Source organism: Coregonus lavaretus (genome assembly GCF_964263955.1).
Source record: "Coregonus lavaretus genome assembly, contig: HAP1_SCAFFOLD_428, whole genome shotgun sequence".
In the NCBI taxonomy this organism is placed as follows: domain Eukaryota; kingdom Metazoa; phylum Chordata; class Actinopteri; order Salmoniformes; family Salmonidae; genus Coregonus; species Coregonus lavaretus.
The window spans coordinates 37,584-109,672 of NW_028156883.1; the positions used below are offsets into that span (position 1 = coordinate 37,584).

General features: G+C 43.7%; 3 protein-coding genes across 7 annotated transcripts in view; 2 read left to right on the forward strand and 1 right to left on the reverse strand.

Moving 5' to 3' along the window:
* Positions 1–18,809: 18,809 nt before the first annotated feature.
* On the forward strand, positions 18,810–50,376 carry dis3l (DIS3 like exosome 3'-5' exoribonuclease). 2 transcript variants are annotated; one of them, XR_014612001.1, is made up of 21 exons: positions 18,810–19,051; positions 19,545–19,698; positions 22,714–22,842; positions 23,196–23,331; positions 29,704–29,871; positions 34,195–34,273; positions 34,976–35,152; positions 35,630–35,799; positions 36,744–36,905; positions 37,474–37,736; positions 37,959–38,051; positions 38,630–38,784; positions 39,076–39,154; positions 40,055–40,184; positions 40,440–40,600; positions 41,024–41,178; positions 41,726–41,904; positions 42,351–42,496; positions 48,515–48,686; positions 48,965–49,651; positions 49,776–50,376. XR_014612001.1 is itself a non-coding variant. In XM_084194293.1 (20 exons), the coding sequence occupies exons 1-20, from the start codon at positions 18,922–18,924 to the stop codon at positions 49,337–49,339; spliced, it is 3,213 nt and encodes a 1,070-aa protein (XP_084050419.1). In that variant the 5' UTR covers positions 18,828–18,921; the 3' UTR covers positions 49,340–50,376. The 2 variants fall into 2 exon arrangements, 1 of the variants encoding a protein (XP_084050419.1); XM_084194293.1 differs by having other exon boundaries at positions 18,828–19,051; positions 48,965–50,376.
* A 1,806-nt stretch (positions 50,377–52,182) lies between these two features.
* Positions 52,183–59,119, reverse strand: LOC311119610 (uncharacterized protein). 4 transcript variants are annotated; one of them, XM_084194287.1, is made up of 8 exons: positions 58,881–59,119; positions 58,546–58,684; positions 58,188–58,281; positions 56,621–56,696; positions 56,340–56,462; positions 55,520–55,583; positions 53,258–53,605; positions 52,183–52,942 (listed from the first exon to the last, which is right to left on the reverse strand). In XM_084194287.1, exons 2-8 carry the CDS (start codon positions 58,661–58,663, stop codon positions 52,431–52,433), a joined length of 1,335 nt encoding a protein of 444 aa, XP_084050413.1. In that variant the 5' UTR covers positions 58,664–58,684; positions 58,881–59,119; the 3' UTR covers positions 52,183–52,430. The 4 variants fall into 4 exon arrangements, with proteins under 4 accessions (XP_084050413.1, XP_084050415.1, XP_084050414.1 ...); XM_084194289.1 differs by having other exon boundaries at positions 58,898–59,118; XM_084194288.1 differs by having other exon boundaries at positions 58,887–59,108.
* A 2,561-nt stretch (positions 59,120–61,680) lies between these two features.
* Positions 61,681–72,089, forward strand: part of LOC311119612 (gamma-crystallin A-like) — a 45,820-nt gene continuing 35,411 nt past the window's right edge. The window contains exon 1 of the mRNA XM_084194292.1: positions 61,681–62,063. The gene's annotated coding sequence lies outside the window, so the exon portion shown is untranslated. The remainder of the gene's footprint in view (positions 62,064–72,089) is intronic.

The window sequence follows — 72,089 nt, forward strand, 5'->3', positions numbered from 1 at the left end:
AATTCTAAATAAATCACAGACAGTGTCACCAGCAAAGCACCCCCACACCATAACACCTCCTCCTCCATGCTTCACGGTGGGAAATACATATGCAGAGATCATCAGTTCACCCACACCGCGTCTCACAAAGACACGGCGGTTGGAACCAAAAATCTCCAGTTTGGGACTCCAGATCAAAGGATAAATTGTCTAATGTCCATTGCTCGTGTTTCTTGGCCCAAGCAAGTCTCTTCTTCTTATGGGTGTCTTTTAGTAGTGGTTTCTTTGTAGCAATTCGACCATGAAGGCCTGATTCACGCAGTCTCCTCTGAACAGTTGAAGTTGAGATGTGTCTGTTACTTGAACTCTGTAAAGCATTTATTTGGGCTGCAATTTCTGAGGCTGGTAACTCTAATGAACGTATCCTCTGCAGCCGATGTAACTCTGGGTCTTCCATTCCTGTGGCGGTCCTCATGAGAGCAAGTTTCATCATAGCGCTTGATGGTTTTTGCGACTGCACTTGAAGAAATGTTCAAAGCTCTTGAAATGTTCCGTATTCACTGGCAGACAGGCAGACAGACAGACAGACAGACAGACAGGCAGACAGACAGACGGACAGACAGACAGGCAGACAGACAGGCAGACAGGCAGACAGACAGGCAAACAGACCCCCATTGATCACGGACTTGCTACGTATAGCGCTGAATAAGCACAAAGACTAATGCCTAGCCTAAAAGAAACACATCACCAATATTACACTCACAGAGAGCTTACTGTAATGCCTAGCCCAGCAAAACACCTTACCCAATATCAGCCTGATAATGCCTAGCCCAGCAAAACACCTTACCCAATATCAGCCTGATAATGCCTAGTCTAACAGAACACCTCACCAATATCAGCCTGATAATGCCTAGTCTAACAGAACACCTCACCAATATCAGCCTTACATAGAAACCCATCACGTTTAGACTTAAAAGCTCAACACTATGTCTAGTTATTTTTTTTTCTGAGGTAAACCAGTTCCATACATAGATAGATGTAGTTTCTAAACCTTCATATCAATGCTGTTGAAACATGATTGATAGTTATTCTGTTGAACAGCAGAATCATGTTCAAACAGTCAGGAAATGCTATTTGTGAGCATTGATTTCATTTGGTGGGGATTTCATGGCTCAGCACACACACACACACACACACACACACACACACACACACACACACACAGTGAGGCAAGGCGGATCTACATGACGTTTAAACTGTGTGGACAATTATGTTGGATACAGTCAGCATGGATTTAAAGTGCCGAGTAGAGGAGAAGGACACAAGGTACCATAATCACACCAGACGTTGGTTTCTCTAACATGGTAGCATAATCACACCAGATGTTGGTTTCTCTAACATGGTAGCATAATCACACCAGATGTTGGTTTCTCTAACATGGTAGCATAATCACACCAGATGTTGGTTTCTCTAGCATGGTAGCATAATCACACCAGATGTTGGTTTCTCTAGCATGGTAGCATAATCACACCAGATGTTGGTTTCTCTAACATGGTAGTATAATCACACCAGATGTTGGTTTCTCTAACATGGTAGTATAATCACACCAGATGTTGGTTTCTCTAACATGGTACCATAATCACACCAGATGTTGGTTTCTCTAACATGGTACCATAATCACACCAGATGTTGGTTTCTCTAGCATGGTAGCATAATCACACCAGATGTTGGTTTCTCTAACATGGTAGCATAATCACACCAGATGTTGGTTTCTCTAGCATGGTAGCATAATCACACCAGATGTTGGTTTCTCTAGCATGGTAGCATAATCACACCAGATGTTGGTTTCTCTAGCATGGTACCATAATCACACCAGATGTTGGTTTCTCTAGCATGGTACCATATTCACACCAGATGTTGGTTTCTCTAGCATGGTAGCATAATCACACCAGATGTTGGTTTCTCTAGCATGGTAGCATAATCACACCAGATGTTGGTTTCTCTAGCATGGTAGCATAATCACACCAGATGTTGGTTTCTCTAGCATGGTAGCATAATCACACCAGATGTTGGTTTCTCTAACATGGTAGCATAATCACACCAGATGTTGGTTTCTCTAGCATGGTAGCATATTCACACCAGATGTTGGTTTCTCTAGCATGGTAGCATATTCACACCAGATGTTGGTTTCTCTAGCATGGTAGCATATTCACACCAGATGTTGGTTTCTCTAACATGGTAGCATAATCACACCAGATGTTGGTTTCTCTAACATGGTAGCATAATCACACCAGATGTTGGTTTCTCTAGCATGGTAGCATAATCACACCAGATGTTGGTTTCTCTAGCATGGTAGCATAATCACACCAGATGTTGGTTTCTCTAGCATGGTAGCATATTCACACCAGATGTTGGTTTCTCTAGCATGGTAGCATATTCACACCAGATGTTGGTTTCTCTAGCATGGTAGCATAATCACACCAGATGTTGGTTTCTCTAGCATGGTAGCATAATCACACCAGATGTTGGTTTCTCTAGCATGGTACCATGGAGATAACCCTGTGACTATGTTTGCTGAGACAGTCTTTTCTATTGACTTGACTTGCATTATTTTCAGGAGTAAAAACACTCCAATATACAATGCTACTCTTTCACACCCATTCATGTTGTGAAGAGCTGATGTCAACATCATCTGTATCATACTGCTGTCTTTATGTGTAGCACACAGGGGAGTGTCGATTCTGTTTCACTCTGCTGCATGAAATCAGTGTTGCTTTCCTTCCAGGCAAAGGCTCATCTACACAGACCCGAGACTTCGGCATTCGGGTGGCGAGTACAGTTGTGTAACCTTGCCTGAGACCGGAAGACTTACGTAAGCTCCTCAAGATAATGCCTCGAGGCTTTATCTCAGCGGGCTAACATAGTCCTGTGGTGCGCAGATGATTCGGGTACAAAACCCAGTCGTTCACAGTGACAGGTAGTAAGACAAGGGAGGAGGAGACTGTGGGATTGTGGTGCTACTCCCTGGGGTACTGACAGACATCAGGCCTATAAGCCCTGTGTGTGTGTGTGTGTGTGTGTGTGTGTGTGTGTGTGTGTCCTATCGGCACCAGAGCCTATACGGCTCTGATCAGCACTATCTGTAAAAAGTCACATTGCCCAATCCCAGGGGGAGTCCACCTGTCAATCAGACAAACTGTCCAATCATTGATCTCTGAATTAATGAGGGGGAGGGCAATGAAGGCTGAAGTAAGGGTTTTACAAGTTTCCCTGTGTGTGTGTGTGTGTGTGTGTGTGTGTGTGTGTGTGTGTGTGTGTGTGTGTGTGTGTGTGTGAGGAGACTTGACTACCCCTCTACATTGTGTGGGATTTGCTTATTGGGGAAATGTGCCTACCCTGGATTAGCTGTATATTGGTCCAGAATTTTCCACTCCATATTCTTGTTCAATAAAACGGATCAGTCAGGTGGTCTTAGAAGACATGTGGAAGAAAATACATACTTTTTCAACAGCCTGTTAGGGATCAGAGTCGCCATTTAAAGACACAAGACTGGGTCATGTTCATTAGGCACCAAACAGAATAAAACAGACTGAAACAGGGATGGACTAACCAGACTTGTCCAACAAGAAACGCTAATTTTCATTTTCTGAAAATCATTTTAAAATGTTTTCCAAGCATGTCAGAGTCGCCATTTAAAGACACAAGACTGGGTCATGTTCATTAGGCACCAAACAGAATATAACAGACTGAAACAGGGAGGGACTAACCAGACTTGTCCAACAAGAAACGCTAATTTTCATTTTCTAAAAAACGTTTTAAAATGTTTTCCAAGCATGTCCTTATGAAGACGACCCTGGTCTTTGACCCGATGATGATGACAGTAAAAATACTTCCAAAACTTCCTGATGAGGACAGCTTTACATTTCCCCAAGCTCCCTCTCTGGCATATCAACTGTAAAAGTATAGGGGTCCCTGACTAAGCCAATTTCATAAATGACTTCTGTACTGAACTCAAAAGTAGCTCATCCTAAACCTAATACCAGAAAAACCTTTAATGCCAACAGAATGGAAACACATCATCTGTCCTTTCTGATTACTCACTAAAAACACATCAATGTATCAAACATACGCCACTGGCATAAGATGCTCAGCCATAATATCAAACATACGCCACTGGCATAAAATGCTCAGCCATAATATCAAACATACGCCACTGGCATAAGATGCTCAGCCATAATCATATTAATTTATTAAAAGCGATGCTAACTTTGTGCTTTTGCCCCTTTTGATGTTTCTACTAGGGCTGTGAAGATACCAGCATCGCAATATATTTTCCACGGCAAAAAATAAAAACACGAAGCAGACCAAACTCTTTGTTCCTTTAAAAACCTGCAGTAAGTAAAATATTGTGTGCTATAGCTTGGAAAATAAATAAATGTGACTCTGGATGACAACATAATGAAGTTCATTTCCAACGTTAGGACTGTTTTCCTAAAGTAGTTAAAGCCACGTTGGGTTTTGTTTCCTTGTCACGATACTAACGAGTATTGCGATACTGGTCGCGTCCCGGCCCTAGTTTCTATAGCTTTTAACTTTGGAGTTTGGACGTTCAAAATACAAGTCATAACATTGTACAGTATGCCTTGAGCACAAGGCATACTGGGTTAGGGTTAGGGGAGGTCTCCCAGTGTGGGTTAGGGGAGGTCTCCCAGTGTGGGTTAGGGTTAGGGGAGGTCTGTGGTCATCTCCCTCCCAGCATGGGTTAGAATCCCACTGCTACTCTGTATTACCATCTCTCTCTCTCTGTCTCTGTCTCTCTCTCTCTCTCTCTCTCTCTCTCTCTCTCTCTCTCTCTGTCTCTGTCTCTGTCTCTGTCTCTGTCTCTGTCTCTGTCTCTGTCTCTGTCTCTGTCTCTGTCTCTGTCTCTGTCTCTCTCTCTCTCTCTCTCTCTCTCTCTCTCTCTCTCTCATTAAAGTAAAATATAGAAAGTTTCAGTTTCACAACCAACATTCCCTATTCAATCACTAAAGCTATGACTCACACTGCGGAAGTTGGAACACATGATCGGCACAAATTTAGGAAGATCACTCTCACTTTTTGTAGCGGGAGAGAGAGAGAGTTTCCCAAAATGGCACCCTATTTCCTATATAGTGCACTTACTTTTGACCTGGGCCTATAGGACTCTGGTTAAAAGTAGTGCACTATGTAGGGAATAGGGTGCCATTTGGGACGCACTAAGAGTCTTGCTGTGCTTTGGTTCTGCCGGACTTAACTGTAATCCACAGTAAAATGCTTCCTGCTCTCTTCTCCTCTCTTCTCCTCTCTTTCCTCTTCTCCGGATGTCTTTCACTGAAGCAAGCTGTCAAAGCTGTTTAACTTTTCAGCCGACAACTTCATTTTCCTCCTCTAATCCAGAAAAGTATCATATAAGGAAGAGGAAGGGCAGGTTTCCATTTAGTCAGCAACTCTTTCTAGAATCTGAGAGGATCGTCGTAAAGGGCAGGTTTCCATTTAGTCAGCAACTCTTTCTAGAATCTGAGAGGATCGTCGTAAAGGGCAGGTTTCCATTCAGTCAGCAACTCTTTCTAGAATCTGAGAGGATCGTCGTAAAGGGCAGGTTTCCATTCAGTCAGCAACTCTTTCTAGAATCTGAGAGGATCGTCGTAAAGGGCAGGTTTCCATTCAGTCAGCAACTCTTTCTAGAATCTGAGAGGATCGTCGTAAAGGGCAGGTTTCCATTCAGTCAGCAACTCTTTCTAGAATCTGAGAGGATCGTCGTAAAGGGCAGGTTTCCATTCAGTCAGCAACTCTTTCTAGAATCTGAGAGGATCGTCGTAAAGGGCAGGTTTCCATTCAGTCAGCAACTCTTTCTAGAATCTGAGAGGATCGTCGTAAAGGGCAGGTGTCCATTCAGTCAGCAACTCTTTCTAGAATCTGAGAGGATCGTCGTAAAGGGCAGGTTTCCATTCAGTCAGCAACTCTTTCTAGAATCTGAGAGGATCGTCGTAAAGGGCAGGTTTCCATTCAGTCAGCAACTCTTTCTAGAATCTGAGAGAATCGTCGTAAAGGGCAGGTTTCCATTCAGTCAGCAACTCTTTCTAGAATCTGAGAGGATCGTCGTAAAGGGCAGGTTTCCATTCAGTCAGCAACTCTTTCTAGAATCTGAGAGGATCGTCGTAAAGAGGACAGGTTCAGAACATGTCATTGACAGCACTGAAATGTGCCTCCACAACTAACGTGTAAGAAACATGTTATTTACTGTTTCCAAATTCCCCATCGCACCACTGCCACCACAGTAGTTATGCTATCCATGTGTCTCATAATGTTCAATCACATAGCCAACTAATTATTGAGGAGAAACTGCTTTTACAAATCACGAAACAGACTTTCACCAATGGGACTTTCACTACGATAATTACAAGCCAATAATTGGTTGATTAGCCTACATTGCCACCGTACACATTCTGTGGTGAAGCTGTAAAGTGTGAATGCCTCACCCACCCCGTTCCATACTCCTCTCCCACTTCTCCCCTCTCCCTCCCTCCCTCCCTCCCTCCCTCCCTCCCTCCCTCCCTCCCTCCTCCCTCCCTCCCTCCCTCCCTCCCTCCCTCCCCTCCTCCCTCCCTCCCTCCCTCCCTCCCTCCCTCCCTCCCTCCCTCCCTCCCTCCCTCCCTCCCTCCCTCCCTCCCTCCTCCCTCCTCCCTCCTCCCTCCTCCCTCCCTCCTCCCCTCTCACTGATGGTTCAGGTCAGGATGAGATCCAACCCTCCCTCCTATTGAAAACTAGTGAGTGGCACTAACACTAGTATCAGACACAGCCTCAATGCTCTTAACAACCTGATGGTGATGCTTCCCCAAACAAACACAAAGCACACAGCAGCCCCACTCTAAAGGAGTATCTTCCCTTAGCCGGGTCACAGCACCCCTGAGCTATACAACCAAATCCCATCATGCATTGCTCCAACGTGGACGTCCCCACGCCATTGGTTGATCCCACCCGCTGCTATCCCACTGCTTGGTAACAGCTTGGTCCAGAGAGTAGAGGCCGAAGTCCCAAATGGCACCCTTTTCCCTTTATAGTGCACTACTTCATATTTCATTGGCACATAGGGCTGTAGGGAATAGGGTGCCATTTGAGATGCATCCCCAGGCCCTCCGTCCATAGCATAGCACTCTCAGTGTGTTGGACCCGAGTAGAGGAGAGGAGAGGAGAGGAGAGGAGAGGAGAGGAGAGGAGAGGAGAGGAGAGGAGAGGAGAGGAGAGGAGAGGAGAGGAGAGGAGAGGAGAGGAGAGGAGAGGAGAGGAGAGGAGAGGAGAGGAGAGGAGAGGAGAGGAGAGGAGAGGAGAGGAGAGGAGAGGAGAGGAGAGGAGGGCATTGAGGACAGTTCTGTAATGGTTACGTTGTCCAGCGAGACCTCCTGTCCTGACCGAGGTGCCCACCAGGCAGAAAGCCTACCACTTTCATGTTGCCTTTCTTCTTTTCTCAGTCTGTCTCTTTCTCCTTATCCTCCCCCTCTTCCTTCGCTCTTTGTTGGCTGATGAATAAAATGGATAAAGCCGAGGGCTCCTGGCCTTAATGGTTTCAGTCTTTTTTTTTTTCTTCCTCTTGACGTTATGAGGGGATTTGAATTTCATGACCGTTGTTTACCGTCCGAGTTCTAGAATGAGAAAGAATGCAGAATGTTGAACTTCCATAATTCATAACTTCTCCTCCTTGCCATCCAGCCTGCTATCTCCTTTAGGTATACTGCAATAAATACAGATTACGATTTGGACCTCTATATCTGATATGAAATATAACCTCTAAAAACCAAAACAAGAGTTTTCACCGATGAGTAAGGGAGAGGAACAACAACTCGTTGAATGAATATGTACGCCCGTATCTGCCAGACTCAAAACTAAGGACACACACAGCACATGTTTAAGTAGGCATATATCTGTCTAAGGACATACGTCATACAGAATTTAATTAATCAATGACTTCAGTATAAATAAATAAATAAAATCAGTGCAGAGAAGCGATAAATGAACCATAAAGCTGCTGTTCAAGCTGTCATCTTTGGGGACTAGTGTGTGATGATATCGAAGGCAGTTCCTGTGTGGCTCAGTTGATAGTAGGCTAACGGTGTGTTTTCACAAACAACGAATTCGGCAGGAGAAGTTTCCGCCCCCCAATTCATTTTCAACGAGGGAACGCAGAGAAATGCGGGGGATTGTGGGTAGGTGAGCGGCGAGAACCCTGCTAGCGGAGCGGTAGAAAAAGCAAATATAAAGCGAAGCGAAGCGTTGGAGCGAAGGGTTGGAGCGAAGCGTTGGAGCGGAGCGTTGGAGCGGAGCGTTGGAGGGAAGCGTTGGAGGGAAGCGTTGGAGCGAAGCGTTGGAGCGGAGCGTTGGAGGGAAGCGTTGGAGGGAAGCGTTGGAGCGGAGCGTTGGAGCGAAGCGTTGGAGGGAAGCGTTGGAGGGAAGCGTTGGAGCGAAGCGTTGGAGGGAAGCGTTGGAGGGAAGCGTTGGAGCGAAGCGTTGGAGCGAAGCGTTGGAGCGGAGCGTTGGAGCGAAGCGTTGGAGCGAAGTGTTGGAGCGAAGCGTTGGAGCGGAGCGTTGGAGGGAAGCGTTGGAGCGGAGCGTTGGAGCGAAGCGTTGGCGCGAAGCGTTGGAGGGAAGCGTTGGAGGGAAGCGTTGGAGCGGAGCGTTGGAGGGAAGCGTTGGAGCGGAGCGTTGGAGCGAAGCGTTGGCGCGAAGCGTTGGAGGGAAGCGTTGGAGGGAAGCGTTGGAGGGAAGCGTTGGAGGGAAGCGTTGGAGTGGAGCGTTGGAGGGAAGCGTTGGAGGGAAGCGTTGGAGCGAAGCGTTGGAGCGAAGCGTTGGAGCGGAGCGTTGGAGCGAAGCGTTGGAGGGAAGCGTTGGAGCGGAGAGTTGGAGGGAAGCATTGGAGCGGAGCGTTGGAGCGAAGCGTTGGAGCGAAGCGTTGGAGCGAAGCGTTGGAGCGGAGCGTTGGAGGGAAGCGTTGGAGCGGAGCGTTGGAGCGAAGCGTTGGCGCGAAGCGTTGGAGGGAAGCGTTGGAGGGAAGCGTTGGAGCGAAGCGTTGGAGCGAAGCGTTGGAGCGGAGCGTTGGAGCGAAGCGTTGGAGCGGAGCGTTGGAGGGAAGCGTTGGAGCGAAGCGTTGGAGGGAAGCGTTGGAGCGTTGGAGCGAAGCGTTGGAGCGGAACGTTGGAGGGAAGCGTTGGAGCGAAGCGTTGTCAAGAGGAGCGCCACCTCTGGTCAAATCCTGTCGTAAGAGCATGGTGCTAGCAGTGCCAAGGTCGTGGGTTCAATTCCTGCATGGATCACATACATATAATAAAACATGTATGTCTCTTTGGATGAAAGCCTCTGCTACACATAACATTATTATATTAACTGGTCTTGGAACATTTCTGTGATTTCTGTCCAATGAGGCTATCCAAGGCAGGCCAACTAACTACAGTCTACAGATCCCTGTACCTACACTGTGGGGCTCCTATACATGTTGTTCTGGGCTGCCATACCTAAAGACTATAAACTACTACAACTATACTATACTACTACGGTCTACAGATCCCTGCACATTGATTCTCTACTAGGTTGTCCTTGGGATAGTAACAGCCAGCCAGTCCAGTGATCACTCATTAATCAACACTGATTACATGTTATTGATCAGGTAGAACACGGAAGAGTGCCAGTTGAATGGGTTAAATTGAGCCATTGTCAAGCCCCGCCCCCAGATGTTTTTATGGCATTTGATTGATTGGCTGACAAACCAATTGCAGCTCTCAAGGTAGCTAAAGAGGGTGGGGCTTGACAATGGATCAATTGACCTGACAGAGACAACTTTATAGCTCACAAATTAGAAACAACAGTTACTGCTCAAATATCAATGCCCTGTAAGTATTTTAAAAACCATTAATATTTAATCATCTTATTAACATAAATAAAGGAACTTTAATATCCTTGTTGTATATCAATCCACTCTTATGGATGTCCTTAGCGCAACACAATATATTTTTTTTAAATCATAATACCACATCCTAATATGACCATAATATTTATTGTAAGAAGGAGTATGATGAAAAGCAGAGACATGGATTGCCTTTACGTATTTCAAAGAAAGAAAAGCATTAGCCTACCCCTGCCTGCATTAGCCTACCCCTGCCTGCATCATTTAAGCTAAAAGAAGCCTATCCAACATGGGGAATATCCCCACCAATTACAGATTTCACCTCAACAAGTTAACGCATGACCTGTATAACGCACTGGTGCCTACCTAATATAATGGTGTATCATAACACTGAAAAAACGGAAGGGTTTTAAATGGTTCTTGCTCAGCTATTAAGGTTCCTTGGAGAACTCTTGCCCGATAAATAACCTTTGAGTTAAGTGGGGGGGGTTCTTGACGTGGCATTTACGGTTCTTCTGAATTCTAAAAGGTTCTTGAAATGTATGGAAGCCTGCAGGGTCCCTTTCATATCACACAGCAAACTGGCCAGTGTTAACTAGTGTTGGTTTTTCAGTGTAACATTTCTAGTGTTGATTCAAGAGTTAAATTAACACCATAAAAAGTTAAATTAACACTCAGACATAAAAAAAACCCAGTGTTGGTGTTAATAACCAGAGTTGAACCAAAACCATGGCCATCATTATCATATTTCCCAGCATGCTCTATTTGTTTTTGCGCACACACACACACACACACACACACACACACACACACACACACACACACACACACGTAGAGTATTATTCATAGGATGGAGTGGCTAGTCCTGAATCAAGGACATCTAGTTGTCGTTGCTGCTGTACAACTCACAATGTGCATTGTGTGGTTGCGTGTCCCAAATAGCACCATATTCCCTTTATAGTGCACTACTTTTGACCAGAGCCCTATGGGCCTTGGTCAAAAGTAGTGCACTATATAGGGGGTAGGGCATGTTGTCGTACTGCTGTACAACTCATATTCATTAACCTTCAGCTTGACCATGGTCTTATCATTCAATTCAATTAATGATGCAACATTATTCATCACTTTGATAAAAAATGGCACGAATCCTATGAGTCATTTATAAAGCCATATTCAGGAACATGAAGAGACATTAATCGTTTAAAAGGAAATAGGTACAGTATATGATAATTACAACTGGATCTAAAACATTTATAAGATCAAAAATCTCGTTGGACGCAATCATACATGTTTTCCACAGCCAACCGGGACACACACACACACACACACACACACACACACACACACACACACACACACACACACACACGCACACACACACGCACGCACGCACGCACGCTTGCGCACACACACACACACACACGCTCGCACACACACACACACACATACACACACACACACACACACACACACACACACGCTCGCTCGCACACATACACACACACATGCTCGCACACACACACACACACACACGCTCGCACACACACACACACACACACACACACACGCTCGCACACACACACACACACACACGCTCACACACACACACACACACACACACACACGCTCGCACACACACACACACACACACACACACACACGCTCGCACACACACACACACACACACACACACACACACACACACACACACACACACACACACACACACACACACACATGCTCGCACACACACACATGCTCGCACACACACACACACACACACTGTTCAGCAGCATCCTCAAAGCATTAAAAAGCCTGCTTAATTAGGCTAAGAGCTTCAGTCGTCAAAAGCTGCGTTACTCTGATTTGCCAAAGTCCAGTTGTGATGAATACCTCCGTGACATATTGCACTAAAACTATTTCAAACCAAACACCGCCACCGGAAATGCACCAGCACCAACCCAGCAGGGACTCATAATGTTCAGAGTGAAAATATAACTTCACAAGCACAGCGCTGTTCCATTAAAATACTAGTCCACTCTCGTAATAGGCCACCTCTGGTTCTTAGAAGTTAACCTGATAGAAAAATGTGTCTCTTCTGTTCTCTTCTGTTCTCTTCTGTTCTGTTCTGTTCTGTTGTGTTGTGTACGTCACCGGCGTAGAGGAAACCCCACGAGCTCTGGGTGCCCATGCGCCCGTCATCTCATACCTATGTCTAAATTGTATACATTTTTTTATAAATAATTTTGAAGATAACTCTCCTTTTTAATTTCCACATTCTCCCGAGTGGCGCAGTGGTCTAAGGCAGTGCTAGCTGTGCCACTAGAGATCCTGGTTTGAATCCAGGCTCTGTCGTAGCCGGCCGCGACCGGGAGACCCATGGGGTGTCGCACAATTGGCCCAGGGTAGGGGAGGGGAGGGGAGGGGATGGCCGGCAGGGATGTAGCTCAGTTGGTAGAGCAACGCCAGGGTAGTGGGTTCGATTCCCACGAGGGACAAGTATGAAAAAATAATAATGTATGCACTCAGTAACTGTAAGTCGCTCTGGATAAGAGCGTCTGCTAAATGACTAAAATGTAGCAGGTGAGCCAGACAGACAATATACACTGAACACAAATATAAACGCAACAATTTCATATATTTTACTAAGTTACAGTTCATATAAGGAAATCAGTCAATTTAAATAAATAAATTAGGCCCTAATCTATGGATTTCACATGACTGGGAATTTAGATATACATACTGTATGTTGGTCACAGATACCTTTAAAAAAAGGTAAGTACGTTTATCAGAAAACCAGTCAGTATCTGGTGTGGCCACCATTTGCCTCATGCAGCGCGACACATCTCCTTCGCATAGAGTTGATCAGGCTGTTGACTGTGGCCTGTGGAATGTTGTCCCACTCCTCTTCAATGGCTGTGTGAAGTTGCTGGATATTGGTGGGAACTGGAAGACGCTGTCGTACACGTCGATCCAGAGCATCCCAAACATGTTCAATGGGTGACATGTCTGTTGAGTATGCAGGCCATGGAAGAACTGGGACATTTCAGCTTTCAGGAATTGTGTACAGATTCTTGTAACATGGGGCAGTGCACTATCATGCTAAAACATGAGGTGATGGCGGAGGATGAATGGCACGACAATGGGACTCAGTATCTCTCAGCAAACCGTTCGCCCACACGACGCCATACACACTCTGCCATCTGCCTGGTACAGTTGAAACCGGGATTCATCAGTGAAGAGCACACTTCTCCACGTGTGCCAGTGGCCATCGAAGGTGAGCATTTGACCACTAAAGTCGAGACCTCACTGCCCGGCCAGGCTAGCAGCCTCCCAGTCCCGACAGAGACCTCACTGCCCGGCCCGGCAATGACAGTGGCCTTGCTCCTCCTCTTCTTCCGCCCCCCGAGAATAGTGACAGTTCCTCTCCTTCTCCTCTCCCAGAAAACCAAGCTGTCGACTGCCAGAGACCCAGCGGCGCTCATGAGAGCGACCCCCCTTCTGTGAACACTGGTAAGCCTACGAGTGATGAGACGGATCGCCCTGAGCATGGAGTCTGAGTTCCACTGTGTAATATAAATAGGCTACCAGCTAAATACTGTATCTAGCTATAGACGGGCTAGTAGGCTAGACTGCATTGTCTGCATAATAAAACAATCCATAGTAAACTATTGTTTTGATGGTGGACTGATTCTATTATTTGCCAGCGAGCATTTGGCCTCCCTTGATAATAAAAAAATAAATAAAATAATAGTCAATCAGCGTTGAGCTAAACTGAGAGAGCTCAGCTGTGATTGGTCCTGGCGCACCAAAGAAAAGTGTCAAGGGAAGCCAGTTTGGATTTTGGCTTCAGACCAATCACGTCACATCAGAAGCCAAACTCATTGACAGAAAAAACTTCTGGTGGCTAGTCCGAAAATGTAGGAAACATGACCTTGATTGACCATGCTGTAGGTTTGGTACAATATGTTTTGTGGACTTCACAGGACAGATGTTGCTCTCCGGTTTTGTAATGAAACAAATGTGTTTTTTAGAATTTATTCTCCCACTGTGTCTTCTTATTGTCTGGACCTTAGGCCTATATATCACGGTGGCAAGGCATATGAACTAACAGGTTATAGAGCAAACAACACAATTATCACAACACATAGTTGTAATATGGCATTTTTTCCTGGCTTGGTTTACCCAGTGATTTTCCCCACACACCACTACTGATTATTCGGCATTAATAGACTGGCACAGACGTTCTATCCAAGCTGAGAGAGAGCGCGAGGACGACTAAGAACTACAGCAGGGACGGCTTGTTCAATAGGGCGATATGGGCGACGCACTGCCAAACGGGAAAAGGAAGGGATTTTTTTTCTAATCAATTATATCACGGCAACAGCAGTTATCAGTGTTCACGTCTGATCTGCCAGCCACTAAATGTCAAATCAGGCTAAAGTCGTGCTTCAAATGGCCCCGCCCGTTTTTTGGGCGATTTCAGTCAGGTTGAAAATCGCCCAGAAGTCTCTCATAGCCTGTCATGTAAAATCTATTTTTTTCAAATTTCAAAGCTTTCAATACATTCTCTATGGGTGTCTGTGGGCATGCACTTACGCGCTTTCGTCATACGTGACGTAACGTTGAACGTAACTAAGACAATGGCGGCTAACAGCGTCTATGTTGCGACCTGCAGTGTGGCGTTATTTTATGTTTTTAATTTGTAGACTTAGTTTACAAACATTCTGCAAACATTCTGCTTTGGACTGATCTTCGGTTTTGGACTGATCTTGTTGATCGTGTACATACCCGCTACGAACGGACTAAATAATGAAAACGCTGCTGGCAGCGGAATCCCAATACAGCTGGGAGACTTGGCTGGATGACAGAGTCCCGGACAGAGAGGTGGAGGCGGCCGGCTTCACCCTGGTCAGAGCGGACCGCGATCCTGGTAAGAGAGCGACTCTGTACCCCGACATTGAACTGCTTTCTGTGTCATTGAACCTTACTATTGTTGATAAAACAAGTTTACTGGAGAACGGAGACCAAGTAGAGACTTTTGGACAAGGTGGATAATTGTATAATATAAGGCAGTTTATTCAGAGGTAAAGATATCTGGAATCGCGTGCACGGACCCGTTCGTCAAACTCGTAGGGAGTTTATCAGAAGAGCCCCTAAACATTGTGTGCTGACATTTTATACAATAAAATGAAGTAGGTTGAATCTAGTAGTTCTGATCTTCTGATTGGTCCTGATGAGTTGGGAGAGGTCACCTCCAGGCTAGTGTCACTGTTGCATTGGCTCTGAGTCGGGTTCTCTGTCTTCAGATGTTCAGCCTAAGAGAAGAGGATTTGTGTGTGTGTGTGTTTGTTATCAGTGTGTGTGTGTGTGTGTGTGTGTGTGTGTGTGTGTGTGTGTGTGTTTGTTATCAGTGATGATGTGTGTGTGTGTGTGTGTGTGTGTGTTTATCAGTGATGATGTGTGTGTGAGTGTGTGTGTGTGTGTGTGTGTGTGTGGGTGTGTGTGTGTGTGTCCTCAGGGCAAGAACTAGTGAGTTGGAAGAACTGAGAGACCTATGGCGTGGGTGTTATCCTTAGCCACCTGCTGACAAGGCTGACAAGATAGGACTCTTGTTCATTGTATTGAATACAAAGGCCCAACACAAAATGGGTCATGCACAAGATTTTAGTCAGACCAAGCTATAACATTATATATTTACTACGACAGTACATTCAACCAAAAGCTAATATAACAAATAATAATAATAATAAATAATAAGCCATTTAGCAGACGCTTTTATCCAAAGCGACTTACAGTCATGCGTGCATACATTTTTTTTTTGTGTATGGGTGGTCCCGGGGATCGAACCCACTACCTTGGCGTTACAAGCGCCGTGCTCTACCAGCTGAGCTACAGAGGACCACAAAGGCATCAGAGATTATTTATAATCTGTCACAGAAACTGGAATCCATCTCCCCAGATCAGTCAATAAATGCTTCTGGTATTGACTTATATGCTGCCCCTGTCTTCATGTTGTTGCTGGACATATCTTTTTTAAAATGTGTGTAGGTCACCTAAATCATCAGAAAAATTGCCCCTCCTGAGAATTTTTTCAGGAGCCGCCACTGAACTACAGGACACGTGTATATTCTAAAAAAATCTATTGGTTACTGATTATTATAAACTCGGTGGTTCGAGCCCTGAATGCTGATTGGCCGAAAGCCGTGGTATATCAGACCGTATACCACGGGTATGACAAAACATTTATTTTTACTGCTCTAATTACATTGGTAACCAGTTTATAATAGCAATAAGGCACCTCGGGTGTTTGTGGTATATGGTCAATATACCACAGCTAAGGGCTGCGTCCTGGCACTCCTCGTTGCGTCGTGCTTAAAGAACAGCCCTTAGCTGTGGTATATTGACCATATACCACACCCCCTCTGACATTATTGTTTAAGTTTATTGTTTGAAAATTCATTTTGCAATCTGCAATGTTTGAATTTCTCACTTTAATTACTGAACAAGTAATTACATTATTGCCGCCAGCCAGCATTCTAAATAGCAGCATTGCGACACGACACCGTAGGCCTGTGGCTTCGTGAAACATAAAGGTTAGGCTTAACATGAGAAAATGACGATCAAATAAATATAAACATGTATCCATTAAAGCAAAAGCTATAGGCTCCTACAAGCAATAGCACCACATAATCTGATAGTTGATGGACAGGCAGCCGCGTTGACGTTGCAATTTCACAACCATGGACAGCGATCAGTAGTCTATACTTTGTGAGTGGCTGACGCATAAGACTTTGCGGGATTCCAGAGAAAATGCGCTACGCCAGTGGTGTAAGAACATGGTTACTAAAAACGTTTCTCTTTATCTGACAAATTAAAGGAAAGTGAATTCTAGCAATAGTCTAATTAGCAATACAGAATTAAAAGCAGTTGGCATTTGAAATGAAACTGTCCTCATCTGTTCTTAGTAACCAAAAACAGCAACAGTACCAGGACCTTGCTCAAGACATCCATCTAGTGTTAGTGGGGAATTTGTCAGTGTGTCACTATGCAAAAACACAGCTCTATCTCTCTGCTGCACAACAATGCCTCAATTGACAGCTTCCACACAGGGATCAATAGTCATTTTACTGGTCCCTCATCCAACTTGAAGGTCAGAGCAGAAGATCACGTGTCCGTCCCAAATGGCACCCTATTCCCTATATAGTGCACTACTTTTGATCAGCTTTGGTCAAAAGTAGTGCACTATATCGGGAATATAGGGTGCCTTTTGGTACGAAACCCACCTCATTTTAGACAATGACGACCTCCTGTCAGACCTCATCAACATCAAAACCTCGTATTACTTTGTAGATTCACTTCTCACAGTAACATGTGAATAAAGTGAATGTTCTTGGATCTTGTCCCACAGTGATGGTGATAATTCAAGGGATCCGACTACAATGGTTTGTAGGCTACTGTAAAATACTTTAACACTGTAACATATTTTATGTGTTTTATGGTTTTTCATAGGACTCTCGGGATGATAAGCCCCCATTGTGGGCTCAAGGAGATCCAAATAATCAAACAAATAATCAACAAAACCTCTGAGCTGGAGGTGTAATGATATAATGTGCTCTTTTTTAGATATAAGCACTTCTTATCTCATTGTTATTTGGCAACATGCTTATAACATGGTAATTATAATCTAATGCAGAAATTGCCCCTACAAAATCCACCCTCTGGTATAGAGGTATTTAGAAAACAGTTTTAAATAGTTCAATATACATTACATTTACAATTTAACTCGAATAGAAGCAAATAGGCTACAACACACACAATTCAACCTCATGGAAGCACGCACACAAACACAATACTTTTCAGCATCAATATCTTTGAGGTACCAATTTCATTATAGGCTACTCTTATCACACCGCAACTAATTAACAAGCATAATCAGACCTTGCAACAACACTTGAGACATAGCAATTATCCCAGCAGCACTTGAGACGTGACACTTATCAAAGACGAGCAATGAATGGGCATTAAAACAGATTCTGGAGAACTTGCTCAACTCAATGGCATTAGAAAATTCCCGGAAACAGCGAGCCTACCTTTTATGTGTTCTGCGCTCTCTTCCTTCCCAGTGACACTCTTTAGTTGTGTAGCCTATCGTTCAACAGTGTCGTATGCACCTGGTAAATAAAGATAATATTTTTTGGTGTGGCGAAAGTGGATTCAATTGTGGATAAATTGTCGCGTAAGGGTGTACAGTCAAGCCCTATAGCTTCTGTTATCTTCGCTCCTCACTTCTCGCGCATCGCTTCTATCTACACTGCAATTCGCGCTCGAGCGCGGTCATTTAAATACAAGTGACGTCACGAGTGCTCTCATCTTCGGTACTCTCACCGCACCAGGGCTGGAGTCAATTCGAATGGAAGGCAGTCAATTCAGGAAGTGATTTTAATTTCAAAAATAGCTTCTGCTCGTCAGTTTGAAAATAGATGCCGTGCTCATTCATAAATATCACGTAATATAACGATCATAATTAATTAGAACATCAAAAGATCACATTGGGTTTGGATATGATCATTATACAGTTTGATTAACTCACATCTACATTTTTCTATTATTTTCACAATAAATCAGTTGAGAGATCAATCATCAGTGCAATTCTCTTTGGCTTTAAATAGACTTAGATTTAGAATAACTTTATTTTCCAAAGGGAATTTAATTTGTGGTGTCAGGGCAGGGATACACAAGCACATTCAAATCACTCATGACAGTGCATTGCATCCAAGAAAGGTTTAAACTGGACATGTTAACATTGTTTCCGCTCTTCTAAACACATAGGCAGTTATAATTTGTTAGAATAAAAATCTATGGGCGTGTGTACGGAATTGATGACGTCAACTCGACCAGCCCGCCGCGTTTGCGCAGTGTGCTTCCTGGACTTGAATGGATTGTTTACAACTTCTGAATCGGTTCCCGCTTGTCTTGTCAACAGCAGCTTATCTGTCAAAAACAAGCGTTTTCTATGAAGCGGGGTGACAATGATTAAGACCGAGAAGGTGTTGCATTTGAAGAGTTCCCGAGGACGGAAGGTCCGTGTGGTTCGGGAACATTATTTGAGAGAACATGTTCCCTGCCACAGCTCTCTCTGTCAGGCACAATGCGCCAACGGTAAAGTGATGTTTTACAAAATAAAATACTCTATAAGTCTTCCTTCTGATGTCCTCAAATGTTAGTGAAACGTAAATGTAACACGCTAACTAGCTCAATTACAACAAGGAATAAGCTACACTATGACGTTTCTCTTTTGTATCACACAGTTACGTGATGATAGTTGTTAGTTGTTACACTGTGACAACACCTGTAACCCTTTAACAGCTAGTTCCTGAGTACAATAGCAAGAAAATAATGATCATGGCCATCACAGTAAAAGTAGAGAAAACGACTAGACTCCTGTGCATAAATTCCTATCCCTAAGAATAGACGTGGATGTTGTTGACACAGTGTTGCTGTGTTAGCAAGGATCTCCGTCAGGGCAGGGTAGAATCTGAGTCTGTTCATACCTACAGAGACAGAGTGCACCTGCTCAAACACCTTCATACACTATCCCAATTCTTGACAGATTGACCCTCTCTCTCTCTTTCTCCCTGTTCTGTCCCAACAGAAGGCAAGGTGTTGTCTGGAGAGGTGACTCACTATGTGGTGCCTGATGCAGGCGTGGCGAGGGACTTTATGGAGATTCTGGAGTTTAGAGAGATCCAGGGGATAGTGTTCACTCAGACTGCCTGCCAGGCTGTCCAACACAGCAGAGGACGCAGGTACAGGAGATACACGCCTACACCCCTCCAATTAGAGAATTACGGTAACACAGGTTGAGTAGCTACGCCTACACCCCTCCAATTAGATAATTACGGTAACACAGTTTGAGTAGCTAGGCCTACACCCCTCCAATGAGATAATTACGGTAACACAGTTTGAGTAGCTAGGCCTACACCACTCCAATGAGATAATTACGGTAACACAGGTTGAGTAGCTAGGCCTACACCCCTCCAATTAGATAATTACGGTAACACAGGTTGAGTAGCTAGGCCTACACCCCTCCAATTAGATAATTACGGTAACACAGGTTGAGTAGCTAGGCCAAAACCCTTCCAATTTGATAATTACGGTAACACAGGTTGAGTAGCTAGGCCTACACCACTCCATTGAGATAATTATGGTAACACAGGTTGAGTAGCTAGGCCTAAACCACTCCAATGAGATAATTACGGTAACAGGTTGAGTAGCTAGGCCTACACCCCTCCATTGAGATAGTTACGGTAACACAGGTTGAGTAACTAGGCCTAAACCACTCCAATGAGATCATTACGGTAACAGGTTGAGTAGCTAGGCCTACACCACTCCAATGAGATAATTACGGTAACACAGGTTGAGTAGCTAGGCCTACACCACTCCATTGAGATAATTACGGTAAAACAGGTTGAGTGGCTAGGCCTACACCAGTCCAATTAGATAATTACGGTAACACAGGTTGAGTAGCTAGGCCTAAACCACTCCAATGAGATAATTACGGTATAACAGGTTGAGTAGCTAGGCCTACACCACTCCATTGGCATAGCCTATCTATCATAGCAGAGGACAGAGGTACACTAGATCTAAATGCCCAATGGCACATCACCACCATACAGTAGTAATGAGACATCTACCATTGGCGTGAGGGCATATAGTAGCTTCACCTCTCCTATGACTATGTCATGGGTACAGAACAGTCCTACACCTCTCCTATGACTATGTCATGGGTACAGAACAGTAGATCTCTCCTATGACTATGTCATGGGTACAGAACAGTAGATCTCTCCTGTGACTATGTCATGGGTACAGAACAGTAGATCTCTCCTATGACTATGTCATGGGTACAGAACAGTAGACCTTTCCTATGACTATGTCATGGGTACAGAACAGTAGATCTCTCCTATGACTATGTCATGGGTACAGAACGGTAGACCTCTCCTGTGACTATGTCATGGGTACAGAACAGTTCTGCCCTACCAAGCAAAAGAGCAGTAACTGCTCATAGAGTGAAACTGAGAAAAATGACTTCAAAGCTTTTTTTTAAATGAAATGTAGGCAGGTCATTGGACATGTGGTTATCTGTGTCTTACTATGAGGTAATTTTTTATTCATATTGACCCCGACTTCTGACATGACCTTTGACCCTAGACGGTAGTTCCTGCCTTCTTGCTGTGTACATCCACTGGAATAAGTTTCTAGGATGATTGTTTTATAACACAAACTTTTAGCACAAATAGTTTGATACTTGTATCAGCGAAGAACAATAAATAAAACCCAGGTTTACCGTAGACACCGCAGCCCAAAGCTCAGTGAAACCTGGGGAAAATGCCGGAACTGACGTGAGTGATGCCAGCTGCTGCCTTTTACCTTGGTTTCACTGTAACTTTTTTTGCAGTTACTGCAAACATGAACCCCCATTTTCTCCATAACGCAACACAATGGAGGCAGGATATTTGTCCACATGATAAAGCATGTATTTCATGTCAAAAAAAATTACAATTGCTTAGTAGGGCAGAGTAAACCTACAGCTCTCCTATGACATATCTATCATAGTCGAAGACACAGGTGTATTAGACCTAAATGGCCCAATGGCCACATCCTCAGCACCGCCTCAGAGACAGCACTTTAGTTCTACACTCAGCCATGGCCGTGCCAAGAAATCTCTGAGACAATGTGTAGCGTGGGCTCAGGTCCTAGTTAGAGGTGATTGAGTGAGACTTAGAGGACAAATAAGGCAACTTCCTCCATATTACCTTTTAATACAAATCCACCTTTTTGAGGGTTGGGTAAAAACAACCTCGTTATACCACAGCTATGCTGATCAAGCTAAACAGGATCTAGCCTGTCTATGAATAATGTAGCCAATACTGTGTGTTACACAACCATTCTAACATTATACACACGGATACATTGGTGTTGTTCTTGACAAAGTTGATGACCAGTGTAAATAAAAGTCCCACCAGGCCCTTCAGCAGCCTCGTCCTGGTCTCATTTGGTTCTGTTCGCTTCCATTTTATAAATCTGTTGCATCGTTAATGTGATGAGGCTTCACTTTTCAGACTACTTAGCTTATGTGTGTGCGTATATAGCCTCTTACAAGGTATGCGTGTGTATGCGTGCGAGCGTGCGCATGCATGCGTGTTTGTGTGTGTAACTAAGGTGTGCTGATGTCATGCTGTGTAGTTGGTAATTCCAGAGCTCTATTCACTACAACACACAGGGGACCCCAGGATGAACCGCTGAGTCAGGGAGACTCTGGTATATGACTGACACTATCCTGTTACACACTCTTTCAAGTTGGTAGGAAGCTTTTGTATTGAGTTAGGTTATCACATACTGTAGGTTACAAGGTTATTAGACTACATACTGTAGGTTACAAGGTTATTAGACTACATACTGTAGGTTACAAGGTTATTAGACTACATACTGTAGGTTACAAGGTTATTAGACTACATACTGTAGGTTACCAGGTTATTAGACTACATACTGTAGGTTACAAGGTTATTAGACTACATACTGTAGGTTACAAGGTTATTAGACTACATACTGTAGGTTACAAGGTTATTAGACTACATACTGTAGGTTACAAGGTTATTAGACTAATCTAGGGCCATACTTCATGAGTTGCCTTCGCTATTTCTTGTTATCTTTTTAACTTTTACGTTGTTTATTTAAGGTCTACCATTTTAAGGGATTTGTTTTATCATACTTTATATCAGCATAACGATGCACTTTGAGTAGAAATGAATTGTTTGTATCAGGCAGTACAATCGGCTGCGCAGCTTGCTGAAGGACCCCCGTCATGACTGTATCCTGTTTGCCAACGAGTTCCAGGAGTATTCCTACTGCCCCAGAGAAAAGGGAGAGCCGCAGGACAAATGGCAGACCAGGTGAGTGGCTTTCATCCTCATCCTCCTCCTCCTCCTCCTCCTCCTCATCCTCCTCCTCCATCTTCTGCCTCCTCCTCCTCCGCCTTCTGCCTCCTCCTCCTCCTCCTCCTCCTTCTCCTCCTCGCCTTAATCTCCTCCTCCTTGCCCCCTCCTCCTCCTCCTCCTCCTCCTCCTTGCCCCCTCCTCTTCCTCCTCCTCCTCTTCCTCCTCATCCTCCAAGTCAAGTTTGTTGCCATTTGTGGGTACATAATACGTACATTGGAACATTGTGTGTGTGTGTGTGTGTTTAGTCATGACTCTGTGTATCTGTGTGTGTATGCTGATGCTGGTGTGTCCTTGTCTCCCCCCTCTAGGTGTGTGTACCATGCTGCAGTGTGGTACCATGACCACCTGGCAGGTATGAAGCCAGTAGTGATGATCACTGAAGACCAGACCGCTGTGGCAGAGTGCAGCAGCCTCAACTGTGGTGTCTACATCCTGTCTACACAGGTACACTATAATACACACAGCCTCAACTGTGGTGTCTACATCCTGTCTACACAGGTACACTATAATACACACAGCCTCAACTGTGGTGTCTACATCCTGTCTACACAGGTACACTATAATACACACAGCCTCAACTGTGGTGTCTACATCCTGTCTACACAGGTACACTATAATACACAGCCTCAACTGTGGTGTCTACATCCTGTCTACACAGGTACACTATAATACACAGCAGCCTCAACTGTGGTGTCTACATCCTGTCTACACAGGTACACTATAGTACACACAGCCTCAACTGTGGTGTCTACATCCTGTCTACACAGGTACACTATAATACACACAGCCTCAACTGTGGTGTCTACATCCTGTCTACACAGGTACACTATAATACACACAGCCTCAACTGTGGTGTCTACATCCTGTCTACACAGGTACACTATAATACACACAGCCTCAACTGTGGTGTCTACATCCTGTCTACACAGGTACACTATAATACACACAGCATCAACTGTGGTGTCTACATCCTGTCTACACAGGTACACTATAATACACAGCAGCCTCAACTGTGGTGTCTACATCCTGTCTACACAGGTACACTATAATACACACAGCCTCAACTGTGGTGTCTACATCCTGTCTACACAGGTACACTATAATACACACAGCCTCAACTGTGGTGTCTACATCCTGTCTACACAGGTACACTATAATACACACAGCCTCAACTGTGGTGTCTACATCCTGTCTACACAGGTACACTATAATACACAGCAGCCTCATTAGGTTAAAGGTGCACTCAGCAATATGACATTATACACAAAGTCCAGACCATGTTAAAGGTAGATTCAGCAATATGATCTCTCCACGTACCCAATGCCTGTTCTGTCCCATTGCCCTTTAATGGTGCTAACATGACTAAAGATGAACCCATAGCATACTGTATACTCCTCCTCCATAGGTGAATACGTGGCAAGTGAGAACCCTGCCGTATACTCCTCCATAGGTGAATACGTGGCTAGTGAGAACCCTGCCGTATACTCCTCCATAGGTGAATACGTGGCTAGTGAGAACCCTGCCGTATACTCCTCCATAGGTGAATACGTGGCTAGTGAGAACCCTGCCGTATACTCCTCCATAGGTGAATACGTGGCTAGTGAGAACCCTGCCGTATACTCCTCCATAGGTGAATACGTGGCTAGTGAGAACCCTGCCGTATACTCCTCCATAGGTGAATACGTGGCTAGTGAGAACCCTGCCGTATACTCCTCCATAGGTGAATACGTGGCTAGTGAGAACCCTGCCGTATACTCCTCCATAGGTGAATACGTGGCTAGTGAGAACCCTGCCGTATACTCCTCCTCCATAGGTGAATACGTGGCTAGTGAGAACCCTGCCGTATACTCCTCCATAGGTGAATACGTGGCTAGTGAGAACCTCAGGGAGCATCAGTCAAAAGGACCCATACAAGAAGCAGGGTCGGGTTCAGATCCGTTTTCATTCAGTTGGTATAGTGTTTACCATGTTATCGGTCCTGTGTGGCTCAGTTGGTATAGTGTTTACCATGTTATCGGTCCTGTGTGGCTCAGTTGGTATAGCGTTTACCATGTTATCGGTCCTGTGTGGCTCAGTTGGTATAGTGTTTACCATGTTATCGGTCCTGTGTGACTCAGTTGGTATAGTGTTTACCATGTTATCGGTCCTGTGTGACTCAGTTGGTATAGCGTTTACCATGTTATCGGTCCTGTGTGACTCAGTTGGTATAGTGTTTACCATGTTATCGGTCCTGTGTGGCTCAGTTGGTATAGTGTTTACCATGTTATCGGTCCTGTGTGGCTCAGTTGGTATAGTGTTTACCATGTTATCGGTCCTGTGTGACTCAGTTGGTATAGTGTTTACCATGTTATCGGTCCTGTGTGACTCAGTTGGTATAGCGTTTACCATGTTATCGGTCCTGTGTGGCTCAGTTGGTATAGTGTTTACCATGTTATCGGTCCTGTGTGGCTCAGTTGGTATAGTGTTTACCATGTTATCGGTCCTGTGTGGCTCAGTTGGTATAGTGTTTACCATGTTATCGGTCCTGTGTGGCTCAGTTGGTATAGCGTTTACCATGTTATCGGTCCTGTGTGGCTCAGTTGGTATAGTGTTTACCATGTTATCGGTCCTGTGTGGCTCAGTTGGTATAGTGTTTACCATGTTATCGGTCCTGTGTGGCTCAGTTGGTATAGCGTTTACCATGTTATCGGTCCTGTGTGGCTCAGTTGGTATAGTGTTTACCATGTTATCGGTCCTGTGTGGCTCAGTTGGTATAGTGTTTACCATGTTATCGGTCCTGTGTGGCTCAGTTGGTATAGTGTTTACCATGTTATCGGTCCTGTGTGGCTCAGTTGGTATAGCGTTTACCATGTTATCGGTCCTGTGTGACTCAGTTGGTATAGCGTTTACCATGTTATCGGTCCTGTGTGGCTCAGTTGGTATAGTGTTTACCATGTTATCGGTCCTGTGTGGCTCAGTTGGTATAGTGTTTACCATGTTATCGGTCCTGTGTGACTCAGTTGGTATAGTGTTTACCATGTTATCGGTCCTGTGTGACTCAGTTGGTATAGCGTTTACCATGTTATCGGTCCTGTGTGGCTCAGTTGGTATAGTGTTTACCATGTTATCGGTCCTGTGTGGCTCAGTTGGTATAGTGTTTACCATGTTATCGGTCCTGTGTGGCTCAGTTGGTATAGTGTTTACCATGTTATCGGTCCTGTGTGACTCAGTTGGTATAGTGTTTACCATGTTATCGGTCCTGTGTGACTCAGTTGGTATAGCGTTTACCATGTTATCGGTCCTGTGTGGCTCAGTTGGTATAGTGTTTACCATGTTATCGGTCCTGTGTGGCTCAGTTGGTATAGTGTTTACCATGTTATCGGTCCTGTGTGGCTCAGTTGGTATAGCGTTTACCATGTTATCGGTCCTGTGTGGCTCAGTTGGTATAGCGTTTACCATGTTATCGATCCTGTGTGGCTCAGTTGGTATAGTGTTTACCATGTTATCGGTCCTGTGTGGCTCAGTTGGTATAGTGTTTACCATGTTATCGGTCCTGTGTGGCTCAGTTGGTATAGTGTTTACCATGTTATCGGTCCTGTGTGACTCAGTTGGTATAGTGTTGACCATGTTATCGGTCCTGTGTGACTCAGTTGGTATAGTGTTTACCATGTTATCGGTCCTGTGTGGCTCAGTTGGTATAGCGTTTACCATGTTATCGGTCCTGTGTGGCTCAGTTGGTATAGTGTTTACCATGTTATCGGTCCTGTGTGGCTCAGTTGGTATAGTGTTTACCATGTTATCGGTCCTGTGTGGCTCAGTTGGTATAGTGTTTACCATGTTATCGGTCCTGTGTGGCTCAGTTGGTATAGTGTTTACCATGTTATCGGTCCTGTGTGGCTCAGTTGGTATAGCGTTTACCATGTTATCGGTCCTGTGTGGCTCAGTTGGTATAGTGTTTACCATGTTATCGGTCCTGTGTGGCTCAGTTGGTATAGTGTTTACCATGTTATCGGTCCTGTGTGGCTCAGTTGGTATAGTGTTTACCATGTTATCGGTCCTGTGTGGCTCAGTTGGTATAGTGTTTACCATGTTATCGGTCCTGTGTGACTCAGTTGGTATAGTGTTTACCATGTTATCGGTCCTGTGTGGCTCAGTTGGTATAGCGTTTACCATGTTATCGGTCCTGTGTGACTCAGTTGGTATAGTGTTTACCATGTTATCGGTCCTGTGTGACTCAGTTGGTATAGTGTTTACCATGTTATCGGTCCTGTGTGGCTCAGTTGGTATAGCGTTTACCATGTTATCGGTCCTGTGTGGCTCAGTTGGTATAGTGTTTACCATGTTATCGGTCCTGTGTGGCTCAGTTGGTATAGTGTTTACCATGTTATCGGTCCTGTGTGACTCAGTTGGTATAGTGTTTACCATGTTATCGGTCCTGTGTGGATCAGTTGGTATAGTGTTTACCATGTTATCGGTCCTGTGTGACTCAGTTGGTATAGTGTTTACCATGTTATCGGTCCTGTGTGACTCAGTTGGTATAGTGTTTACCATGTTATCGGTCCTGTGTGGCTCAGTTGGTATAGTGTTTACCATGTTATCGGTCCTGTGTGGCTCAGTTGGTATAGTGTTTACCATGTTATCGGTCCTGTGTGGCTCAATTGGTATAGTGTTTACCATGTTATCGGTCCTGTGTGGCTCAGTTGGTATAGTGTTGACCATGTTATCGGTCCTGTGTGGCTCAGTTGGTATAGCGTTTACCATGTTATCAGTCCTGTGTGGCTCAGTTGGTATAGCGTTTACCATGTTATCGGTCCTGTGTGGCTCAGTTGGTATAGTGTTTACCATGTTATCGGTCCTGTGTGGCTCAGTTGGTATAGTGTTTACCATGTTATCGGTCCTGTGTGGCTCAGTTGGTATAGTGTTTACCATGTTATCGGTCCTGTGTGACTCAGTTGGTATAGTGTTTACCATGTTATCGGTCCTGTGTGACTCAGTTGGTATAGCGTTTACCATGTTATCGGTCCTGTGTGGCTCAGTTGGTATAGTGTTTACCATGTTATCGGTCCTGTGTGACTCAGTTGGTATAGTGTTTACCATGTTATCGGTCCTGTGTGGCTCAGTTGGTATAGTGTTTACCATGTTATCGGTCCTGTGTGGCTCAGTTGGTATAGCGTTTACCATGTTATCGGTCCTGTGTGGCTCAGTTGGTATAGCGTTTACCATGTTATCGGTCCTGTGTGGCTCAGTTGGTATAGTGTTTACCATGTTATCGGTCCTGTGTGACTCAGTTGGTATAGTGTTTACCATGTTATCGGTCCTGTGTGACTCAGTTGGTATAGTGTTTACCATGTTATCGGTCCTGTGTGGCTCAGTTGGTATAGCGTTTACCATGTTATCGGTCCTGTGTGGCTCAGTTGGTATAGTGTTTACCATGTTATCGGTCCTGTGTGACTCAGTTGGTATAGTGTTTACCATGTTATCAGTCCTGTGTGACTCAGTTGGTATAGTGTTTACCATGTTATCGGTCCTGTGTGGCTCAGTTGGTATAGCGTTTACCATGTTATCGGTCCTGTGTGGCTCAGTTGGTATAGCGTTTACCATGTTATCGGTCCTGTGTGGCTCAGTTGGTATATTGTTTACCATGTTATCGGTCCTGTGTGACTCAGTTGGTATAGTGTTTACCATGTTATCGGTCCTGTGTGACTCAGTTGGTATAGTGTTTACCATGTTATCGGTCCTGTGTGGCTCAGTTGGTATAGTGTTTACCATGTTATCGGTCCTGTGTGGCTCAGTTGGTATAGTGTTTACCATGTTATCGGTCCTGTGTGGCTCAGTTGGTATAGTGTTTACCATGTTATCGGTCCTGTGTGGCTCAGTTGGTATAGTGTTTACCATGTTATCGGTCCTGTGTGGCTCAGTTGGTATAGTGTTTACCATGTTATCGGTCCTGTGTGGCTCAGTTGGTATAGCGTTTACCATGTTATCGGTCCTGTGTGACTCAGTTGGTATAGCGTTTACCATGTTATCGGTCCTGTGTGGCTCAGTTGGTATAGTGTTTACCATGTTATCGGTCCTGTGTGGCTCAATTGGTATAGTGTTTACCATGTTATCGGTCCTGTGTGGCTCAGTTGGTATAGCGTTTACCATGTTATCGGTCCTGTGTGGCTCAGTTGGTATAGCGTTTACCATGTTATCGGTCCTGTGTGGCTCAGTTGGTATAGCGTTTACCATGTTATCGGTCCTGTGTGGCTCAGTTGGTATAGTGTTTACCATGTTATCGGTCCTGTGTGGCTCAGTTGGTATAGTGTTTACCATGTTATCGGTCCTGTGTGGCTCAGTTGGTATAGTGTTTACCATGTTATCGGTCCTGTGTGACTCAGTTGGTATAGCGTTTACCATGTTATCGGTCCTGTGTGGCTCAGTTGGTATAGTGTTTACCATGTTATCGGTCCTGTGTGGCTCAGTTGGTATAGTGTTTACCATGTTATCGGTCCTGTGTGGCTCAGTTGGTATAGCGTTTACCATGTTATCGGTCCTGTGTAGCTCAGTTGGTATAGTGTTTACCATGTTATCGGTCCTGTGTGGCTCAGTTGGTAAGAGTGTAGTCTTTAGGTATACAACTCCAAGGTTGTGAGTTCAATTCCTTCAGGGAGCACATAGCCTACACATACTAAACATAGGAGAAAAGCATATCCTAAGTGGCTTATATTATCAGTCAGTGTATCATTACCTTGTGCATGTCTCTTGGTCTTCAGGAGCACAGAACTAGAATGAGTAGAACGGGGCCTGCCCATTCAAGTCAATGATGGCATAATGACATTCTATTTCTATGTTCAGGAGTACCTGCAGACGTTCTGGCCGGAGCTGCAGGCTGCCCAGGAGCTGTACTGCTCCATCGCTCAGTCCCTGCGGGAGAGAGGGAGCGAGGGGACGGAGAGAGAGTACACTGAACACCTGCCTGCCGAGGTCCTGGAGGCTGGCATTAAGTCTGGCCGATACATACAGGCATGTGTGTGTTTGAACAGCGGTGTGTGACAGTTGACACTATGTATGTGTGTGTGTTTTTGTGCGTGTTTTATGTGCGGATGTGGATGTTTACAAGTATGTGTGTGTGTTTGTGGCGGAAGCGCAGTGGCCACCGACCTGATCAGTTTAACATGTCTCCTCAGTGGAGCATATAAAGGAATGAAGAGCAGACTGTTGGACATGTGGAGCTTTACTTCAAACTACACTCAGATGTGAAGGTCCTCCTCTTTACTTCAAACTACACTCAGATGTGAAGGTCCTCCTCTTTACTTCAAACTACACTCAGATGTGAAGGTCCTCCTCTTTACTTCAAACTACACTCAGATGTGAAGGTCCTCATGTTTACTTCAAACTACACTCAGATGTGAAGGTCCTCCTTTTTACTTCAAACTACACTCAGATGTGAAGATCCTCCTCTTTACTTCAAACTACACTCAGATGTGAAGGTCCTCCTCTTTACTTCAAACTACACTCAGATGTGAAGGTCCTCCTCGACAGCCATTTTGTGGCCTACAAACACAACAACCCTGGAGAAAAGGTCCTCCTCGACAGCCATTTTGTGGCCTACAAACACAACAACCCTGGTGAAAAGGTCCTCCTCGACAGCCATTTTGTGGCCTACAAACACAACAACCCTGGAGAAAAGCGAACACCAAAAACACCAATAGCCAAAAATACACATTTCTGTGATCTGAAAATGTCCCTCCAATTTTTACATTTACGTCATTTAGCAGACGCTCTTATCCAGAGCGACTTACAAATTGGTGCATTCACCTTATAGCCAGTGGGATAACCACTTTACAATATGTTTTTTTCTTTTCTTTTTTTTTTCTTTGGTGTGGGGTAAGTGGGGGTAGAATGATTACTTTATCCTATCCCAGGTATTCCTTAAAGAGGTGGGGTTTCAAGTGTCTCCGGAAGGTGGTAAGTGACTCCACTGTCCTGGCGTCGTGAGGGAGCTTGTTCCACCATTGGGGTGCCAGAGCAGCGAACAGTTTTGACTGGGCTGAGCGGGAACTGTGCTTCCGCAGAGGTAGGGGGGCCAGCAGGCCAGAGGTGGATGAACGCAATACCCTCGTTTGGTTGTAGGGACTGATGAGAGCCTGAAGGTACGGAGGTGCCGTTCCCCTCACAGCTCCGTAGGCAAGCACCATGGTCTTGTAGCAGATGCGAGCTTCAACTGGAAGCCAGTGGAGTGTGCGGAGGAGCGGGGTGACGTGAGAGAACTTGGGAAGGTTGAACACCAGACGGGCTGCGGCATTCTGGATGAGTTGTAGGGGTTTAATGGCACAGGCAGGGAGCCCAGCCAACAGCGAGTTGCAGTAATCCAGACGGGAGATGACAAGTGCATGGATTAGGACCTGTGCCGCTTCCTGTGTAAGGCAGGGTCGTACTCTCTGAATGTTGTAGAGCATGAACCTACAGGATCGGGTAACCGCCTTGATGTTAGCGGAGAACGACAGGGTGTTGTCCAGGGTCACGCCAAGGCTCTTCGCACTCTGGGAGGAGGACACAACGGAGTTGTCAACCGTGATGGCGAGATCATGGAACGGGCAGTCCTTCCCCGGGAGGAAGAGCAACTCCGTCTTGCCGAGGTTCAGCTGAGGTGGTGATCCGTCATCCACAGTGATATGTCTGCCAGACATTCAGAGATGCGATTCGCCACCTGGTTATCAGAAGGGGGAAAGGAGAATAATTATTGTGTCGTCTGCGTAGCAATGATAGGAGAGGCCATGTGAGGATATGACAGAGCCAAGTGACTTGGTGTATAGCGAGAATAGGAGAGGGCCTAGAACTGAGAAAGAAGGGATACTGGTCTGTAGTTGTTCGGTGCAACTCTCGCTCTCTTGAAGACGGAAGGGACATAGCCAGCGGTCAAGGATGAGTTGATGAGCAATGTGAGGTAAGGGAGAAGGTCACCGTGGGCTGGGTCCAATGTGGGCTGGGTGGTAACCTAACGGTTAAGCGGTTAGGCCAGTAACTGAAAGGTTGCTGGTTTGAATCGTAGAGCTGACTAGGTGAAATCTGTCGATGTGCCCTTGAGCAAGGCACTTAACCCATATCGCTGCTGTAAGTCACTCTGGATATGTGCGTCTGCTAAATGACTTTAAAAAAAGACAATCGACAGTAAAGTGTTTTCTTCTTCTTCTGTCTCTCTGTCCTTCCATTCCAGGGCACTAAGTCTTCTGTCTCTCTGTCCTTCCATTCCAGGGCACTAAGTCTTCTGTCTCTCTGTCCTTCCATTCCAGGGCACTAAGTCTTTTGTCTCTCTGTCCTTCCATTCCAGGGCACTAAGTCTTCTGTCTCTCTGTCCTTCCATTCCAGGGCACTAAGTCTTCTGTCTCTCTGTCCTTCCATTCCAGGGCACTAAGTCTTCTGTCTCTGTCCTTCCATTCCAGGGCACTAAGTCTTCTGTCTCTCTGTCCTTCCATTCCAGGGCACTAAGTCTTCTGTCTCTCTGTCCTTCCATTCCAGGGCACTAAGTCTTCTGTCTCTCTGTCCTTCCATTCCAGGGCACTAAGTCTTCTGTCTCTCTGTCCTTCCATTCCAGGGCACTAAGTCTTCTGTCTCTCTGTCCTTCCATTCCAGGGCACTAAGTCTTCTGTCTCTCTGTCCTTCCCTTCCAGGGCACTAAGTCTTCTGTCTCTCTGTCCTTCCATTCCAGGGCACTAAGTCTTCTGTCTCTCTGTCCTTCCATTCCAGGGCACTAAGTCTTCTGTCTCTCTGTCCTTCCCTTCCAGGGCACTAAGTCTTCTGTCGCTCTGTCCTTCCATTCCAGGGCACTAAGACTTCTGTCTCTCTGTCCTTCCATTCCAGGGCACTAAGTCTTCTGTTGCTCTGTCCTTCCATTCCAGGGCACTAAGTCTTCTGTCGCTCTGTCCTTCCATTCCAGGGCACTAAGTCTTCTGTCTCTGTCCTTCCATTCCAGGGCACTAAGTCTTCTGTCTCTCTGTCCTTCCATTCCAGGGCACTAAGTCTTCTGTCTCTCTGTCCTTCCATTCCAGGGCACTAAGTCTTCTGTCGCTCTGTCCTTCCATTCCAGGGCACTAAGTCTTTTGTCTCTCTGTCCTTCCCTTCCAGGGCACTAAGTCTTCTGTCGCTCTGTCCTTCCATTCCAGGGCACTAAGACTTCTGTCTCTCTGTCCTTCCATTCCAGGGCACTAAGTATTCTGTCTCTCTGTCCTTCCATTCCAGGGCACTAAGTCTTCTGTCGCTCTGTCCTTCCATTCCAGGGCACTAAGTCTTCTGTCTCTGTCCTTCCATTCCAGGGCACTAAGTCTTCTGTCTCTCTGTCCTTCCATTCCAGGGCACTAAGTCTTCTGTCTCTCTGTCCTTCCATTCCAGGGCACTAAGTCTTCTGTCTCTCTGTCCTTCCATTCCAGGGCACTAAGTCTTCTGTCTCTCTGTCCTTCCCTTCCAGGGCACTAAGTCTTCTGTCGCTCTGTCCTTCCATTCCAGGGCACTAAGACTTCTGTCTCTCTGTCCTTCCATTCCAGGGCACTAAGTCTTCTGTCGCTCTGTCCTTCCATTCCAGGGCACTAAGTCTTCTGTCGCTCTGTCCTTCCATTCCAGGGCACTAAGTCTTCTGTCTCTGTCCTTCCATTCCAGGGCACTAATCTTCTGTCTCTCTGTCCTTCCATTCCAGGGCACTAAGTCTTCTGTCTCTCTGTCCTTCCATTCCAGGGCACTAAGTCTTCTGTCTCTCTGTCCTTCCATTCCAGGGCACTAAGTCTTCTGTCTCTCTGTCCTTCCATTCCAGGGCACTAAGTCTTCTGTCTCTCTGTCCTTCCATTCCAGGGCACTAAGTATTCTGTCTCTCTGTCCTTCCATTCCAGGGCACTAAGTCTTTTGTCTCTCTGTCCTTCCCTTCCAGGGCACTAAGTCTTCTGTCGCTCTGTCCTTCCATTCCAGGGCACTAAGACTTCTGTCTCTCTGTCCTTCCATTCCAGGGCACTAAGTCTTCTGTCTCTCTGTCCTTCCATTCCAGGGCACTAAGTCTTCTGTCGCTCTGTCCTTCCATTCCAGGGCACTAAGTCTTCTGTCTCTGTCCTTCCATTCCAGGGCACTAAGTCTTCTGTCTCTCTGTCCTTCCATTCCAGGGCACTAAGTCTTCTGTCTCTCTGTCCTTCTCTCTGTCCTTCCATTCCAGGGCACTAAGTCTTCTGTCTCTCTGTCCTTCCATTCCAGGGCACTAAGTCTTCTGTCTCTCTGTCCTTCCATTCCAGGGCACTAAATCTTCTGTCTCTCTGTCCTTCCATTCCAGGGCACTAAGTCTTCTGTCTCTCTGTCCTTCCATTCCAGGGCACTCTGAATGTGAACAAGCACAGGGCCCAGCATGAAGCCTTCGTCCGCTTTGAGGGCTCTTCCAACAAGAACTCAGGTGTGTTCCACAGCAAGACCTACTTTCTAAAAAGTCCATGATTACAGATAATCCTACATGAGTAAGGATGAGTGAGAAAGTTACAGACGCACAAAGTTACCCCCCCCCCCAAAAAAAAAAAATGCTAATCTCCCGTTATTGTAATGGTGAAAGATTAGCATTTCTTTCTTGGGGGTATGATATTTGTGCGTCTGTAACTTTCTCACTCATCATTATTCACGATTCATTCAGGATTATCCGTAATCATGGTAGGATCCACATTAATGTAGAAGTGTTTAGAAACATATTCTATTCATATTGACAGTAAAAGTGACTCCAAAATGACACAGTACATTATTTACCATTCATTCCTATTGGGCACAAAATAATCTGAAACACAACCAAAACAAACAGCAAATGCATCCAACAAGATTGTAGAGTCACAAGCTTGATGTAGTCATTGAGTGCTAAGAATATGGGACCAAATACTAAACTTTTGACTACTTTAATACACATATAAGTGCATTTGTCCCAATACTTTTGGTGGACTGTGTACAAAAATATATGGATGAAAATCCCCTCAAATTAAAGCTGCCAGTCTGCACGTTAACCTCATAATCATTGTATAATTTCAAATCCAAAGTGCTGGAGTACAGAGCCAAAACAACCAAACATGTGTCACTGTCCCAATACTGTTGGAGCCCACTGTATATCCTCTTCCAGAACTGAACAGTGATGTGCTGGTGTGTGGGGGGAAGAATCGTAACCGGGCGGTGCATGGAGATATGGTTGCCGTGGAGCTGTTGCCGAAGGGGGAGTGGAGAGGGAGAACCACGGCCCTGACGGAGGGACAGGGGGAGGAGAAGGGAGACGAGACGCAGAGTCAACCCATGTTCACAGGTACACACACACACACACATACACACACACACACACACACACACACACACACACACACACACACACTACTGACCTACTGTCTGAATTCCTGTCTCAATTACTCACCTCTGCCTTTCCTAGACTGAATGGATGAGATACTAGACAGTACATACAGTATAAAGACTAGGATAACAGAAATGTAACATTTACTCCCCCTCCTTCTCCCTCTTCTCCCTCTTCTCTCTCTCTCTCTCCCCTCCTCCCTCCTTCTCCCTCTCTCTCTCTCCCCTCCTCTCTCTCTTCCTCTCCCTCTCTCTCTCTCCCTCTCCCTCTCTCTCTCTCTCGCTCTCTCGCTCTCTCTCTCTCCTCTCCTCTCTTTCTTCTCCCTCTCTCTCTCCCCTCCTCTCTCTCTTCTCCCTACTTCTCCCTCTCTCTCTTCTCCCTCTATCAACTTCCTTCCCTCCCTTCCTCCTTACCTCTCTCACCCCCTCCCTCCAGGTCGCGTGGTGGGGATCCTTCAGAGGAACTGGAGGGACTATGTCGTGACCTTTCCCCCCAAGGAGGAGACCCAATCACAGAGCAGGAACTCCCAGCGTATCCTGGCCACGCCCTGGGACCAACGCATCCCCAAGATCCGCATCAGCACTCAACAGGCTGACAAACTGCAGGTCAGATCAGTGTTTGGACATGGAGAGAGAGCAATTAACATCAAACAGGTTTAAAAAGAGACACTAACAGTGTTCCTCAACCTCCATCTTAAACATCAGCATGAGCACACTTCATTAAACTATCCAAGGACTTGATGATTAGTAGAATAATTGAATCAGGAAGCACACTTCATTAAACTATCCAAGGACTTGATGATTAGTAGAATAATTGAATCAGGAAGCACACTTCATTAAACTATCCAAGGACTTGATGATTAGTAGAATAATTGAATCAGGAAGCACACTTCATTAAACTAACCAAGGACTTGATGATTAGTAGAGTAATTAAATCAGGAAGCACACTTAATTGAACTATCCAAGGACTTGATGATTAGTAGAATAATTGAATCAGGAAGCACACTTCATTAAACTATCCAAGGACTTTATGATTAGTAGAGTAATTGAATCAGGAAGCACACTTCATTAAACTAACCAAGGACTTGATGGTTAGTAGAGTAATTAAATCAGGAAGCACACTTAATTAAACTAACCAAGGAGTTTATGATTAGTAGAGTAATTGAATCAGGAAGCACACTTCATTAAACTAACCAAGGACTTTATGATTAGTAGAGTAATTGAATCAGGAAGCACACTTCATTAAACTAACCAAGGACTTTATGATTAGTAGAGTAATTGAATCAGGAAGCACACTTCATTAAACTAACCAAGGACTTTATGATTAGTAGAGTAATTGAATCAGGAAGCACACGTAATTAAACTAACCAAGGACTTGATGATTAGTAGAGTAATTGAATCAGGAAGCACACGTAATTAAACTAACCAAGGACTTGATGATTAGTAGAGTCGTTGAATCAGGTCAGCTTGCTTTAAGTCTCTGACTGTGAAAAGGACATAGTCCTTGTGACTTTCGTCCATGAACCCTGTCACCTCCCCCGTCTCTCCAGGATCACCGTGTGATAGTGCGTCTGGACTCGTGGGACAGCACCTCCCTCTACCCGAACGGACACAGTGTCAGGGTGCTGGGCCGGGCTGGGGAGCTGGAGACTGAGGTCCAAACCATCCTCATAGAGAACTGTATCCACGTACCTCCTTTCTCTGAGGCGCAGGTAGGTTCTAGTATAATCCACCATCCTCATAGAGAACTGTATCCAGGTAGGTTATAGTATAATCCACCATCCTCATAGAGAACTGTATCCAGGTAGGTTATAGTATAATCCACCATCCTCATAGAGAACTGTATCCAGGTAGGTTATAGTATAATCCACCATCCTCATAGAGAACTGTATCCAGGTAGGTTATAGTATAATCCACCATCCTCATAGAGAACTGTATCCAGGTAGGTTATAGTATAATCCACCATCCTCATAGAGAACTGTATCCAGGTAGGTTATAGTATAATCCACCATCCTCATAGAGAACTGTATCCAGGTAGGTTATAGTATAATCCACCATCCTCATAGAGAACTGTATCCAGGTAGGTTATAGTCAAGTCAGCCTTTGCACTAAGATGTAAATAGTTGTGCTTACCTCCATAAACGTCTCCTGCTGGGAGACCCTGTCGATGCAGTGGAGTATTTTTTTTATTTTTTTTAATACATAGTTATTGGTGTGTGTGTCTCCATGTCTCTGTATGTGGACGTATGCGTCACTGCACATCTGTTTGTGTGTATCTAGCTTGGCGAGATGCCAGTGTCCTCCCCTGAGAGCCCCTGGTCAGTGGACCCTGCTGAGGTGATTACCAGACGGGACCTGAGACAAACCCACCTGGTTTTCAGCATCGACCCTCGGGGCTGTGAGGATGTAGACGACACCCTGTCCGTACGCAGCCTCCCCCCCGGCCCGGGGGGGGGTCAGAGGTTAGAGCTGGGCGTCCACATCGCTGACGTCACACACTTTGTTAAAGAGGGGTCGCTGACGGACCTGGAGGCCCGCGCTAGGTGAGAGGGAGAGGGAGGGAGTGAATGTGTTTCCGTGTACGTGAGGCATGTGCCAGGGCCTCCCGTAAAGTTACCCTGGAATACCCACTTTCCCTAAGTCAACTGCTATTCCATCTCCCTCCTCCAGTCTGACAGTCAGGATGGTCAGACGTTGTGAGGTTAGTCGCCCCCTGCTGGTGACTGGGCCAGCTCCAGTAACTCTTTCTCCGGTCATGTTCTCAGGGCCACCACCTACTACCTGGCCGACCGGAGGTATGACATGCTGCCTGCCGTCCTCAGTGCTGACCTCTGCTCTCTGCTGGGAGGGGTGGACAGGTGAGAGATCAACACTACATCACACTGACCTCTGCTCTCTGCTGGGAGGGGTGGACAGGTGAGAGATCAACACTACATCACACTGACCTCTGCTCTCTGCTGGGAGGGGTGGACAGGTGAGAGCTCAACACTACAACACTACATCACACTGACCTCTGACCTCTGCTGGGAGGGGTGGACAGGTGAGAGCTCAACACTACAACACTACATCACACTGACCTCTGACCTCTGCTGGGAGGGGTGGACAGGTGAGAGCTCAACACTACAACACTACATCACACTGACCTCTGACCTCTGCTGGGAGGGGTGGACAGGTGAGAGCTCAACACTACAACACTACATCACACTGACCTCTGACCTCTGCTGGGAGGGGTGGACAGGTGAGAGCTCAACACTACAACACTACATCACACTGACCTCTGACCTCTGCAAACCTCAGTGAAGTTTATCAGGATTATTAATTCACTCATAGGTCACTCTTGTAACGTTGGCCGGAACTCTCCGGCAGACTGATGCTGTACGTCCTCGCCTCATTAACAGCTGACTGTGTGTCCGTCTGTGCGTGTCCGTGTGTCCAGGTATGCCGTGAGCGTAATGTGGGACTTGGATGCCCAGACTCTGGCGGTGAACAAGGTGTGGTACGGTCGCACACTAATCCGCTCCTCCTACCAGCTTTACTATGAACTGGCCCAGGCTCTGCTCAATGGAGAGGAGGCTGAGGTCCCAGAACTAGGTACCGATCATGTTTTAATACTGTTAGATGTGTCCCAAATGGCACCCTATTTCCTTCATAGTGCACTACCCTTCTCCAGGCTGTCCAAAAGTAGTGTACTATAGAGGGAATAGCATTCCATTTTGAATACATATGTTTTTTTAATTCTGGTTTCATTCATCTTATTGTGAAGCCAAGGTGATTTCTACATGATGTAGTCAATAAAGTTATTTTCTTATTGTTATTTTCTTATTCTATAAATATAATAATATTATTATTATTATTATTATTATTATCATTATCATTATATAGCCCAGCTACCCCCTGGGGAGAGGGATGCCAAGCTGGCCCAGCTCACCCAGGCCCTGGAGATCCTCACCCACGTCGCCAGGTGGGTACCAGAGGGTTTCTGTTAATCATTGTCTCACCCACGTCGCCAGGTGGTACTAGAGGGTTTCTGTTTAATCATTGTCTCACCCACGTCGCCAGGTGGGTACCAGAGGGTTTCTGTTTAATCATTGTCTCACCCACGTCGCCAGGTGGGTACCAGAGGGTTTCTGTTTAATCATTGTCTCACCCACGTCGCCAGGTGGGTACCAGAGGGTTTCTGTTTAATCATTGTCTCACCCACGTCGCCAGGTGGGTACCAGAGGGTTTCTGTTTAATCATTGTCTCACCCACGTCGCCAGGTGGGTACCAGAGGGTTTCTGTTTAATCATTGTCTCACCCACGTCGCCAGGTGGGTACCAGAGGGTTTCTGTTTAATCATTGTCTCACCCACGTCGCCAGGTGGGTACCAGAGGGTTTCTGTTTAATCATTGTCTCACCCACGTCGCCAGGTGGGTACCAGAGGGTTTCTGTTTAATCATTGTCTCACCCACGTCGCCAGGTGGGTACCAGAGGGTTTCTGTTTAATCATTGTCTCACCCACGTCGCCAGGTGGGTACCAGAGGGTTTCTGTTTAATCATTGTCTCACCCACGTCGCCAGGTGGGTACCAGAGGGTTTCTGTTTAATCATTGTCTCACCCACGTCGCCAGGTGGGTACCAGAGGGTTTCTGTTTAATCATTGTCTCACCCACGTCGCCAGGTGGGTACCAGAGGGTTTCTGTTTAATCATTGTCTCACCCACGTCGCCAGGTGGGTACCAGAGGGTTTCTGTTTAATCATTGTCTCACCCACGTCGCCAGGTGGGTACTAGTTTTTCTAGTGTACTAGTGGTTTCTGTTTAATCATTGTTAAAGAATGATTAGATAACACATACCTAAATGCACCATATATCTGTCCACCAGACGCCTGCGTGGCCAGAGGGACAGGGGGGGAGCGTTGGAGCTGGAGGGGGTAGAGGTGAGGGCGCAGCTGGATGAGGACAAGAACATCACAGCCCTGGTGCCCAGACAGCCGCTGGAGGTCCATGAGACGGTGGGTAACAAAACATTGGATCAACAGAGGGTTTCATTCATATTTCTGTTCGCTGTTTTCTTGTGACAAAAAGGTTGAGAGAAAAAATGTCATTGAAAAAAACAAAAAACATACATACAATTATGATTTAGACTGTTGTAATGTTTGAGTGTTGTAATGTTTGACTGTTGTAATTGACTATTTTAAGAAGTAGAAACCACAGGAGCTAGCCAATGCACAAACTAGCTAACGAGATTGAGATGGGTGGGTTTCCAGGTGGCAGAGTGTATGATCTATGCCAACCACTGGGTGGCCCGTAAGATCCAGGAGAGTTTCCCCCAGCAGGCCTTGCTGCGCCACCACCCGCCCCCACGCCAGGAGTTCTTCAACCAGCTACAGGACAGTGCCCGGGCGCGCGGATTCACCATAGACACCAGGTATACTGTTACTATGTATCTATGTGTCACTAACTAATTAGCCATTTAACTATACATACACACCAGGTACAGGTTATAAGCTGTGTTAATAACACTTCTATGAACTATGTTATAAGCCGTTGAACTATGGATATGCATGGATTTATTTTCCTCTTTGAACAGTGACACATGACATGGAACAGTCCAGACATGTATCATATTAAATATGTTAAATTATTGACTTGCACTTTATGTAGTTTTGTCTTGTGCAATGGAACGAATGGAATACTCCCAAAAGTGAAAACTCCCAAGTATTTGACAAATGGGTTTGATCCTGTGTCTACACACCAGTCAACCAAAATAACAACTAATTAAAACGTACAGGCTAGATCAAATTACAAATAGCAGTAAAGTTAAACCCATAACCTTGACTCCCTGTCCCAGGTCAAACAAGGCCCTGGCTGACTCTCTGGACCGGGCCGTGGACCCCCGGGACCCTCTGGTGAACCGGTTGCTGAGGGTGATGGCTACCATGGCCATGTCTAACGCTCTCTACTTCTCTACCGGAGCCTGCCCTGTCGACCAGTACTATCACTATGGTAACTAATGTCCTCAGGACCAGTACTATCACTATGGTAACTAATGTCCTCAGGACCAGTACTGTCACTATGGTAACTAATGTCCTCAGGACCAGTACTGTCACTATGGTAACTAATGTCCTCAGGACCAGTACTATCACTATGGTAACTAATGTCCTCAGGACCAGTACTATCACTATGGTAACTAATGTCCTCAGGACCAGTACTGTCACTATGGTAACTAATGTCCTCAGGACCAGTACTATCACTATGGTAACTATTTTCCTCAGGACCAGTACTATCACTATATCACTATGGTAACTCATTTCCTCAGGACCAGTACTATCACTATGGTAACTCATTTCCTCAGGACCAGTACTATCACTATGGTAACTAATGTCCTCAGGACTATCACTAGCAATATGGCAGTGGCTCTACCTTGTCTTTCGATAGTTTTCACCATATTGCAAATACCTCTCCAGTTCTTTCAGATCTACTCCCAGGGGACAGGGGGTCAGGTTATATCTGGACAGAGATGATTTGTTGACCTCTGTGTCCCTTCCTTCAGGTCTGGCTCTGGACCGATACACCCACTTCACCTCTCCCATCCGTCGCTATGCCGACATGATCGTCCACCGCCTGCTCACTGCAGCCATCGCCATGGAGAAGGGGGCGGGGCCAGCCAAGGTCTTAGCCAGTAACAAAGAGCTGGAGGAGGTGGCTCAGCAAATCAACAACAAGAACAGGGTCAGTATCTTAGCAATACTAAACATCCACAATAGCATTAGAAACCAAAATAAGATCCGATGATATAAGAGAAGATGGTACTGTACTCATACTTCTGCTATTTTATTCATCTCAAAATGGGAGACTTGTGGGTGATGAAGACCTAAGGGTCAAAGTTGTTTCAATAAATGACATGGAAGCATAGAGCACAGTGTGTGGAGTCTTTTACTTTTTACTGTAGAAAATCCCCAGTGAGGATGTTATCTTCTGACATTGACCCCTGACCTCTAACCTCTACCCTCTGACCCCCAGGCAGCGCAGCACGCCCAGAAGGTGTCCACAGAGCTGTTCCAGTGTCTCTACTTCCCCTAACCCCCAGGCAGCACAGCACGCCCAGAAGGTGTCCACAGAGCTGTTCCAGTGTCTCTACTTCCCCTGACCTCTAACCTCTACCCTCTGACCTCCAGGCAGCGCAGCACGCCCAGAAGGTGTCCACAGAGCTGTTCCAGTGTCTCTACTTCAGAGACAAAGACCCAGAGACAGATGAGCGCTGTGTGGCCGACGCGGTCATCTACACCATCAGAGCCAACGGCATGCTGGTCTTCATACCACAGTAAGGTCATAACAGTAGAACTGGTCTTCATATCACAGTAAGGTCATAACAGTAGAACTGGTCTTCATACCACAGTAAGGTCATAACAGTAGAGCTGGTCTTCATATCACAGTAAGGTCATAACAGTAGAACTGGTCTTCATACCACAGTAAGGTCATAACAGTAGAGCTGGTCTTCATATCACAGTAAGGTCATAACAGTAGAACTGGTCTTCATACCACAGTAAGGTCATAACAGTAGAGCTGGTCTTCATATCACAGTAAGGTCATAACAGTAGAGCTGGTCTTCATACCACAGTAAGGTCATAACAGTAGAGCTGGTCTTCATATCACAGTAAGGTCATAACAGTAGAACTGGTCTTCATACCACAGTAAGGTTATAACAGTAGAACTGGTCTTCATACCACAGGAAGGTTATAACAGTAGAACTGGTCTTCATACCACAGTAAGGTTATAACAGTAGAACTGGTCTTCATACCACAGTAAGGTTATAACAGTAGAACTGGTCTTCATACCACAGTAAGGTTATAACAGTAGAACTGGTCTTCATATCACAGTAAGGTCATAACAGTAGAACTGGTCTGTATATCACAGTAAGGTCATAATAGTAGAACTGGTCTTCATACCACAGTAAGGTTATAACAGTAGAACTGGTCTTCATACCACAGTAAGGTCATAACAGTAGAACTGGTCTGTATATCACAGTAAGGTCATAACAGAAAGGTCATAACAGTAGAACTGGTCTGTATATCACAGTAAGGTCATAACAGTAGAACTGGTCTGTATATCACAGTAAGGTCATAACAGAAAGGTCATAACAGTAGAACTGGTCTGTATATCACAGTAAGGTCATAACAGTAGAACTGGTCTTCATATCACAGTAAGGTCATAACAGTAGAACTGGTCTGTATATCACAGTAAGGTCATAACAGTAGAACTGGTCTTCATATTACAGTAAGGTTATAACAGTAGAACTGATCTTCATATCACAGTAAGGTCATAACAGTAAGGTCATAACAGTAGAACTGGTCTTCATATTACAGTAAGGTTATAACAGTAGAACTGGTCTTCATATCACAGTAAGGTCATAACAGTAGAACTGGTCTGTATATCACAGTAAGGTCATAACAGTAAGGTCATAACAGTAGAACTGGTCTGTATATCACAGAAAGGTCATAACAGAAAGGTCATAACAGTAAGGTCATAACAGGAAGGTCATAACAGTAGAACTGGTCTGTATATCACAGTAAGGTCATAACAGAAAGGTCATAACAGTAAGGTCATATCACAGTAAGGTCATAACAGTAGAACTGGTCTTTATATCACAGAAAGGTCATAACAGAAAGGTCATAACAGTAAGGTCATAACAGGAAGGTCATAACAGTAGAACTGGTCTGTATATCACAGTAAGGTCATAACAGAAAGGTCATAACAGTAAGGTCATAACAGTAAGGTCATACCACAGTAAGGTCATAACAGTAGAACTGGTCTTCATACCACAGTAAGGTCATAACAGGAAGGTCATAACAGTAGAACTGGTCTTCATACCACAGGAAGGTTATAACAGTAGAACTGGTCTTCATATTACAGTAAGGTTATAACAGTAGAACTGGTCTGTATATCACAGTAAGGTCATAACAGTAGAACTGGTCTTCATATCACAGTAAGGTCATAACAGTAGAACTGGTCTGTATATCACAGTAAGGTCATAACAGAAAGGTCATAACAGTAGAACTGGTCTTCATATTACAGTAAGGTTATAACAGTAGAACTGATCTTCATATCACAGTAAGGTCATAACAGTAAGGTCATAACAGTAGAACTGGTCTTCATATTACAGTAAGGTTATAACAGTAGAACTGATCTTCATATCACAGTAAGGTCATAACAGTAAGGTCATAACAGTAGAACTGGTCTTCATATTACAGTAAGGTCATAACAGTAGAACTGGTCTGTATATCACAGTAAGGTCATAACAGAAAGGTCATAACAGTAGAACTGGTCTGTATATCACAGTAAGGTCATAACAGTAGAACTGGTCTTCATATCACAGTAAGGTTATAACAGTAGAACTGGTCTGTATATCACAGTAAGGTTATAACAGTAGAACTGGTCTTCATATTACAGTAAGGTCATAACAGTAGAACTGGTCTGTATATCACAGTAAGGTTATAACAGTAGAACTGGTCTTCATATTACAGTAAGGTCATAACAGTAGAACTGGTCTGTATATCACAGTAAGGTCATAACAGAAAGGTCATAACAGTAAGGTCATAACAGGAAGGTCATAACAGTAGAACTGGTCTGTATATCACAGTAAGGTCATAACAGAAAGGTCATAACAGTAAGGTCATAACAGTAAGGTCATACCACAGTAAGGTCATAACAGTAGAACTGGTCTTCATACCACAGTAAGGTCATAACAGGAAGGTCATAACAGTAGAACTGGTCTTCATACCACAGGAAGGTTATAACAGTAGAACTGGTCTTCATATTACAGTAAGGTTATAACAGTAGAACTGGTCTGTATATCACAGTAAGGTCATAACAGTAGAACTGGTCTTCATATCACAGTAAGGTCATAACAGTAGAACTGGTCTGTATATCACAGTAAGGTCATAACAGAAAGGTCATAACAGTAGAACTGGTCTTCATATTACAGTAAGGTTATAACAGTAGAACTGATCTTCATATCACAGTAAGGTCATAACAGTAAGGTCATAACAGTAGAACTGGTCTTCATATTACAGTAAGGTTATAACAGTAGAACTGATCTTCATATCACAGTAAGGTCATAACAGTAAGGTCATAACAGTAGAACTGGTCTTCATATTACAGTAAGGTCATAACAGTAGAACTGGTCTGTATATCACAGTAAGGTCATAACAGAAAGGTCATAACAGTAGAACTGGTCTGTATATCACAGTAAGGTCATAACAGTAGAACTGGTCTTCATATCACAGTAAGGTTATAACAGTAGAACTGGTCTGTATATCACAGTAAGGTTATAACAGTAGAACTGGTCTTCATATTACAGTAAGGTCATAACAGTAGAACTGGTCTGTATATCACAGTAAGGTTATAACAGTAGAACTGGTCTTCATATTACAGTAAGGTCATAACAGTAGAACTGGTCTGTATATCACAGTAAGGTCATAACAGAAAGGTCATAACAGTAGAACTGGTCTGTATATCACAGTAAGGTCATAACAGAAAGGTCATAACAGTAAGGTCATAACAGGAAGGTCATAACAGTAGAACTGGTCTGTATATCACAGTAAGGTTATAACAGTAGAACTGGTCTGTATATCACAGTAAGGTCATAACAGTAGAACTGGTCTGTATATCACAGTAAGGTTATAACAGTAGAACTGGTCTTCATATTACAGTAAGGTCATAACAGTAGAACTGGTCTGTATATCACAGTAAGGTCATAACAGAAAGGTCATAACAGTAGAACTGGTCTGTATATCACAGTAAGGTCATAACAGAAAGGTCATAACAGTAAGGTCATAACAGGAAGGTCATAACAGTAGAACTGGTCTGTATATCACAGTAAGGTCATAACAGTAAGGTCATAACAGTAAGGTCATAACAGGAAGGTCATAACAGTAGAACTGGTCTGTATATCACAGTAAGGTCATAACAGAAAGGTCATAACAGTAAGGTCATAACAGTAAGGTCATACCACAGTAAGGTCATAACAGTAGAACTGGTCTTCATACCACAGTAAGGTCATAACAGGAAGGTCATAACAGTAGAACTGGTCTTCATACCACAGGAAGGTTATAACAGTAGAACTGGTCTTCATATTACAGTAAGGTTATAACAGTAGAACTGGTCTGTATATCACAGTAAGGTCATAACAGTAGAACTGGTCTTCATATCACAGTAAGGTCATAACAGTAGAACTGGTCTGTATATCACAGTAAGGTCATAACAGAAAGGTCATAACAGTAGAACTGGTCTTCATATTACAGTAAGGTTATAACAGTAGAACTGATCTTCATATCACAGTAATGTCATAACAGTAAGGTCATAACAGTAGAACGGGTCTGTATATCACAGTAAGGTCATAACAGTAGAACTGGTCTTCATATTACAGTAAGGTTATAACAGTAGAACTGGTCTGTATATCACAGTAAGGTCATAACAGTAGAACTGGTCTTCATATTACAGTAAGGTTATAACAGTAGAACTGATCTTCATATCACAGTAAGGTCATAACAGTAAGGTCATAACAGTAGAACTGGTCTTCATATTACAGTAAGGTTATAACAGTAGAACTGATCTTCATATCACAGTAAGGTCATAACAGTAAGGTCATAACAGTAGAACTGGTCTTCATATTACAGTAAGGTCATAACAGTAGAACTGGTCTGTATATCACAGTAAGGTCATAACAGAAAGGTCATAACAGTAGAACTGGTCTGTATATCACAGTAAGGTCATAACAGTAGAACTGGTCTTCATATCACAGTAAGGTTATAACAGTAGAACTGGTCTGTATATCACAGTAAGGTTATAACAGTAGAACTGGTCTTCATATTACAGTAAGGTCATAACAGTAGAACTGGTCTGTATATCACAGTAAGGTTATAACAGTAGAACTGGTCTTCATATTACAGTAAGGTCATAACAGTAGAACTGGTCTGTATATCACAGTAAGGTCATAACAGAAAGGTCATAACAGTAGAACTGGTCTGTATATCACAGTAAGGTCATAACAGAAAGGTCATAACAGTAAGGTCATAACAGGAAGGTCATAACAGTAGAACTGGTCTGTATATCACAGTAAGGTCATAACAGTAGAACTGGTCTTCATATCACAGTAAGGTTATAACAGTAGAACTGGTCTGTATATCACAGTAAGGTCATAACAGTAGAACTGGTCTGTATATCACAGTAAGGTTATAACAGTAGAACTGGTCTTCATATTACAGTAAGGTCATAACAGTAGAACTGGTCTGTATATCACAGTAAGGTCATAACAGAAAGGTCATAACAGTAAGGTCATAACAGGAAGGTCATAACAGTAGAACTGGTCTGTATATCACAGTAAGGTCATAACAGTAAGGTCATAACAGGAAGGTCATAACAGTAGAACTGGTCTGTATATCACAGTAAGGTCATAACAGAAAGGTCATAACAGTAAGGTCATAACAGGAAGGTCATAACAGTAGAACTGGTCTGTATATCACAGTAAGGTCATAACAGAAAGGTCATAACAGTAAGGTCATACCACAGTAAGGTCATAACAGTAGAACTGGTCTTCATACCACAGTAAGGTCATAACAGGAAGGTCATAACAGTAGAACTGGTCTTCATACCACAGTAAGGTCATAACAGGAATGTCATAACAGTAGAACTGGTCTTCATACCACAGTAAGGTCATAACAGGAAGGTCATAACAGGAAGGTCATAACAGTAGAACTGGTCTTCATATCACAGTAAGGTCATAACAGGAAGGTCATAACAGTAGAACTGGTCTTCAAACCACAGTAAGGTCATAACATTAGAACGGTCCCAGATCTGTTGGTGCTGTCTTGCCAACTCATATGGTCATTGCCAACCAGTAAATGATCATAGGAGTTGACAAGACAGCACAAATAGATCTGAGACCAGGCTAGCAAAATAGCATTGAACTGAGCAAAAACATACAGTAGAAATCACTATTACGGCACAGCGATTTATGTTGAAATATTTATTGAACAATATCCATAAAACTGGGTGGTTTGAGCCCTGAATGCTGATTGGCTGACACTATACCACAGGTATGACAAAACATGTATTTTTACTGTACTAATTACATTGGTAACCAGTTTATAATAGCAATAAGGCACCTCGGGGGTTTGTGATATATGACCAATATACCACGGCTAAGGGCTGTATCCAGGTACTCCGCGTTGCGTCGTGCTTAAGAACAGCCCTTAGCCGTGGTATATTGGCCATATACCACACCCCCCTCTGGCCTTATTGCTATACCATAACACACTGACCACTGTGTGTGTGTTCCCAGGTATGGCCTGAAGGGGGCAGTGTACCTGAAGAACAGAGAGGGCCAGGTGGTGAGCGAGAGACAGGACGGAGGATGTGACTGGCAGACTGGTTCTCTACAGAGATACCTGGACCACATCAGTACCACTACTGCTGCTGGCACCTCCACCTTCAACCTGTTCCAACACATCACTGTGAGTTGCACTCAATTACTTTACAAAGTGTCTTAAGATTAGGGAGTGCTGTAATAGGATCCGTTTTGCCTCCTAAATCATAATGAATCAGGGGGAGGGGGGGGGTGGACGGACTACCCTAAGATGCTTTGGGAATACGGGCCCTGAGGGCTATCTTCCTGCAGGGTTTTGTTCCAGCCCTACTCTTAACACATCTGATTCGACTAACCAGCTGCTCCTCAGGCTTCAGTACTTTACGGATGAGCGAATGAAAGTTCTGTCCCGCCTCTTCCCCTCAGGTGCGTATCTCAGTACAACCATCACGTTGTCACTCAAACACACTACGTCTGGAAGTGGTCAGCAACAGGCCCCACCAGGCCCCCGAGACTCAGGCCCAGCCCCTCCAGCCCCAGGGGGCTAGGGGCCGGTCCCAGCTGGTCCAGGAGGTGGTTCGGCAGGCAGAGGAGGCCTCTCAACAGGCGGAGGAGAAGAGGTGCCGGGCCCCCAAACTGTCCAAGGAGGAGAGGGAGTTCAGGCAGAGTAAAAGCCCCAACCTCTACTCTCTCCTGGAGGAGGTCAGGGAGATGGCCTTGCTGGACCTGGCTGCCTGTGGAGGAGCAGGAGGTGGTGGTGATCTGGGAGCAGCTGCTCAGGCTTGTGCTACGTCAGCATAGACGAGGTGGAGAAGTAGGAGGAGGAACAGGTCTGGGAACAGCGGCTCAGCCCTGCGATACATCAACATAGAAATACATACAACTTTAACACTGATTCTGGGTCAGATTATTGTGGAGGAGGGGAAGCAGGAGGAGGCACATCCTTAGTCTTATTTAGAAAATGAACAGTGGATTGAAGTTGGGAGATGAGATGGATGCATGTATTATTGTATACATGAATACACACGGATTCAGGAGCAGCTCAACAGGACAGGTACCATAGAAACAACACCTGGAACAAGCAGCAGCGCTGGTTTTAACTCAACAGGACAGGTACCATAGAAACAACACCTGGAACAAGCAGCAGCAGCGCTGGTTTTAACTCAACAGGACAGGTACCATAGAAACAACACCTGGAACAAGCAGCAGCAGCGCTGGTTTTAACTCAACAGGACAGGTACCATAGAAACAACACCTGGAACAAGCAGCAGCGCTGGTTTTAACTCAACAGGACAGGTACCATAGAAACAACACCTGGAACAAGCAGCAGCGCTGGTTTTAACTCAACAGGACAGGTACCATAGAAACAACACCTGGAACAAGCAGCAGCGCTGGTTTTAACTCAACAGGACAGGTACCATAGAAACAACACCTGGAACAAGCAGCAGCGCTGGTTTTAACTCAACAGGACAGGTACCATAGAAACAACACCTGGAACAAGCAGCAGCGCTGGTTTTAACTCAACAGGACAGGTACCATAGAAACAACACCTGGAACAAGCAGCTAGTTTTTACAAAACATTTTTCTCATTTGCTGTATTTGAGAGACAGAATAGATTTCACATAAATTGATTCTCAGGCCATTGTTTTTTCACTGAACTGTATAATGACATCTGGCACTGATATGATTGTATGCCATTGTACAGCCTGGTATTGTATTTTAACCCAAATATATTTTTGTAATATTTTGGCAGTTGGTATCTTGGCAGTAAGTATTTGCAAGTGGAATATTCCATTGTATAATTTTTTTAATGAATTAAAGTGCATTACCAAACTTGACAGTTGAACAGTGAAATGTTTATTAATCCTGAAAGTTGATCATGGTGAAGATCAAACTAATCACGCTGCTAGGTCAAATGTCCACAAGGCTTCAGGTAAATACATATACATTGTATTTATTTAGGACATGAAAATGCTAGAATTGATGACAAGAGATTTTTAATAAAAACATTGCTGCAAGTGACACTGATCTGAACAAGAGACTAGATGTTTGAAATCTGCCAGTTCAGGATCACCATTGATACATACAGGGGTTCAAATGTCCATGTCTCAACACTTTCTAAATTCCAAAACTACCCCTCTGTGTCCCGACTCCTGTAGATCTGAAATGATATAATAGGTGTCAGCAAAACGGAGCTACGGGAGTGGCTCAGAGTAGACGTGAAGGCTAGATTTGTACCTGGAAATACATCGTCTGCACTCCTCTTGAAGGCAAGGGAACGTTAAACACTCCTGTCCTTAACCAACACGGAGGGGAAAAATAACTAAGAAAAATGGATGGACATCATTACAAAAAAAAAAACTCTTCACATGAATCTATCAATAAGAGTCCCTTTCTGTATTGATCCGTCCCTGCACATCCATACACCCCTACAAGTGAATCACAGTCTGTCATATTGATATCTATTATAGAAGAAAAACAAGTAGAATGCTGCCGTGTTTGGCTTATGGTTCTCCACATGAAATGGTTGGGAGTATATCAAGAGTACAACTTATTTTATTTTTCTGTGGCTTGTGATGGGGTTTTATTTTTCTATGGCTTGTGATGGGGTTTTATTTTTCTATGGCTTGTGATGAGGTGTTTTATTTTTCTATGGCTGGTGATGGGGTTTTAGTTTTCTATGGCTTGTGATGAGGTGTTTTCTAAGGCTGGTGATGAGGCGTTTTCTATGGCTTGTGATGGTGTTTTATTTTTCTATAGCTTGTGATGAGGTGTTTTCTATGGCTTGTGATGAGGTGTTTTATATGGCTGATGATGCGTTTTCTATGGCTTGTGATGACGCATTTTATTTTTCTATGGCTTGTGATGAGGCGTTTTCTATGGCTGGTGATGAGGCGTTTTCTATGGCTTGTGATGTTGTTTTATTTTTCTATGGCTTGTGATGAGGCGTTTTATATGGCTTGTGATGAGGTGTTTTCTATGGCTGGTGGTGATGCGTTTTCTATGGCTTGTGATGAGGCATTTTATTTTTCTATGGCTGGTGATGAGGCGTTTTCTATGGCTGGTGATGAGGCGTTTTCTATGGCTTGTGATGAGGCGTTTTCTATGGCTTGTGATGAGGCGTTTTCTATGGCTGGTGATGAGGCGTTTTCTATGGCTAGTGATGAGGCGTTTTCTATGGCTTGTGATGAGGCATTTTATTTTTCTATGGCTTGTGATGAGGCGTTTTCTATGGCTTGTGATGTTGTTTTATTTTTCTATGGCTTGTGATGAGGCGTTTTATATGGCTTGTGATGAGGTGTTTTCTATGGCTGGTGGTGATGCGTTTTCTATGGCTTGTGATGAGGCATTTTATTTTTCTATGGCTGGTGATGAGGCGTTTTCTATGGCTGGTGATGAGGCGTTTTCTATGGCTTGTGATGAGGCGTTTTCTATGGCTTGTGATGAGGCGTTTTCTATGGCTGGTGATGAGGCGTTTTCTATGGCTAGTGATGAGGCGTTTTCTATGGCTTGTGATGAGGCGTTTTCTATGGCTAGTGATGAGGCGTTTTCTATGGCTTGTGATGAGGCGTTTTCTATGGCTTGTGATGAGGCGTTTTGCTCAGAAGAGCAACAAGGAAAGAAAACAGTACTCTACGACAGGATGTTTGGCCCGTATGGCAACATTTATTAAAGAGGAAAAATGGTCGATAACACATGACCACGTTTTTAGATTTGTATAAAATGCATTGAAAATGTCCTTGAACAGAGAGAAAACATCCTCAGATTGGTTGGCAGTCCTAGAAGACAGCGTCCCTTAGTGCTGGGTGAGTGTGTATGCTTACAGTGGGAGCCATGGCGATTCTGTCCCGTGTATCTCCCTGTCGCTGCTGTCTTCCTGCCATTGCTCATCTCAGGAACAGGGCTGGCTGGCTACTGCTCCCTCACACAGCAGGGAGTCAGGGGAGAGGGAGTCAGCCTCAGCAGGGGAAGCCGTGTTTAGAGCTCTGTCCCTGGGGTGGTCTGGCCTGCTCTGGCCCTGGTCCTCTGGGTCCGGGTCTTCATCCTCCCCGTCCTGCTGCTGCTGGCTGGGGAAGGGGTGTGAGGAGGAGGCGGAGCTGGTGGAGGGTCCGTCTGCTGACTGGCTGGAGGTCATCTCCTGGGACTGGGAGGTAGAGGGTCCGTCTGCTGACTGGCTGGAGGTCATCTCCTGGGACTGGGATTTAGAGGGTCCGTCTGCTGACTGGCTGGAGGTCATCTCCTGAGACTGGGAGGTAGAGGGTCCGTCTGCTGACTGGCTGGAGGTCATCTCCTGGGACTGGGATTTAGAGGGTCCGTCTGCTGACTGGCTGGAGGTCATCTCCTGGGACTGGGATTTAGAGGGTCCGTCTGCTGACTGGCTGGAGGTCATCTCCTGGGAGCCACCTGAGAGAGGGAGGGAGAAACCTTATTGTCCTCCATCAAGGGTAAAATGGAAATGTATCTATTGGATTGTCAACAATGCAGCACATGAAGTTAGTCAGCGTGATTGAGAGGGGTCAGCTCGAGCAAGCAAGGCTCAGCGCACAATCACTGATCTACACAGCTAGCATCCCAAATAACTAGTCATGTGATCAAGATTAGTGATTGTGCCCAGCACCTTGATCAGGACGATCCCCACCAACATGCTCAATCTCAGGTAGTTTAGATTTTTTTTGGCACTGTCAAAAATGTCCGCCTAAGTGTGATGTAGTGTCTGACCTGTGTGTTGCTGCACGCGGGCCAGTCTCCTCTCTAAGGCTAGCTGTTTGTTCAGTTCTATATGTTTCTGCTGCTCCTCTGTCAGGGAGGGGGCTGGGGTGGAGTGGACCGGACCAGCCTGAGAGGAGAGGAACTGGGAGGGGGCTGGAGTGGAGTGGACCGGACCAGCCTGAGAGGAGAGGAACTGGGAGGGGGCTGGAGTGGAGTGGACCGGACCAGCCTGAGAGGAGAGGAACTGGGAGGGGGCCGGTCCTGGGGGGTTTTCAGCCAAACCCCCGTCTCCAAACGGGTCTGGGTCGTCATGGTTGACGACACGTCCGTCACTCGATGCCACTGCGTCGTCCTCACCTGGATCAATGGAGATGGGTCAGTTATAATGCTGAATCCCACCTGGACCAATGGAGATGGGTCAGTTATAACGCTGAATCCCACCTGGACCAATGGAGATGGGTCAGTTATAATGCTGAATCCCACCTGGACCAATGGAGATGGGTCAGTTATAACGCTGAATCCCACCTGGACCAATGGAGATGGGTCAGTTATAACGCTGAATCCCACCTGGACCAATGGAGATGGGTCAGTTATAACGCTGAATCCCACCTGGACCAATGGAGATGGGTCAGTTATAATGCTGAATCCCACCTGGACCAATGGAGATGGGTCAGTTATAACGCGGAATCCCAAATCTCATTTTGTAAATCAGTGGTACAATTCAGTTCATGACTGCTAGAAATCAATACAAATCTACTACTACATCATATCTACCCCCTAGACACTACTACTACTACTACTACATCATATCTACCCCCTATACACTACTACTACTACTACATCATATCTACCCCCTAGACACTACTACTACTACTACATCATATCTACCCCCTAGACACTACTACTACTACTACATCATATCTATACCCTAGACACTACTACTACTACATCATATCTATACCCTAGACACTACTACTACTACTACATCATATCTATACCCTAGACACTACTACTACTACTACATCATATCTATACCCTAGACACTACTACTACTACATCATATCTACCCCTAGACACTACTACTACTACTACTACATCATATCTATACCCTAGACACTACTACTACTACTACATCATATCTACCCCCTAGACACTACTACTACTACTACTACTACATCATATCTATACCCTAGACACTACTACTACATCATATCTATACCCTAGACACTACTACTACATCATATCTACCCCCTAGACACTACTACTACTACTACTACATCATATCTATACCCTAGACACTACTACTACTACTACATCATATCTATACCCTAGACACTACTACTACTACTACATCATATCTATACCCTAGACACTACTACTACTACTACATCATATCTACCCCCTAGACACTACTACTACTACATCATATCTATACCCTAGACACTACTACTACTACTACATCATATCTATACCCTAGACACTACTACTACTACTACATCATATCTACCTCTAGACACTACTACTACTACTACATCATATCTATACCCTAGACACTACTACTACTACTACATCATATCTACCCCTAGACACTACTACTACTACTACATCATATCTATACCCTAGACACTACTACTACTACTACATCATATCTACCCCCTAGACACTACTACTACTACTACATCATATCTATACCCTAGACACTACTACTACTACATCATATCTATACCCTAGACACTACTACTACTACTACATCATATCTATACCCTAGACACTACTACTACTACTACATCATATCTACCCCTAGACACTACTACTACTACTACATCATATCTATACCCTAGACACTACTACTACTACTACATCATATCTACCCCTAGACACTACTACTACTACTACATCATATCTATACCCTAGACACTACTACTACTACTACATCATATCTACCCCCTAGACACTACTACTACTACATCATATCTATACCCTAGACACTACTACTACTACTACATCATATCTATACCCTAGACACTACTACTACTACTACATCATATCTATACCCTAGACACTACTACTACTACTACATCATATCTATACCCTAGACACTACTACTACTACTACTACTACATCATATCTATACCCTAGACACTACTACTACTACTACATCATATCTATACCCTAGACACTACTACTACTACTACATCATATCTACCCCCTAGACACTACTACTACTACTATTTTCTAACACTAATGTAGTTAGTGACATTTTCTTCTTACCATCGTTGCCTATGAAGTCTTCATGTATTAACGGCATGTCCAACCGTATTCGCTTGAGACAGGTCTGAGAAATAAAGCAAGAATTCAGATGATCATACTTACTACTTCCACCCTACATTCATGCTGACTCCACCACACTTCAGGATATTGATTATAACAACGAGGGTGTATCAGTCTGACCTGGATGTTGATTATAACAACGAGGGTGTATCAGTCTGACCTGGATGTTGATTATAACAACGAGGGTGTATCAGTCTGACCTGGATGTTGATTATAACAACGAGGGTGTATCAGTCTGACCTGGATGTTGATTATAACAACGAGGGTTTATCAGTCTGACCTGGATGTTGATTATAACAACGAGGGTGTATCAGTCTGACCTGGATGTTGATTATAACAACGAGGGTGTATCAGTCTGACCTGGATGTTGATTATAACAACGAGGGTGTATCAGTCTGACCTGGATGTTGATTATAACAACGAGGGTGTATCAGTCTGACCTGGATGTTGATTATAACAACGAGGGTGTATCAGTCTGACCTGGATGTTGATTATAACAACGAGGGTGTATCAGTCTGACCTGGATGTTGATTATAACAACGAGGGTGTATCAGTCTGACCTGGATGTTGATTATAACAACGAGGGTGTATCAGTCTGACCTGGATGTTGATTATAACAACGAGGGTGTATCAGTCTGACCTGGATGTTGATTATAACAACGAGGGTGTATCAGTCTGACCTGGATGTTGATTATAACAACGAGGGTGTATCAGTCTGACCTGGATGTTGATTATAACAACGAGGGTGTATCAGTCTGACCTGGACTTCTTTCTTGCTGCCTAGTGTCTCCAGTTTGTCTATGAAGTCTTCAAACTGTAGTTTGGGGTACAGCCTGTGAGCCCAGTTCTCCATCCTCTGCATCAGCACCCGCAAGTCCTCAGCCTGGTGGAAAACACACACAAAAACACACCCTTTAGCTACTGTGGGAGTTACCTGGGTAACCTTTTGGCAATCGATGCCTTTCACTTTGAGTAAAAAATAAATAGGCAAAACATACCATCTGCTCAACAGACAATACTTGAATCTGCTGTTAGCTTTACCTCGTGTCCTTTGCCTTTGAAATGAACGTTGTCAAACAGGGTGCGAAGAGCCGGAAGTCCTCTTTCTGATGTCAGCCTGGAGTAAAACATGTTAACAAAAACACTGGCTATTGAACTTCAAGCATCAAACAGCTCTGCAATGTTGCTGCCAAGACAAAGAGAATCCACAATGATTTGATCATCAAAAGCTGGCAGTATTTTTTTACAAACTCCTTTGATTGTTACAGAACAGGGACAATATGCAACAATTCTATTTCATATGAATCTAACTTTCTATGATGTGACTTTTCTCCCATATGGACAAATCTCATGCCTAACTGAGGGGGGTTTTGCCATGGTTAGTTGGACCAAGAGTTACCAATCACTCTCTGAACACAGTCACACAACACACCCACACACAGCCTAGAAACCAGACATTGAATTTCACATCCGGCATAAATGAGCGTTTGGATTAGGATGGTTCTCTCTCACGACCTCTACAAGCTATAATGTTGAATATAATTATATTTTAACTTACTTTACCGGTTGTCCGTGTGCTTGGTCCTTTTGCAGGTAGGAATGTGAGGCAATGAGTATGTTTACATGCACACAAATAAGTCGATATTAAACTGATTATGGCAGAAGATCGAGTATGGTATTAGTAATGTAAACACCTTACTCTGTTTATCTTTAAAATCGGTGTACGGTCATAATCGAAGTAAGCATACGCCAATTAAAACACCAGGTTTTCTGAGCAATCGTTGGAATTATTAGGACATGTAAACACCTTAAATCAACATTCCAGTTGTGTGTTTGATCTGTACATGTGTTGACACCAGCCGACCGAGCCTCCCTCTTTAGCACGAGTTAAGTAAGTTAGGAACAACTGAATGTATGGGTCTTGGAAATAGTTTTCACATACAAACTTTACACGTCCGAACTCAGAATCAAATATGCTTCCCAAAAATAACATGTTGACTGTGATAGAAAGTTTATTTTGATTGATGATTTTCTGCATTTATCAGAGTGCTATCAGGTAGCCTGATTTCAGATGTGTCCATTTAAAAAACAGGATTATTAGGGGAATCATTATTTTCGACAAAAGCATGTAAACGTTTTAAAAATCAAACTATTATATTAATCTGACTATCCACAATAAATCACATTATTGTGTGCATGTAACCGTCCTCAATATATCCACAGGAAAGTATAATTACACAACTTTTCAAAGCGCTGGTTGGGCTTTCATATTTCTATCACCTGAAGCAAGCGCACAAGATGAAAACATGCATACTAGCCAAGCTGGTGCACCTGATCACATGGTTCTGCGAATGCGTCGGGTGATAGAAATCTGAACGCACTACCAGCGCTTCCAAAAGTTGCCGTAATTATACTTTCCTGTGGATATATTGTCTCATATTTCTAACCACACGGACAACCGGTAAAGTATGTGACAATATCATTTTATTCAACATTCTGGCTTGTAGAGGTTGTGAGAGGAAACGTTCCTGATCCAAACGTTAATTTATGCCCGACGTTGAATACAATACAATTCAACGGTCAGGCCTCCAGGCTAATACGCACCTACCTCTGAGAGTCCAGTTTAGGCTGTGGTCTCTTGACGCCTCTCCTCTTGGCAGCAGGGACTTCAGCCAACTTGGAGATCTCTCCGTCGCCCTCCCCTGAACAACCATCATGAGATCAATGGAAACCATATCTACCCATTATATATTGTCATTGATTGTCTGTAAGCAGCAAGTCTCCCAGCTGTGTATATAGTGATGATGTCATATCACAGAGTCCGCCAACAGGTTTGTGTTGGGTATTGTGTGTAGCCTGGTCCCAGATCATAAGCATGACAAGCAACCGTAGCAGTTTGCAAAAACAGCACAACCAGATCTGGAAGCAGGCTAGGTACTGTGAGCTATAGTTGTCATTGTCCTCACCTGTAAAGGGATCTCCTCCCTCTCCTGGTGAGAAGGGAGGAGGGAGAGGAGGGAAGGTCTCATCTATGTTGTCATTGTCAGGAATGTCAAACAAGCCGTTCTCCAGTGGATCAACCATGGCTCATCTATCGCTGGCCTCCTGCCGCAAGAAAAGAGGCAGATTAACGTTTGACGTTTTATTGTCGCGTGCACGAGTACAGTGAAATGCCTTTCTTGCAAACTCTTTTCCCAACAATGCAGTAATCAACATCAATATATAGTACTATAAAATAGAACAAAAACACACAAGAAATAGAAATAAGAAGAACACGGGAAAGTAAGTGAGGTATATATACAGCTACCCTAGCTTCACCTAGCTCTCAAACTCTAGGCGGCATTCTGCCTTGTCCCTACAGTTCTCAGACATTAGCTTCGCCCAAGACTGCCTCATGTGAACTACAATCCCGACACTGTGTTTGAATGTTTAGAAATGTCAATAAACATTGCTTGCGTATCGGCGTCCTCCTTAGGACTGATGGCTAAACTAGCACACAGCGTCCTTCGCTCCTTCGCCGTCGTTAACAGAACTGCGGGAAAACAACTTTTTATTCTTCAAGTTTTATTAGCGAATTGCAACCAACTGACAGGTGCATACACCGCCACCTACTGTACTGGCGTGTGAGGCCGTTCATGACCTATCTAAACCACTATATTCTCTTAACTAACCCTGCATTTCTAATAAAATGAAATAATTCCTTACAAACCTCACTACTCCCATCACCCCACCCACTCTCCATTCCCGTCCAACCTCTCTGACCGTGTTAAACAACCTCTCCTTTTCTACATCATGTATTTCACAAAGTAATAATAATAATCCTCATACATGTCCTCTACCATACATTCCAGTAACATGTTTCCTTATCAATTTCAAAGATGAATTCAATCCCGTATGCCCTAATCTCATCCTACACAACATAACCTCCTCCCTTCTGTTCCCATTATATGACACCATCTCCCGTACATATTTCCTTGTGCTATAAAATGTCTGCCCTTACTCACCCCTGCAGAAGACGCCTTCGTCCAATGACTAATGTATTGGAACTGAGTCATGATCAAGGGCTAAGACATTAGTAACGCTAGCTTCTGCACCTGACTTACAGCCAGTGTCATTCTGAGTTTTACTAGCTAACTAAACGTTAGCCAATAGCTTACCGACTAGTTGGCTCCCATTCTATAACCTACTTAGCCAAGTTAGCTAACTAGCTGCAATAACGTTAGCTACACCAGTCATAGCGTGAGGAGTCAATGTTTACAACACAGACAAACATAACGTCGTAACCCGAACAAAAAGCAAGGCTTCTATTTTTGACTTTATGTTTTGTTTTACCCCATATGTAACTGTGTTGTTTTTTGTTTTTTTATCGCACTGCTTTATCTTGGCCAGGTCGCAGTTGTAAATGAGAACTTGTTCTCAACTGGCTTACCTGGTTAAATAAAGGTAAAATAAAATAAATACAATTCTAGATTGATTGGCTAGCAGCTAACTAACCTTCCAGCTTCCATGAGTAACCTAATTAGCGTGGTAGCTAGCTGCAGCGCTATGTTAGCTAGCTAATTGTTGTTTGCTGTTGGAAACTGATAGATTCAAGAAAATTAAGCGACATCCCATCAACGTGATGCAGAAGTGCATCATAAGACAATGTCGTCCTTAGTATCTGGAGAAGAACTATAGCTGGAGCACTTTACCTGAAAATGAACAGCTGCTACCGTATTCTTTCTTTCGACCGCTTGTCTTCTGCCGGGTTTTTGCAATGCACCAATCAACTGCTTGGTTCCTTGTACCAAGAGCCAATCATCTGTTCGTGTTGGCAATAGAAAACGCTTTTTTGGGCATACTGCCCTCTACTGCTCTGGAATGTCATGCAAGTGACTATGTAATGGCAAAAATGTATATTTCCACCTAAATAGACATAGCTACCAAAGTAACTGCTTTTAACAAACTGTTGGCCTATTCTAACTGTATTGTTTCAATCAAAGCACACATTTTGCCTAGTGGCGTGCCACATGAGAGAAATGCGACCATTCGCACAATCATCCTGAAATCTCATAATAAATTAGGTGGTGTTTTTTGTTGTTGTCTTAGAGTAGCGTTATACTATGCTATTATATTCAGTTCCGTTACATAGAATACTAATTACGGAGAGGCTGCATTTTCCCGAATTCTCTGGAACCCTCTTCCCAATAGCTCCAATTCTGAGGTTCTGCGCATGTGCAGAATTCTCTACATTACACACAGTCTATGCTCTACTCCTTCGGCTGGCTAGAGAATTACAGGCTACTCTGGCGAATGGTGTCGTTTAATAAAGTTAGATCAATTAATACATGGTCAAAGGTTACCCTCCTCTCTCCTTCGTATTCTTGGCATAGAGATCATGGATATAACCTGTTTTAGTATGGACATTGCCATCATCCACCATTTTAAAATAGTCAACTGGATGGGGATTCCTATGCATTGTAGCCTCAATGGCGCTCCCCATGTTGTCACAGACGCTATAATGGCACAGATATAAAAGATGAGTCCTCTTTCTAATGCTATGATTCTTGCAGAAACACCCTTTGTGTTACCTCCAGTGCCGACCCCTCATTAATTCTGTTTTGAGCCCCACATTTTTAGCAACAAAAATAAAATACCAAATAGAGGGGGCTTGCCTGTTTTGTATGTGATTTGGTCATTAATATGTGTCACATATCAGTTTGCAAACAATGGAGAAAAAAAAAAAATATATATATATAATTGAGTTAATAAAGCGGCATACAGGTCTCTTTGTTGTTTTCTTGAGTAAGGCAGCTCCAAAATTCAGGTGTTTCAGCCTAGCTCACTGTTTTCTGTGGTGGTGGGGCAAGCCAGCAGAAAATAGGAGAGTTGCGCCGTGATTGGCTCAGTGTTCTGTCACTACATCCCTGCCAAGTCTAAATCCTTAGTAAGGGTAGACATCGAAGATTCAAGCCCTTTGGGTCCTGCCATAGAGTTACATTAGAAGTGCCCTTCCAACAAGGCTAAAGGTCATTGGCCACAGATAGAATTACGTCAAATCACGTTATATATACAGTAGCTTTGATTGGACTGATCATGTCAACATCTTACTTTCAAAATCTAAGCTAGCAGCCATCATCATGAATCAAGTCGACACATCCACTGGCAAATCCTTTTTAATCCTTGTCATACGAAGAGAAATAATGAAGAGAAATTATAGATAAAACGTATAGGTGCTCATCTGCCATTGGACATAAACATTACACAACAAGTTGGAAATCACAAATTCAACAATGAGTGGTTTGGAAGGAATCGGTGACAGCGGCTAACTGCAAGCGTTGCAACCGGGAAGTCGGGAATAAACGAGCTCTGACTGGGAAAAATACGTTTTGTACGTCCAACTCGGAATTGTAAATCCTGCCTCTTTCTCTTTCTTTGATGACACATTTTTCCCACGAAGAACCTCCGCGCCACCTTCCTGTTCAAGTGAGCACATCACAACAAGGTGAGTCCAAAAATGTATTATATGCTGCTGCATAAATGATGTAATATGCCAGGGAGATATGTATACTGTAGCTAAGAAAGTAACACTAAGTGTGTGTTGTGTAGTAAGCTGTTAGTAGCCCATGTGCCTCACCCTAATCATTTGGTCTATTTTCACCTCTTAATTTCGCCTACAGTTCTGACTTGGTGGTGCACATGTAGCCTGTAACCTGTTTTAGAGAAATGTAATCATCGAATATTGTAAGAGCTTTCATTGTCTGCTTATATGCCCCCTTTATTTATCCTACGGTTCTGACTTGGTGTAATGTAAGAATGGCCCATGTTCTGAATTCTGTCGCAGTACATTTCAAAAGTGCTGAACAAATAGTTATATTGACTACGTCCGTCCTAGCTCGCTCATTAATGTCTTAATCGAAATTACGGATTGCCTCTTATCCGCTTGTCGTCCCCTTATGCCATAGTTTGTACATCTCAATTGTCAGTAGAAACCACATTTGTTTAAGCAAGTCAGCCATATCAGCTTTGTTTTTTTAAAAGACAGTAAATGAGGCTGAATGAACTGTTTCGCTGCCAGACAAGGCTCCTCTGATAGCCAGGTGTAGCAGTGGGAAGGTGTTGGGACTCTGCTGTTGGGACAGCTTTATGGAGGCCCTAACAGTTTGTGGGCACCGTTTGTCACCGTTATAGCGCAATGAATGTATTGTTTAGTGTTGTGTAGTGTAGTGGCTTTGCTGGCATGCATCCCACATATATATTCTTTGGCCCCACCAAAATGTACATGCTAAAATCGCCACTGGATACCTCTCACCCATCCTATACCAGTTCTGTAGCTATTTTTCAGTGTATGTACACTATAGAGTATGAAATACAGTATGAAAAATGTATGCACTCACTAACTGTAAGTCGCTCTGGATAAGAGCGTCTGCTAAATGACTAAAATGTAGAAAAAATGTAATAGAGAATGATAGAGGCCTCTAGTGGCCAAAAGCCAGTTTTAGCATGGGCAGCACCACTGAGGGCTTTCACCATTTTGCAGTAGTCAAATGGGTGGGGTTAAGGAAGGATCCCACGGGGGGCCAGTATGAAAAATGTATGCACTCACTAATTGTAAGTCGCTCTGGATAAGAGCTAAATGATTAAAATGTCAATTGGGATCACTAAAAATGATCACATGATTCCATCCGGGTCTTCAGGAGGGATCAGCCATTGGAATTATACTTGTGAGCAAACATTCCATAACTGCAGGTGGCAGTAAATCGCCAACCTTGGCTTTATACCTGTTCAGACAACACACTCCAGGAGGTGGCCGTATGCACCCTTTCAGTTGGTTTACCTACTCATAGAAGTAGTGAAAGAAGACAATTGCCTACTTCAAAATGGAGATTACCTCGATGGCGCTGCCCGTGTGCTCACAGATGCCATAATGGGAACGATAAAGGGATACTTTCTCTATGGTGCAGAGAGAGAGAGAGAGAGAGAGAGAGAGAGAGAGAGAGAGAGAGAGAGAGAGAGGGAGAGAGAGAGAGAGAGAGAGAGAGAGACAGAGAGAGAGAGAGAGAGAGAGAGAGAGAGAGAGAGCGAGAGAGAGAGAGAGAGAGAGAGAGAGAGAGAGAGAGAGACAGAGAGAGAGAGAGAGAGAGAGAGAGAGAGAGAGAGAGATCCATAAATGTAGACATCCATAAAATACAAATGCTGCCATTGTATACTTAGTTTGTGTGAATAATGTCTCTCATCAAGGCAAAATGAACAGATGTTAACCTACATTGAGTATATGAAATATTATGAACACCTGCTCTTTCCATGACATAGACTGACCAGGTGAATCCATGCCCAGATGAATTGAGGCTGTTCTGAGGGCAAAAGGGGTGCAACTCAATATTAGGAAGGTGTTCTTAATGTTTTGTACACTCAGTGTACACTACCAGTCAAAAGTTTGGACACACCTACTCATTCCAGGGTTTTTCTTTATTTAAAAAAAACATTTTTTACATTGTAGAATAATAGTGAAGACATCAAAACTATGAAATAACACATATGGAATCATGTAGTAACCCAAAAAGTGTTAAACAAATCAAAATATATTTTATATTTGAGATTCTTCAAATAGCAACCCGTTGCCTTGATGACAGCTTTGCACACTCTTGGCATTCTCTCAGCCACCTTCATGAGGTAGTCACCTGGAATGCATTTCAATTAACAGGTGTGCCTTCTTAAAAGTTAATTTGTGCAATTTCTTTCCTTTTTAATGTGTTTGAGCCAATCAGTTGTGTTGTGACAAGGTATACAAAAGAGAGCCCTATTTGGTAAAAGACCAAGTCCATATTATGGCAAGAACAGCTCAAATAAGCAAAGAGAAACGACAGTCCATCATTACTTTAAGACATGAAGGTCAGTCAATACGGAACATTTCAAGAACTTTGAAAGTTTCTTCAAGTGCAGTCGCAAAAACCATCAAGCGCTATGATGAAACTGGCTCTCATGAGGACCGCCACAGGAATGGAAGACCCAGAGTTACCTCTGCTGTAGAGGATAAGTTCATTAGAGTTATCAGCCTCAGAAATTGCAGGCCAAATAAATGCTTCACAGAGTTCAAGTAACAGACACATCTAAACATCAACTGTTCAGAGGGGACTGTGTGAATCAGGCCTTCATGGTTGAATTGCTGCAAAGAAACCACCACTAAAGGACACCAATAATAAGAAGAGACTTGCTTGGGCCAAGAAACACGAGCAATGGACATTAGACTGGTGGAAATCTGTCCTTTGGTCTGGAGTCCAAATTTGAGATTTTCGGTTCCAACCGCTATGTCTTTGTGAGATGCGTTGTGGGTGAATGGATGATCTCCGCATGTGTAGTTCCCACCGTAAAGCATGGAGGAGGAGGTGTTATGGTGTGGGGGTGCATTGCTGGTGACACTGTCTGTGATTTATTTAGAATTCAAGGCACACTTAACCAGCATAGATACCACAGCATTCTGCAGCGATACGCCATCCCATCTGGTTTGGGCTATCATTTGTTTTTCAACAGGACAATGACCCAACACACCTCCAGGCTGTGTAAGGGCTATTTTACCAAGAAGGAGAGTGATGGAGTGCTGCATCAGATGACCTGGCCTCCACAACCCCCGACCTCAACCCAATTGAAATGGTTTGGGATGAGTCGGACGGCAGAGTGAAGGAAAAGCAGCCAATAAGGGCTCAGTATATGTGGGAACTCCTTCAAGACTGTTGGAAAAGCATTACAGGTGAAGCTGGTTGAGAGAATGCCAAGAGTATGCAAAGCTGTCATCAAGGCAACGGGTGGCTATTTGAAGAATCTCAAATGTATAATATATTTTGATTTGTTTAACACTTTTTTGGTTACTACATGATTCCATATGTGATATGTCATCATTTTGATGTCTTCACTATTATTCTACAATGTAGAAAATAGTAAAAATAAAGAAAAACCCTTGAATGAGTAGGTGTGTCCAAACTTTTGACTTATACAGTATATCTCTTGCCTTTTTGATGTGAAATTGTATTTTGGGGTAACAATCCCATTCATATATCCATATAGAACTGTAACAAGTTCAAGTAGTTTATTTGCCATTTGCAGGTATTAAAAGTAATACATACATTGGAATTTTTCATGGAGTTCTCTCAAGACAAAGTACACACATAAGGCGGTATACAGTACCACATAGCAGGATCAAGGAGTTAGCCAGCTAACTGGCCTAAATATTCTGATAACTTTTCATTTTTCAGAAAGATAAGCTTGAGTTGGGCATGGTCTAATTGATTCAACAATCGAAAACATATCGATGTTTCGCTTTTTTAATTAACAAAAAAATCTATAGTTATTTCTGGTTGCTTATCAACGTTAGCTGGCTAACTCATTGATCCTGCTTTGTAGTATACCCCTCTGGACTAGACTGGGTTGGTTACAAAAATATGTATAAACCATTACAGTGTTCAATATTATAACACCCCTAAACCCTTACAGTGCTCAATATTATAACACCCCTAAACCCTTACAGTGCTCAATATTATAACACCCCTAAACCCTTACAGTGTTCAATATTATAACACCCCTAAACCCTTACAGTGTTCAATATTATAACACCCCTAAACCCTTACAGTGTTCAATATTATAACACCCCTAAACCCTTACAGTGCTCAATATTATAACACCCCTAAACCCTTACAGTGTTCAATATTATAACACCCCTAAACCCTTACAGTGTTCAATATTATAACACCCCTAAACCCTTACAGTGCTCAATATTATAACACCCCTAAACCCTTACAGTGTTCAATATTATAACACCCCTAAACCATTACAGTGCTCAATATTATAACACCCCTAAACCCTTACAGTGCTCAATATTATAACACCCCTAAACCCTTACAGTGTTCAATATTATAACACCCCTAAACCCTTACAGTGTTCAATATTATAACACCCCTAAACCCTTACAGTGCTCAATATTATAACACCCCTAAACCCTTACAGTGCTCAATATTATAACACCCCTAAACCCTTACAGTGTTCAATATTATAACACCCCTAAACCCTTACAGTGCTCAATATTATAACACCCCTTACAGTGCTCAATATTATAACACCCCTAAACCCTTACAGTGCTCAATATTATAACACCCCTAAACCCTTACAGTGTTCAATATTATAACACCCCTAAACCCTTACAGTGTTCAATATTATAACACCCCTAAACCCTTACAGTGCTCAATATTATAACACCCCTAAACCCTTACAGTGTTCAATATTATAACACCCCTAAACCCTTACAGTGCTCAATATTATAACACCCCTTACAGTGCTCAATATTATAACACCCCTAAACCCTTACAGTGCTCAATATTATAACACCCCTTACAGTGTTCAATATTATAACACCCCTAAACCATTACAGTGCTCAATATTATAACACCCCTAAACCCTTACAGTGCTCAATATTATAACACCCCTAAACCCTTACAGTGCTCAATATTATAACACCCCTAAACCCTTACAGTGCTCAATATTATAACACCCCTAAACCCTTACAGTGCTCAATATTATAACACCCCTTACAGTGTTCAATATTATAACACCCCTAAACACTTACAGTGTTCAATATTATAACACCCCTAAACCCTTACAGTGCTCAATATTATAACACCCCTAAACCCTTACAGTGCTCAATATTATAACACCCCTAAACCCTTACAGTGTTCAATATTATAACACCCCTAAACCCTTACAGTGCTCAATATTATAACACCCCTAAACCCTTACAGTGCTCAATATTATAACACCCCTAAACCCTTACAGTCCTCAATATTATAACACCCCTAAACCCTTACAGTGCTCAATATTATAACACCCCTAAACCCTTACAGTGTTCAATATTATAACACCCCTAAACCCTTACAGTGTTCAATATTATAACACCCCTAAACCCTTACAGTGCTCAATATTATAACACCCCTAAACCCTTACAGTGCTCAATATTATAACACCCCTAAACCCTTACAGTGTTCAATATTATAACACCCCTAAACCCTTACAGTGCTCAATATTATAACACCCCTAAACCCTTACAGTGCTCAATATTATAACACCCCTAAACCCTTACAGTGCTCAATATTATAACACCCCTAAACCCTTACAGTGTTCAATATTATAACACCCCTAAACCCTTACAGTGTTCAATATTATAACACCCCTAAACCCTTACAGTGCTCAATATTATAACACCCCTAAACCCTTACAGTGTTCAATATTATAACACCCCTAAACCCTTACAGTGCTCAATATTATAACACCCCTAAACCCTTACAGTGTTCAATATTATAACACCCCTAAACCCTTACAGTGTTCAATATTATAACACCCCTAAACCCTTACAGTGCTCAATATTATAACACCCCTAAACCCTTACAGTGTTCAATATTATAACACCCCGAAACCCTTACAGTGTTCAATATTATAACACCCCTAAACCCTTACAGTGTTCAATATTATAACACCCCTAAACCCTTACAGTGTTCAATATTATAACACCCCTAAACCCTTGCAGTGCTCAACATTATAACACCCCTAAACCCTTACAGTGTTCAATATTATAACACCCTTAAACCCTTACAGTGTTCAATATTATAACACCCCTAAACCCTTACAGTGTTCAATATTATAACACCCCTAAACCCTTACAGTGCTCAACATTATAACACCCCTAAACCCTTACAGTGCTCAATATTATAACACCCCTAAACCCTTACAGTGTTCAATATTATAACACCCCTAAACCCTTACAGTGCTCAATATTATAACACCCCTAAACCCTTACAGTGCTCAATATTTTAACACCCCTAAAAGGTGTGAAGAGTAATTTCATAAAAAGTATTTTCACAGTATTTGTCAAAATATGATTACATTTAGTTTGTATTTACTGTATTTTGTCAATATTGTATTTTCTATATTGTTCTGTGATTCTTTTCTAAATAAATAAAAACAATAACCAATACAAATACTAATAGTAGAAACAAAACAGTGCGATCAGTCTCATACGTTAATCCTAGAAGTTTCTAGAAGGATCAAAACCTAAAGGAGAGGTAAGACAGTAGCCAATAGCAACAGCAATAACAATCTGTCCGACCAGCCTACGACAACCCCAGAAATAAAGACACATACACCAACCAACACACACGCTAACACCAAAAACAACATGGAACCGTCTTATCAGTGTCATCATAGGATAACACCAGAAATAAAGACCAGCACAATAACTCACACAAAAGACAATAGTAAAAAGAAAAACCAACGCCATATTATAACACCATGTCCAGCACACAGAGTCTGACATCAGTGGAAGGAACTGGACCATTCTAGGAACGGGACTCACTGGTAAAGAAAGAATGGGAGAGAATATCTGGCATTACTGGCACTGATATGACAAACACCAATGTACACTATTCATTAAAGAGTTTGAGGAACAGTTATATCCTCTTCTATATGTCCTCTTTGTTTAGGTCAGTTTAAACAGTTAAACACAAACACACACAAATGCATACACATACGCACTCTAACACACACACACACACACATTTTAATTGTTGTGGTATTGTGCTATTATTATTATTATTATTATAAATGTGTAATATTAGAGTAATAATGTAATAATGTATTGTGCGATGTATTGTGTTATTGATGATGTAGGCTGTTGTTGTGTTTTGTTGTGATGTAATTGTTTTAACCCTGTTTGGCTTTGCCAGCGGCTAATAGGGATGCTAATAAATACTAAAAGTTTCCAAATTCAATATTTTTGGGAAAAATGTTTTAAAAAAAGGTATAATCTTTGTAAATGATATCATAAATAGGACTGGTGGAGTTATGACACAAAAATATAAGGAAATGTCTGCTCTACTCAGAATTACAACCAACTAATTGCAGCATTTCCGCAAACAATGGAAGGGGGAGAAAGTAAGGAACTTGTCTGTCGGCTCTGCATTAAAGACTGAAATTGGCTAAAGAAAATTGTGATAAATAAAAAAGTATACCAATTTAATTTAAGGAGAAAAAAAAATGACAACTGTGCCATATAGATTGCAAAATAGTTGGGAAGAGATTTTTAATGTACCGATTCCATGGCAACATGGTTTACGAACTGATACACAAAACTACGCTGGATTCAAAATGGAGAGTTTTTCCATTTAAATTATTATGCACAATTCTTGCAACCAATAGAATGTTATATATATGGAGGATACAACCATCCCAGATCGGCAGATTTAGCTGCGAACAGACAGAATGATTAGATCATTTGTTTTGGTACTGTCCATATGGAGCTTGTTTTTGGTCGCAAGTTCAGCAATGGCTGAAGAATTTTTACATTTACCTGGAGCTAACTCTGCAAATAGCACTGCTGGATGATTTTGTGAAAACATCACAGCACAGTTGATAAATATATGGCAAATAGAAATCAAAACTGGATGGTGTTCACAGAGATAGATGGGAGGGGTTGAGTGGAGCTGAAGGATGGGACTAAAAACAAACAAAAGATAACTATTGTTAACTATACTGTGTCCGTAAAATGTAAACAGTATGTATAAGCTGGATGTAGAAGCCTAAGAGTTGTTGGCCATTCGTTTACTCCAAGAGCTGCCGCTTTCAAGGAGCGGGACTCTAACCCGGACGCGTATAAGAAATCCCGCTTATGCCCTCTGACAAACCATCAAACAGGCAAAGAGTCAATACAGGATTAAGATTGAATCGTACTACACCGGCTCCGACGCTCGTTGGATATGGCAGGGCTTGCAAACTATAACAGACTACAAAGGGAAGCACAGCCGCAAGCTGCCCAGTGACACGAGCCTACCAGACAAGCTAAATCACTTCTATGCTCGCTTCGAGGCAAGCAACACTGAAACATGCATGAGAGCATCAGCTGTTCCGGATGACTATGTGATCACGCTCTCCGTAGCCGATGTGAGTACGACTTTTAAACAGGTCAACATTCACAAGGCCGCAGGGCCAGACAGATTACCAGGACGCGTACTCCGAGCATTCGCTGACCAACTGGCAGGTGTCTTCACTGACATTTTCAACATGTCCCTGACTGAGTCTGTAATACCAACATGTTTCAAGCAGACCACTATAGTCCCTGTGCCCAACAACACTAAGATAACCTGCCTAAATGACTACTGACCCGTAGCACTCACCTCTGTAGCCATGAAGTGCTTTGAAAGGCTGGTCATGGCTCACATCAACACCATTATCCCAGAAACCCTAGACCCACTCCAATTTGCATTCTACCCCAACAGATCCACAGATGATGCAATCTCTATTGCACTCCACACTGCCCTTTCCCACCTGGACAAGAGGAACACCTACAGTGAGGGAAAAAAGTATTTGATCCCCTGCTGATTTTGTATGTTTGCCCACTGACAAAGAAATTATCAGTCTATAATTTTAATGGTACGTTTATTTGAACAGTGAGAGACAGAATAACAACAAAAAAATCCAGAAAAACGCATGTCAAAAATGTTATAAATTGATTTGCATTTTAAATGAGGGAAATAAGTATTTGACCCCTCTGCAAAACATGACTTAGTACTTGGTGGCAAAACCCTTGTTTGCAGTCACAGAGGTCAGACGTTTCTTGTAGTTGGCCACCAGGTTTGCACACATCTCAGGAGGGATTTTGTCCCACTCCTCTTTGCAGATCTTCTCCAAGTCATTAAGGTTTCGAGGCTGACGTTTGGCAACTCAAACCTTCAGCTCCCTCCACAGATTTTCTATGGGATTAAGGTCTGGAGACTGGCTAGGCCACTCCAGGACCTTAATGTGCTTCTTCTTGAGCCACTCCTTTGTTGCCTTGGCCGTGTGTTTTGGGTCATTGTCATGCTGGAATACCCATCCACGACCCATTTTCAATGCCCTGGCTGAGGGAAGGTTCTCACCCAAGATTGGACGGTACATGGCCCCGTCCATCATCCCTTTGATGCGGTGAAGTTGTCCTGTCCCCTTAGCAGAAAAACACCCCAAAAGCATAATGTTTCCACCTCCATGTTTGACGGTGGGGATGGTGTTCTTGGAGTCATAGGCAGCATTCCTCCTCCTCCAAACACGGCGAGTTGAGTTGATGCCAAAGAGCTCGATTTTGATCTCATCTGACCACAACACTTTCACCCAGTTCTCCTCTGAATCATTCAGATGTTCATTGGCAAACTTCAGACGGGCCTGTATATGTTCTTTCTTGAGCAGGGGGACCTTGCGGGCGCTGCAGGATTTCAGTTATTCACGGCGTAGTGTGTTACCAATTGTTTTCTTGGTGACTATGGTCCCATCTGCCTTGAGATCATTGACAAGATCCTCCTGTGTAGTTATGGGCTTATTCCTCATCGTTCTCATGATCATTGCAACTCCACGAGGTGAGATCTTGCATGGAGCCCCAGGCCGAGGGAGATTGACAGTTCTTTTGTGTTTCTTCCATTTGCGAATAATCGCACCAACTGTTGTCACCTTCTCACCAAGCTGCTTG

Bases quoted from the DNA above. Each gene is read 5' to 3' on its own strand.
- dis3l (XM_084194293.1), top strand. From the start codon at position 18,922: ATGATTAAGACCGAGAAGGTGTTGCATTTGAAGAGTTCCCGAGGACGG. The intron at 36,906-37,473 runs GTAGGTTCTAGT...GTGTGTATCTAG, and splicing joins CTCCTTTCTCTGAGGCGCAG to CTTGGCGAGATGCCAGTGTC. The intron at 48,687-48,964 runs GTGAGTTGCACT...TCTTCCCCTCAG, and splicing joins ACCTGTTCCAACACATCACT to GTGCGTATCTCAGTACAACC.
- LOC311119610 (XM_084194287.1), bottom strand. From the start codon at position 58,663: ATGGTTGATCCACTGGAGAACGGCTTGTTTGACATTCCTGACAATGAC. The intron at 56,697-58,187 runs GTAGGTGCGTAT...GTTTTACTCCAG, and splicing joins CCTAAACTGGACTCTCAGAG to GCTGACATCAGAAAGAGGAC. The intron at 56,463-56,620 runs GTAAAGCTAACA...GTTTTCCACCAG, and splicing joins TCAAAGGCAAAGGACACGAG to GCTGAGGACTTGCGGGTGCT.